Genomic DNA, 72089 nt, shown 5'->3' with positions numbered 1-72089 from the left:
ATACAGTCATTAATCTTGACACTAGTCGTCTTTGCACATGACCGCATCAATGGTTACTAGAAAGCTGGTGTAGAGCTGACTGTTCTCATTTGAACTGAATTATATGCTGTACATACTGACACTTTTATGTTTAGTAACCAGAATCAGATACAGGTAGAGATTACAAACATATCTAAATAGTTTAAACACCAGTGAGGTATCTGGATATATAATTAAATGCTGTCATATCTGTGATGCTTTATGATTATCTCAGACAGGAGGCCTTCGTTCACAGTTCTTTTATTCACCACCTTACTGGCCATGATATATGGACATTCAGACTCTATAGCACCTAAAAAATGGCAGCTGACTCTCTCTCTCTCCCAGTAAAAGCCTTTTTAAGGCTCCTCTGAGATGAATAACCATGTTAGCCTAATGAGTATTTGGGGTTCAGACTGAAGCACATCCAATGACATCAGCTCTGTACACAAAGAACTTTTCGCAGCTGTTCTGGTGGGCTTGGGGTTGCTGAAATAGGTTTGGTTAGGAGGACTCCGGGAAAGGTAATGGGTGGTGAGGTAATTTCAACAGACGCAGGCACTAGACTGGTGCCATTATCTACGTGGAAGAGTCAGGGAGGTAGAGAAAGAGAGAGGGAGAGGGACATCCAGAGACAGACAGTCAGAGACAGAGGGTGATTAGGGTTAGACATGGTGCCACAGCTAGGCTGGATCTATAGAAATAGCCTCTTAACATGATGTATGAGGTACACACAAACAAACACACTCACAGAGCTGGTGATGGTAGCATTGTGCTGCCAGTAAGGCTGGAAAAAAATAACCAGGTAAGTAGTATAAGTAGTGCTATATATCTTGTGCCACTGATATCAGGAAACAATGATAATATATAGAGTTGCAGGCCCCCTGCATGCATTCATTCTGAATTAGGAATGCTGCTTTGTGTGTACAATTTTGTATTGCCTTCAGCAGTTTCAGCTCTTTTTTACAACTGTAATACCCAGATTTTATTTCTTGGAACACAACTTCTCGCTACTGCTGGTAGGTTATTGCTTTTAGAGGATCAATTCTTTACTAAAAAGTATATGAACTAAGTTCTTGTTTTCTTCTAAATAACGGCCTCTAACTAAACTATAGACTCATCATCCTCTCTGGATTAAAGTAGTTTTTGGCCTCTGATTTCCTGAAAACTCAGTATATTGTTGGTAATAGGAATATAGCAGCTCAAGCATCTCAATCAATGGCCAATCGAATGAGCCGCTTTAACCTCTTTTGCATGCACTGTGGTACAAAGCATTGCAACCGTTGAAGACTTAAAGTGAATAGCTCCATCATAGAAAATTCACTGCTTTTAGTTTTGTTTGTAGTTATGGATTTTACTATGGTGCTAAATCTGTCTGAGAGAGTGAGGATGCGCCCTTTACATGCTGCAGGGTAGACTGGCTGACAAAAAATACCAGTAGACAAAACTGCCAGTCCACCTGTCTGTTGTTGTGCTGGAGGACGAAGAGCCCTACATTTCTGCCATCATAGTTCATGTGTAAGGATTGCGTGTGTCTTATAAGGAGGAGAGCGCTTACATAAAACACATTGCCAAATGGCATCAGCTCTTTAGTCATTTAGTCAATTTTGTGCTTAAAGGCAGCAGCAGTGACGACCTTAAGATGACAGGAAGGAGCTTGGAATTGACAGGCTGTCAGTGTGAAAACTTCCACTGATAAGGAAGAGAAATTATTCACAATTAATGGAAAATTGTCCTTCATTGATGAACCTGAATTTCTTCTGCAACATGGAGCCACAGAGAAACAAGGCACAGTGCAGCTCTTTGGGCTTATACCACGCTCACGATCGGACAGACCATTAATATTAGCAGACGAGTGACAAAAAACACGAAACTACAAGTTGGAGATAACAGCAAATCTCCCATTTGGCAAAAATAACTTCAGTATTGTCACAAAAACTGTTGCCAAAATGGCTACAAAGCTTTTCAAAAAGGAACTAAAAAAAGCACATTTTGGCTACATTTGCTTTTACCTATGGCTACGTGCTAGCAATGTGGGTAACCATCTTGGGATAATGCATGAATGCTACCAAGTCGTAACAATATTTTTGCTTTGGGCCCAGTTTTCACACTCTACTGACATTAATGCAACATTAATGTCTAAAGCAATGACTGAAAAACAACAAGAGGACTGGTTTTATATCCTATGTTCCTTCATAATGCATCACACACGTGCTGTAGATGTCCCTTTTGTATTAATACAGTCTCGTCCTGTGTTACCACGATGATTTGGTCATTTTGAACAGCAGTGTTGCCACTCTGGTGCATTTTCTCCCTCCCTCTCTGAGAGAAAATATGGTTGAGCATGGAGAAAATTACATAAAAGCAGTGGCTCTGTATCTTTATGAAAATGGTTCCATTATGTTCGTGGTTTTGCAATTCCAGTTTTAAAAAAAAGTCATAGGATTACTGTTCGAGAGTAGCTTTTTTCCCCCTCCCTGCCTTTATGTGTCCATCCTTAACATGTTAGTACATTTTGTGACAACTCTAGCTTTCACTTCCTGACAGCAAAACGTATCTCAGCATAGTTTTTTTTTCTGTTCACACGGCTTTAGACGCTGCACCTTTGTCTTGTAATGGCAGGAAAAACCCTGCAGTTTATTCTGGCATCATGTTGGCTAAAATGTTAGTGATATTATTATACAAACAAACACGCATGTAAACACAATGGGCAATATCGAGGTCAGCAAAAATGATTGAGGTCATGTCCATATATCGTAGGATGAGACGATAACGTAATTATTATGACTGCTGTGTCTCCCATCATCACTGGAGACATGAACACTGTTAGCATTCTCCAGCCATTATAGCATTACATTCACATTTCCCGTGTTCCTTAATTGTGAAGAGAGAGAGAGCTGCCAAAACACCAATGGTGTCCTGCACTCAAGTGCTGACTGACAGATTACTTCTCAGCAAGTGACGGTTACAGAATGGCTAACTGAGTGTTGAGGTTTGTCCCTCGCTGCCTCCAGTTCATCTTGCTACTGTAAGTGAGCGCTCACATGGCGGTGGTTATCAACTCTGTAAGTCAACCCAGGTTTTCCCAATCTAGCCACGAGTGCATTCACATAAAAGAGGCGGTGTGTGCAGCATCTGACCAATCACAAACATGGACAAGTCAACTGGCAGCAGAGCGGCATATTATATATCTGTAATATTAGACAAATATGAAGAAGTTAAAGACATCATCCAGGCTAAAAGCTGACAAATGCAGGAAGGACAGCTGGCATGAGTAGATCTGACTGTAATTACACTTGTGTATTCCATTAAATGAATGTGTTACTTAGATGTATTCTTTTAGTTGCAACCCCGGTGGTGTCAAATGGACACAAGTACAACAGGAACTTTAGTGGCTTTGGTGCTTCAATAAATCTCTGTTGTAGGATGATGTCAGTATACAAAAGCACAATGAAATGGCTTTGACATACGGCTCAAGAAGCTGACACTGATAGGTCATTCCCTCTGACCAGAATTTATATCTCTCTTATGAAAACCATCAGGGAAAGCCAAAGGGCTTTGCCGGTCTCTGAACACTCTGCCCTCCACCCCCCGAGCTCCACGGGATCTTCTATGATTGGTGATTCCGTCTTCCAAGATAATTGATTGGTCAGTAGGCGGCCCTTTTATACGAGCTGATCTGATATCTTGAACGTAACCTGCTGCGGAGCAGGTTAGCATGTGCGGCATCAGTTACCATGTTGATTGCAGAAATGACTTTGACAGAGAGAGAGAAAACAGAAAGTGTGACTGAGAAAGAGGTAGAACAAGAAAAAGGAAGAAAGAAAGGGAAGGATAGAGAGGCCAAAACAAACAGTGAGAAATAACAGAGAGTCAATAACTAAAGTAAGAGCAAGAGGTGAACTAAGGTTTTCAAGCCTCTCAAGGTTTGATGAAGAATTCCTTTTGCCTCAGATGGGATCCAGAGTTTGTTTATTTTTTCTGAAGCAGTTTCTGGCTTTCAACAAACCGCCGACCATCCTGCCTATTGTGGAGTGGAGTGGATTGAAATGACCTTTCTATCCAAGAGTAGCAGAGTGTGTAATGTTGTGGAGACCGCGTGATAACTTTACCCTCCTGAATTTGCCATTAAGGACAGGTTCTTTTAAGGGTGCCAGGTAAGATAAGGTAATTGCCTGGTCTAAAACCTGTTAAGGCCAAAGGGTGAAAAGCATGATTGCATGCAGTTTAATGTAATATATTGAACACATTAAGACAGTTAATGGTCGTCACCGAAGGTCCAAAAAGGCTGTTTTCTCTGATATTTATTTTAACACAATACTTTGTACATGTTTACTTACATATTGGTGTGATGTCTGCGCAATACATACTTACTAAAGAGTCTGTAACTGGTCAGAAAATATATAAAAAAGACTGCAGAAGAGATAATATCTGGGTTTCAAAGTATTTTTGTATGCATTATGATGTACTAATTTAGAGTTTGAATAGAAATATGTTTCAAATAATTTCAGTGAATTTTACCGATATATATAACACTGATGTAACAATTTTTAAATTGAAGCCAGAAGCTCTCCAAGATGTTTGACCTGCTGCACTCTGCACAACAGCACAACAATATGAGTACAATGTGGGGTTTGTGAAATTAATAATGAAATAGCTAATCAGATTATGTATTCATGTTTGCTGTAATCTTTTAATCCCTAATCCAGATAAAAGACAGTAAACTATGATAAATCTGATACCAAATCCCCCCATGTTGTTGTGTTATCATCAGATAAAAGTGAACAATGAACAAAAAAAAAAAACAGACCTGCGTGTGTGTGTGTGTGTGTGTGTGTGTGTGTGTGTGTGTGTGTGTGTGTGTGTGTGTGTGTGTGTGCGTGTGCTAGAAGAGGCTAAAAGTGATTTCTTTTGAACACAGGCGACAAAAGGGCTTGACTAATATTCTTTCGAAAAACACTTCAACTGTTTAAACCATGAAAAGAAAACAAAGAAAGACAAAAAAGCTTGTGAACAGTAGTGTATCTGCATGTAACAATAAAACACTTCAAAACAAAACATCATGTTCCACCTATTCTCCACTGTACATGACTAATGGGACTGTGAATGTGCAGAATCAGAAATATTACGCGAAGACATATTAAGGAGACAATGGTTTGCATGTTGTTCTGCCAAATCTTTTTTTAATTTACAAATGACACATGTGGCTTTAAGAAGCCCGTCGAAGCATGTTGAAAACTAAGCCTGCTAGTTTAACTAATGGATTTAAGGAAGAGATAGTCCCCGAGAGAAGCTTATCTCTGCGGAGTGTTTTGTTATTCATAACCTCACAGGTCAGAGTGGATCATCTCGCTTACAGAGCCACCTGCCATGTTTTTTTTTTATGTTGCTCTTTAAATAGAAGCTTCTTTGTCAACACATTTTGACTCAGCCCTGCAAGGCCACAGTCTAGCGTAATGCTTTCTTTCTGGCCAGTCAGAGTCGTGTATTCTCTGTGCTGTTTTATTATTTCAAGGACTTCAATTCAAATAATACATTTTGTCTGAATGATTAGCAGTGCTGCATGGTGGAACGCATCCTCAACCAAATATAGGAGGAAGCATGTGCTCTTTGATTTGTAAGGACTGATTCAAATCCTGTGTACTGACAGCTGAACACATGCTTATTTTCGTCTGCTTCTTCAATTACCTGAAGACAATACAAATACCAAATGGGTTCAGAAAACGTCAAAACATCCCCAGAAGTTTTGAACAGTATTTTAGGGTAGATATTAATTACAAGTGTAAAGGAGGTGTTGTGATTTAGCCACCTTCCTTTGTCTTATTTAACATTTTTTCTTAACATTATACTTCACAGAAGTGTCTCTTAAACTATAACTCCGAAGCCGAAGGTAGAAGTGTTTTGCAGCACGTCAAGAGCACCACAGTGCTCAAGTCAGGGTCCCAAAATGATCCACAGCAATTACTCAGTTGGGATCCTCACATAATAAGAGCGCTAATATGAAATATAATATCTGGCAGTAATTGGATGGTGCTCTTTGGTAATGGTTTTATTGTGAGAGCCATTAAAGTGCACAAAAACTCTTCAGTTTTAAATCAAATGGCTTCATTAATGTGGCATTGTTCTGCTTGTTCTGATCTGAGTCCCAAAGTAAGAAACTCAATTTACCCAGTTTGGGTCCCGGCCTGAAATGTTAAAGCCAGTGGTATAAAATGGGAGAGGACTGAACAATTTTAAAACAATGACACCTGTCAGGCAGAAAAATATAAAACCTCCTTTACAAAATGAGATCTGAAATCTCCACCTACTCTCATAAAAGTGCCATTAAGTGCCATTAAAATAAAAGTGAGTGTTAAGTTATTGAATGATTGAGAACTTTTGCTTGTGAAAAAGCACAACTGTAGAGGTCCCAGGTGTATTGTCCAGTACCAGTAATAAACAAGTTATGTCTTGAAATATGAATATTCTTTGTATGGGATTATATTTGTTTCGCTAATACTGAGCACTCTTTCTCAAAGTGTCAAACAAATCCTATTAAATTGAGTTTATATCAATTTTGTAGTTACACTTAACAATAGTTTGAAACCAAAAAAATGACCCCAGAAGCAAAGCCTGCAATTTAATTATAAAACAGCGACCCATTTGATTAAAGTACTCTCCACTTACATTTGACTGATCAGGATTTTTCCTTTTCTGTCATCTTTTCTTTTACTTTTCATTTGTGCAGCTACATTTTTCAGTTACAGTCCTGACACAAAGCTATTGATTGACCATCCACATAGGCCAGATGTTTTTGGTGCGACAGATCCGTGGCCGGGGATTCCAACAGGACTCGTCCCCCTCCATCTATATTATTTAGCACAAATGCTATAAGTGGCCACACCAACAGCCCCCTTTCCTTATAATACAACAATTATATTTAACTATGTATAAATGGTTGCTGGAGAGGCTTCACAGCAGCTGCCATTGCTGTTGAGCTGCGTCACGTTCTTGGTGAGGTGGCATCTTGCGTACAGTACAAAGACGGAACAGCTGTCGATGATTTAAATCTCAGATTGCCTTAAATGAGTCCCAGTGTGCCTTTGAGCAAGGCGCTTTCCTCTCTCATTGCTCCAAAATATGTACACTGTATAAAGCAGATATGTGTTAGCATAAAGCTTAAATGTAATCATTATTATTACATGTATTATGTAAATAAGTGTTATATTAATACGTTGTCTGTTATATTGATAAGCAGCCTTTTTTTAAACCAGAGGTGTCTTTTCACTCACATTGTAAAGTGCAAGCCATTTGCTAATGGAAGCATATTCTCACTTAATTCTTACTACATTAAGTGTGACTTGTCATAGCAAAAGCGGGAAAAAAACAAAACATTTTTACGTTTAAATTAACAGAGAATCTCTCCTCCTGCTGCCTCTGTACCGCACGTTGTTTGAATGAGGTGGGAAGAATGAGCCGTGTTGCCCTTGAGCTTCTCAAATGAATCTGCTCACTTAAATACTGTGACAGGATGATATTCAAGGCTGCAGCTCTCAGAGTCATCTGTGCTAATGTACTCACCAACACGTGTGCTTTGTTCCCTCGACTTTTCACGCGATGTGAGTCACTAATGCATCTTTCTCAGACGGCAGTCGGTTTGTCAGGGAGGAAGAATTAAAGGAGTAATTGCCCTTTCCTTCTCCCTTCCGCTACTCGCCTTTTTGTCTTCCTTCTCCTCCCTTTCCCTGCCCTCTTCTGTGTTCCCCTTTAAACCGTTTACCAGTCGTTTTAATTCCTCCTCTCCTCCTAACCTACCCACCATCTCTCCTCTGCCATTACTTTCAACTTTTTTATTGACTCATAAAACCAAAGGGTGGCTAGTTTAAAACCCCTGCTATGGGCTGGTGTACGCCACTATGAGCTATGACACCAGCTATGATTTTTATTTTCATTTTTCAGCTTACATCACTTGATTAATTAACCAGCAGGAGAAGCCTTTGGTCAGCATGGCTATAATACTGCCAGGGAGTAATACTGGAAAGTGGGCCAGGCATGTTTAAGATTTATGGACTTGTGGTACTTAATTATTCAACAGAAAATGTCGTGCTAAATGTCATGTAACAATATTTAATGCACGTATAACATTTGCAATAGAAAGGTGGAAAAGATGTAAGAGAGGCCATTCGAACATGGAAAGGTCCGAGATTCGATCCCCATGATATGATGTCGTCTTCCCAAATATTGTCACTATAACTCTCCGTTAAGGTCGTAGCAAGATTGTGGTAAATATTGGAAGAGTCGACACTTCCTGCTTCAAGTCGGCAATTACTTTTTTAATATTTAACCAAGACCAAACAGGTCCTCCAAATTAAACTACAAAATATGTGGCTGTAACTGCCTGCCAGACTGACACACACACGCAAGCTTTTCTGATCTGGCGCCCCATCGGCAGGATGATACCATTTCAGTCTCTTCTAAAACTGCTGAAAATCACAGTTAAATCAAACTGTTTTCTGATCTGATAACGCACTGTGAAAAAACATCAGTAGGAAACAGGAAGCACACAGTGGTCTGTTAACGTGTTAGTCAGACATTTTGTTGACCCACCCAACCACCCCGACCTCCTCCCTCTCTCTCCCATCTTGTCCTTGGAGTTGTCTAAACATAAACATAAAGAACACTGTTCATACATAGTTGTGAGGAGTGAATATTGTATAGAAAACTGAATATGTTGACGGTGAATGTTGTGTAGATATGTTCTGTGAACAGTTCTCAAATACATATAAACATTTGCTTAAATAAAAACCAGCCGGCATTACCTTTCCTACAAGCATATTTTATATGGCAAAGTAATTGTATATGTATGTATATTTTCTTGTCTCTCATTCTTTCCTCCAGGGATCAAATATAAGTCTTCACTGTTACGTCCTCCCCTTCATCCTTGGTTTTAGCATAACCAATATATTTATCATAAAGTCCAAACACAAAAGCTCTTTTGTCTTAAAACACCCACCCTTGTCTGATTTCTCCATCCTCTCAGCACTCGGGGGACAGTTTGACCACACAACGTGAAAAAACTCCTCTTTCTCTCTCTCTCTCTCTCGCTGTGAGCAAGAGGTCTTCTGTCTAATGAGCTTTACTCGTACAATGTAGCTCGACTCTACACATGACTTCACACAGAGTCCTCCACATTCACAGGCATTTACCCAGAATAGCTAGAAAGACAGAAAGAAAAAGAAAAAAGAAACAGAGAAAGTCTGAGATGACTCTCCTGGTTAATTGTCCATTGCCCTGGGACTCAGGCTCAACCCACGGCTCATTAGCTGAGAGTTTCGACCTCCAGTGACACACATAGAGATGATTGCTGCGTTTTATCCCCTATCTGCAGCTTTTTACAAAGTCATTTGTGTAATTAAATATTACCAGTTGTTGTTTTATCACCCAATGATTAAACCTGTCGGCTGAAATACTAAACCCAGTGAAGAAAAAAATCACTGATGCCAGCGAGGAAATGAACTGGCATGTCTCAGAGAAATGAAAATGACTTTGTGTGAAGTTTCAATGGGTCATTAAAGACTGAATGAGTGATGGGTTTCCCTTGGTGACGATTTTAGATTTTACTTCAATAGCTCTATAACAACGTATGAGAGAGCATAGTCGAAATGCGCAATGGATGATATCTTCCTTCTTTTGACTTACCTAATTCTGACAGACGTGTAAATTGTATGAACATCAGCACTGCAGCATGTGTTCAAACACTTTGCTGTAGCTGTGCTTTTGCTGTCTACCTGTATTTCAGCTTGCCTTGAAATTTGTCGGTTACTACTTCAAAAAAAAAAACTTTCATTGAAGTTGTGGATCTCTGTAAATGTTTCAAAATGAAACAAAGCCCAGTGTACATGTAGCAGCCACTGCTATTGGTAGATAGGGTTGAATATGTTGGCATCCATTCAGATCTAATAATCGTATAACATTTAATATAATGAAAAGATCTGATCAAGGTTGGGCTGGTGCTAACATCTAGTGTGAATGTTTTCAAATCAGTCTCTGCTCTCAACCTCATTTCAGTTAGAGCCATAATGTACCCAAAGTTTGACAAAGACAAACGAAGACACGCTGTGATCTCAGATCTCAAGACAGTTTGCAGTCGTATTGTGCTGAAATGATCGGATGTAGTAGCTGCCAGAAAGGTAGGAAACACACATTCATCAAACTGAGAATTGAATTGCATTCATAATTTAGACTATTTTACACAAGACTGGACTTTGTGTAAAACTTTGTGGAGTAAAGCCCACAATATAAAATGATTGGTAGCGTGCCACTTGGTTGGGCGGTGACTCCAGAGGAACACGATAGCTCAGCCAGCACAGAGCACAGTGTCTGCTCATCATGTCTAATCAGCGAAAGCTTTTACTGCATGTCTTGTGGACAATGATGCATTTGATGATTCCACTTGGGGCGCTCAGATGATTTTAATTATCTAGTTCTCCTTTGTGTGGTGTATCTATTTATTTATTGTTACTTTGGTCAATAATCACATCATATCAGTTACAGAAACTGCAGAAACACATTCATTTGCAGTGAAATCAGTAGAAATGAACATGCAGCGTTTGAAAAGCACACTACTGCAGATCTACTGAGAGGGCAGAAGGAAACATAAAATGCTCTTTCATATCTCTCCAGCTTTTATTACGCAGTGCAAGATATCTGGCCGGTTGGAATGAAAAGGTGATTTTGAGCATTTGCTGAAGGAAATCCACAAATCCTTTTGTAAGTGGCAGTTTTATCAATAGAACACCTTGGAAGGCCAAATTATTGAAAGTACAAGGTCAAAAATCTTTGTATGTCAATGAGGAGTATCAGAGGAGAAGTCAGTGCTCGGCTCCTTTCATTGGTCATGTAAAAGGTCAATTGCCCTTTGACATTTAGCAAAAAAGCAAGTGCTAACCATCACATTTCCTGCGTGTACCCTCATAGAGGACCAGACCAAGCCTTTGGTGAGACTTTGTGTGTATTCTAAAAGCCTTTTTGAATAGTGAATGCTTGCGGCTGGAGAACATTTTTTTCCCAATCCCATTCATGCAGGGTCAACATTTTTTTTGACCCATCTGCCATGCTACCTCTTCTCTATTTTGCCATCTTTTTCATCTTTTCCCACAACGTAAAACATTTTATTGTGTATGTATACCGCAGTGTATTGGAGTAAAGACAAAAAGCAGGAAAGGAAAGAAGAATACTCATTGTCTTTGCCAGAGGAAAGCTGTTTAAGGTCTCATAGGTTCAAAAGAAGCTCAGGCTGAAAACTACAGAAGAAATACTCATAAAAAATACTAGAAACAAACAGTAGGAGCATGGGTGGTCTCTCATTGTGAATGGTATAATCTATATATCTGAATATACTAGCCAAATTCATCTACCTTTAATGTTGCCATTTCTTTTATTTATCTTGACATTACACACTGTGTACAAGTAAAGACCAGAAACCTTAAAAATCAATGAATGATTAGTAGTAACTATCCAAATGAAGTCTGCTTTATGTCTCATTGGTTCTGAAGTTGCGTTTTTGGACTTATTAAGAATTAAAAGCAGCCTAAAGGAGAGAGAAGAGAGGGAGGGAGGGAGTGAAGAAGGGAGCTGAGAGTCTGCTTGTACTAAGTCTGCTTGTATTTGTACAGATTTTGCCACTTGTGTCGTTGGCAGGTTAATATTTGTGTAACAAATTAAAAGAACTGTTGCATCAGTTGCATACACAGAACAAGATATGCAATAGATAAAAAAACATGAACCTGCATTATTGTAACTAAGAGAAGGAGTCAAAACCCTCACTGACAAACAGTTTATGGATTGTCCGGACATGATTTAATCAGCGGGGGAACCATCAGAGAGGGTCCAGGGCCTTCAGTGGTCTTAATGCAGAACCAATTTTAGGTATAATTTAAATTTTGAGTATTTTCCTAATTATATTCCAAAGGTAAATCTACTTCTTACTTCACTTCATTTATCCAAAGACGGTAACTTTTCTTTGCTGCAAATGATCAAATACATATGACAAGTAATTATTCACTACATCAAATTTCAGTTCTTCTTTTATGTTTTATTATAGAAGTTACCATTGTTTTCACTGTAAACCATTGAATTAGTTAAACTATAGTTATATGTGTATATAGTTACTGTATATATATATTTTAACTGAAATTCCATTATACCTCTTTGTTATTTCAGTATTTAATTTACTTTTTTCATCTTACCATTCGAGTACGGCCCGATTATTCCAAGAAGGGAAGTTAAAAAGACATTTTCACTTTGGGTGAAATTATCTTCCATAGCAGCAGAAGAGGAAAGAGAGAAGCAATAAAAGCGAGAAGAACTCTGTCTTCCGATGCCTTTCTTATAACCAGTGCTGGACTTGGCAGCCTAATATTCAAGTTAAATACGGTCTTGTAGGTCTTGTATAATGGAGCGTGACTCTGAATGGAGACAGACGACAGATAATGAATGTGGGTGAGAGAGAGAGAAGACGAAGATGGAAATGCTGCAACACTTCAGGAGTGAAAGAGGAAGTCGATCCTTGAGCTGCCTGCCTGCATTCAGACACAACCACTTACGGACTTGTCAGGCTAATACTCGTGTTAAATACACCCAGTGAGAGAGGGATGGGAGGGAACTAGGGTGAGAAAGAGACACAAAATAGGGGAAAGAAAAACATATCAAAGAATGTATGAATGGCAAAAACTAAGATAGGAACATAGGAACAAGATTGTGTGAAGATGCCTCTTCAGTCAACCACTTGTGGACTTGTCTGACTAATAGTCATGTTAAAAAAAGCCTCACAGACAGTGCATTGTGAAGATTGACTGCCATATCTAGGCCATCATAAAGAACCATTAAGACTGGCTAATAAAGGAACTTGCCTCAGCCCAGAAAATGAAGTCATCATAGCAGTAAGAGGATGGCCCGAGGCGGGGATGAGAAACAGAAGATGGAAAAGATGGGGGGGGGGTTAAAATGAAGGAGGGAAATCAGAGGAGATGAAGAATCGAAGACAATGACCGCGAGAGATAGAGAGAGAATAGAGGTGGACGACAGAGAAAGTGTGTGTGTGAGAGCAGAAAAGAAAGAGAGTGAAAGAACGAGAACAAACTGTCCCAAAGGGCCACTCATCCAGGATCTAATATAGTCGTATTCCCTCTGTATGTCTGTTAATTACTTCCTCTGTAACCATAACGGTGAAAAGCCCGCGCTGGTAGGAATACCTGGAAAATGAACTGCTAGCAGAACGACCTGCATCTGGGTAATTACTTTATCTGCTGTTGAGACGACAAAGAGCTCCGCTTGCTGACTGTCTCAAGACTCAGCATGGTGCCACAGAACTCACCAAGCATCTTAAACTGTGTGAAGATAATATTCCTCCACAATGAAAATGATAATAAAGCTGGCAAATCATTTTCACTTGTAGCCAAGATTTAATGCTTTTCACACTTGAAGTTGAAGAGGGTTACAGCTGAAGGCAGATACATTATTTTCTGTATTATTACAGCATATTTAATTGCCCTGCCTTTTTGTAATCATGTCTGCTTTGCATGGTCCTGTCAGGGCATGAAAACTGTGACCGTTACATGTAGAGTTTTAGTTTCTTTTTTTAGAAACAGCCGTTTAATTTTGAGTTACTTGAACTTATGTTAGGCCACTAAAAGGATAGTCAACGCTGATTAGAAGCATGACACAGGACATGTTTACTTTTTCAACATCTAACCAAACCGTGATCGCACCCCAACCTTAACCAAAGTGTTTTTGTTACCTGTAGTGAACCAGAAGCAGGATGCAAACCGTGGCTTTCATCAACATGACGTTTCAACCAATCTAAATGTTGTAGAAATCGTACTTTTATACTTAAATCAGCCAATCCAGATCATTTCACACGTTTTCATGACAGCAGGTTGGTTGATTTTGGCCGACCTCACTCTCCACTTTAGTTTTGTATCACCAGTCCACACCCTCACTTGCTCTCTTCCGTCACATATAATTTGCTTTCATTCATTCCTCCCTCTCTCTGCATCTAACTCACTACAAAGTGTCTACGTGCGTGCCTCCATACGACTTTCCTCCCTCTTCTTCTCCCTGTCACTGAGAACTGATCTTATATACAACAATATGCTGACAACAATCTCTGCAGATCACGACATAAAAGAGAGCGCGAGCATGAAAGAGTCAGGAGAGACGGAGGGAGAGTGGGAGTGTGCTCTAACAATACAGCGCTTTATTAAAATGTCAAACACAAAGGACTACAGAAAAAGGGATATTACTAGTACCAAAAGCACATTAGGCAGAAGTAGATTTCTTGGAGTGGGATGAAAATGTCAGTGGAGCTTAATTTATTCTAACCTCAAACATCTAAGCTGACTGATGTGCGGAGCTGCCGTGCCTAAAACAAAGATTATAAAAGAAATAAATAAATAAAAACACACAGAGCAAGAAACTGTATTTTTGGATCAACTTGATGTGAGATTATACACAAATCATATATTAACATACATTCAACGGAAACCGAGCCACGTTCTCACTATGTCCTGCACGAGATATTTACTCACAGTTTCACATGTTATAAGCACTTCATCGGGGGCTCTTCAGTGTGCTGATCACCCTGATTTACTGTGGATCTTCATCATTTCCCTCAGATGGCATACAGATTCCTCTTATGGTCAAAATACGCTACTTTTTTTCTCCTACTGTATGTCTTGTTATAGCTAAAGGTTCTACATTTAATTAAGGAGATATTAAGACACAGATACAGTTTTACTTGACTGACGGGTGTCTTGGCTTTATAACACTAAATCACAAAGGATAACACTATCCAAAATACTGATTTTATCTTTACTTTTGAATTTTTTTACCCTCAAATCTAAAATATCAGAAAAAAATGGAAAAACAGTGGATTATTATGGGTTAACCACCTAAAATGTACCCAGTTTCAGACTATTAACCTTAACAATGTTTTATTCATAACAATAGCTGACTACTAATTGCACAAATTCATACCATTTCTCCGGACTGATTGTGAGTGTTTCCATCTGGATGCTGATTTACGGAGGTCTCTGAAAACCACTTCACTTCTGCTTGTCTGAGCATCCACTGAAGCAAAAATATGAAATACAACTCCTGTGAATAAAGTGAGGAGCATATTCCAAACAAACCCCCAACTAATTAAACAACAGGACTTTCAGAACTATTTACTGACAGAAGGTGTTCTGTAACAGTATGCTGTAAAAACACTTACGACTTCAGTTTTCACGTAAAGTGAAAGTGTGAGAAACGGAGACTTCATGTCAGACTGAATCAATTAATCAATGGAGTGAAAACATTGTGAGAATTTGGGATTTTCTGGGTTTCTGGGAACTTTTCTCCCCCCCGATTTCCCTGCCAGCAGAAAACACATCAACCACCACCATCACAGAGATAATAACTACAACAGGAATAATATTGATGGAACTGGTCATATTCTGATGGTTTGCTGGCAATGTCATTGGAAAGTATTTATTGAATCAGATAAAAGTGTGAAAGAAGGTGCAACAGAAGTCCACATGACGTCTTTGTTTCTTTACCTGGCTCTTCCCCCTCTCTCTGTCTTCACTTTGTTGGAGGAGAAAAGGGATCAGGAGACCGGGAGCTGTCTACAACCTTTATAACACAAAGTAAACCAGAATCAACAAATGCACCCGCACAAGCTTTTGAAACACACACACACACACACACACACACACACACACACACACACACATATACAACCTTAATATGTCTCAGTGTTCAGGCAGAAAAACAAAAGGCTTCTATCTCTTTACCTTAAAAGCACACATTCTACCATTCTTCGTTTCTCTATCAAAATACAGTGCATCTTTGTTATGGAAGGTGTTATAAAGTACAATGCTGCCCGGAAGAAAACACCAACGCCCTCTATATGCCGTCTTAATTGTTTGTTGACTATAGTGCAGTGAGGAAGTAGCCTTATATCATACAGGGGGAAAAAACATTAATAAAGAAACACTCTATAGGGACCCAGTGTAGGTCACAACAATATCCTTAAGGAAAATACAATTCACTAGTTATTCCACAGGAGAAAAAAATATTGATTTCCAAAATGAAAAGGTTCTTCATGCAGCACAACAAGTATGAGTCTCAACAAATGTAATAAACAATTCTCTCTTTCAAAAGTGAGCCTGTGACCTGAAGGTCGCCCGTTCAGACCTCAGATTGTCAAGACAGGGAAAACAACAAAGACATAATCATCTCCGTGGAGGTCCCTGCATACTAAACATGCCTCCTCCGGGTCATCATAGGTTAATGGAACACACTATCTGTGAAAAATGGCCCATTTGTCAACATACTCATTAAGCAATGAGAACATTCTGTAGACACCGTCGTGTCCCAAAGTTATACCTCCAGTATGCATTGAGTAACTGCATACAATTCAAATGATGTGTTAGTAATAAAATGTTGGCAGTCTTTATTACCAAGCAGGCCAGGTTTTATGTTTGTTAGCAGCAAGTCTTGTTAGTTTCTTGGACAAGTGATTAGATGTGAAAATGAATGGTGTCTAGTTATGAGTATGGACTCACAAATGGGGTTTACATTATTGAAATGAATGCAACTTTATTGATGTATAAAGTCCACCTATTGACTGCACTCGTGGTTTAGTGTGTCAAACAGTCACAGCATTCTTGGTTGGAGTCCAGCTTGGAATGATTGTTCCATGTTTCTTTTTGCATTCTCCCAAAACTGTGTTCACACGAAACACTGAGAAAATGTTGTGGTTTAACAGGGTTAGACTGAACATAAGTGAATTACTGATCAGACATTTTGTTTGATTTATCACTAAGCATCCTCATCATATGCAGATGGCCAGAGAATAAACCTAGTCCATACTCAGCTTATTTTTTCTTCCACTGTGTGCAGTATTATCCTTATTCAGTGCTCTTGGGGCTCTGCTCTGGCCAAACAGGACATGCCATAATTCTCCTAAGCACTATGCATGACAAACAGTCTGGCACACAATCGAATGCCTGAGTGAACATGAGACCTAATCTTGCATAGCCAGATGTCTGTCTCATCAAGTTCGGTGAGTCTGGAGAAATTTAAGCACAAAAGTTGGTTAAAAAAAGAGCAGAGACATCGCGAGTTATCTTTGTAACATAAAGCAATAAAATAATACTACAGAGAACTTGTTTGTCCCCAACCAAAGACCAATCAGAAGGTTAAATTTCAACACAAAATTGCTACAGGCATCAGCTATCCATTTATTTATGGTGCTTTATTTAACAACCATAGAGATCATTGTTGAACATCCCATAACAGGCTTTTTTTTTGATTATGAAACCTGGTGTCATTGTGATGTTGCAATGCTGTTGCATTAGGATAATAAAAAGTACATGTCTTTGTGGATGAGAGCATGAAACATGATCAACATTAGCTGGCACTTGGGAATAACTGCAGCTTTCCCCATAACAATCAGTTGCAGAAAGATTCTTAGTCTTTCTCACATTTATTTTGTTGACAATCAGGAGGCTTTTTTATTCATTTAAAATTAGATAATAGAGACACACAGTTACATTTATTTTTTATAAATATTGCATTGAATTCATTCCCAAGTCGGATGGAAACATAGCTAAAGAGATAAAATATCCATGCTTCAACCTGCGTTTCTTTTTATTTCTGCTGAAGATCTAAACTCTCTGTCATTGTTGTGACATGAGGACTTTTTTAGAACAGTGACACAGTGAGAGGGAGACGGCATGCAAAAGAGAGGGGTACGAAGAGACAGAGTGAGCAGTAGAGAAGAAGAAAGATAAGAGTATTTAGCCCATTATTTCCACAGGCTAGGTCAAAATGAATAAGAGTCAGTGAGAGAATGAAAAGTCGTCTTCAAAGACCGGAGAAGACTCGGCTATTATTCTCTGTCTGAAAAGTGACACTCCACTCTAAGTGTTCCGCTTTAGGATGGCCTTGGGAGGTTAGAACCATGAATGTCAAAGTTGATTTCACACTCTGTAACTCTCTGGACTGCGTGATAGATGTGGCCACTGTGCGCGCATGTACACACACCGACACACACCAACACACACAAATGTCTGTGAACACATACTGTACGCATGCAAACACATGAACGTGCATGGAAACGTCTGTATGGACACACACAGAGGTGCTTATATGCACACATAAACAGGCATGGTAACACATGCACATGTTCATACACACACACACACACACGCATCAAGCAGAAGATTAACCAGTATTACAACTGAGGTCAAGCATTTTTATATAGCTTGCCAGGAAGTGCTTTACACCGACACAGCTTGAACTCCAATTAAAAAGTGAGTGAATCTAATTGGGATTTTTTAAATAATGTCACATGGCTGATGTCTCATACCAAAACTAGAACTTAAAATATAGGATCTTGAAGAAAAAGTCCTGGGAAATATGCTTTTTTACTTTCTTCTGAAAAGAAGGCAAATGTGTACAGATTAGACAGATAACTTGTAAATGAGTGCACTTCAGAGGTTCCCACAGGGAGACTTTGTTACCTTGGTACAGAGCCAGGCTTCCCCGTTTCCAGTATTTATGCTAAGCTAAGCTAAGTGGCTGGTGGCAGTAGCCTCGTATTGAATGGACTGGAGTGGTATCAATCTTCTCATCTAACTCTCCACTAGCGTATACCAAGCATATCTCCCAGCTACTCCTTTAAAGAATCGTTGAACCAGTTGCACCCTGTTGTTTGAACTAATAATGCAGATTTCTTGTCCATTTTCTGGTCGTGGTTAAACACAGACCATTTCTCTAGGAAAGGCAAAGTCCTACATTTGTTTTTTGGCAGGTCCCAAAGTTTATCTTTTAGTGAAGAGCATATGATGTGAGAACTTTTGATAAACTACCTACTCACAAGAAGGAAGAGATATTATTGTTTCAGGGGATGGGAAACTCAATCTCATCAGTTCAAAATAGGAAAATGTGAATGTGATCAACACACCTTTGGCCGAGTATCACCAGCTGCCAACAATGAACTGTTGTATGTATGACAGACTGTACGAATAAGGGCAACAAAAAACAGCTTCTGTACTGAATTCTGTTCAGAAAATGACATTTTTAATGACATGAAATGCACAGCTGTTACTGTCAGCTCCCTGCTGTGGACTGCATGCAGTGTTTTACAGTTGAGAGTGTATGGGACTGCTGTAGATGTATGTATGTATACATGTACACATTGTGTTGAATGGCATAACGTGACTGTTACATGAGGCAGAAAAAGTCACAATTTACAAGAGGTTAAGAATAAAGGATTTAAAATAAATTGGTAAAGACTGCATAATGTTTATCAGACATTTTGGAAATAGTCAACTTTTATTCCGAGAGATGGGACACTTGTTAGAGGGAACACCCTTTTGCCCAGGGGTGATTGGATGGTAAATTGATGTTTCTCCAAGATGAGATAAAGAAAATAAAATAAAAAAAAAATGTTAGTTTTCCTTACTCTTATCATGAACAGTCAGTGATGCACATTGGCTCTGTAGTGGGAGGGTTGTAAGTGCTTGGCAATTAGACATAAGTGCTGTTTGCTGATAGAAGCAGATTACTGCTGCTGGAACCAAAGTGCTGTCTGTCAAATTATCAGCAGAAAATGGGGCTGAGGCAGCAATTCCCCTCAAAACGCAGAATGGCTTGAGCTTTATTTGCCATCTATTCGTGTAAATAAAGCTTGCAATAGAGCATGACGCGGTGGTAAACCTCCATATAACCTGTGTACGATACCTTGAAGGCTAATTGACAAAGGACTTGCAGAGCTCAATGCTATCCCTGAAGGTTTGATACAAAACTATTCTGCTTTTGAAAGCTGAGAGAAAAAAACATTCCTGGACCCAAAACTTTTTACTTTACTTGTCCTTGCGACAATGAAAGCCTCCATTCAGCCTCCACTTTAAAAAGAGTTTGTTGAGCTTGACAGTTCATTCTTGGACAACCTCCACTTACTCTGGAGCTTTCGGCTATATCGCTTTGTCCTCATCAGTTGTCACAGAACCTTCCATTATAAGAGCTTTAAGGGCTTCCTCTCTGTGTTGGCTTTAAAGGTGAGCTTGGTAGCTTTTTCTAGACTTACAAACAGGAAAACGTAGTTCCACGAGGAAAGCAGAGACATTCTTTTCTTGCTAATGAATTACACGGGCATCAATTAGGAAACACGTCATCACAAGATGTTTTTCATTCATAAATCTGTGTTTGTGAGATTATTCTTCTTAAGTTATTGTGACTGTGCGGCTTTGGGTGGTAAAAAATATTTTGGCACTCAATTAAACTCCATAGACTGTAATAAAAGTGCCAGACAAGAGAACAGTATCAAAGTCACACAACATAACAAAGCACATATTCTACACATCAAGCTAAACACCTTTTAGTATCTAGGGGGGCTTCTTTTACATGCTGATTCCCGAGAAGGTCACGACTGAGCAGTGTGAGTTAACAGAAAGACAGACGGGTGACTCAGCCTGACATGGCGAGCCACTTTCTGCTGACACAGAAAACATAGTCACACTTGACATTTTCCATGTGAGATAATTTATAAGCCCTCGCAGTGCAGATAGTATCTCAGGAATATGTCACGTAGCAGAGAATAGCACCACTCAGTTGCTGACTAAGGCCTGCGACTGTGAGGAGCATAAGCTGTTTTTGAAGATACATTAATTCTAATTCCTTCAGGAAACACCGGCATGTTTATATGCACGCAGCATTTTAAACACCAACTCACATTCTGCTTAAGGCCATATCTGGATATTTCAGGATACAGGCTAAACCTAAAATTACACTTTTTACCGTGAGAAGAAAAAAGGCATGAAGCAGAAAAGCAAAGAAAAGGAAAAATTAGGAGTTAGGAATATCAGCAAATGCAGGTTCCTCAGTTGTTAAAAATATTATTGCAAAAGTGTTCCTGGAATAAAAGTAATAAATGTGTTATGTTCTTCTATGAAATGTAATGAAATCTTTCCCTGATAGCTAATTACCCTTTCTTTCTCTTCACTATAAACACATTTCCTTTTGATAGCAAGATTGCAGTCTTCGTTAAATTTGTATGTGTTGTCATAATGTGTTTGTTCACTTTCGTATCTCTAGGGTTTTGTTTGAATCATTTGTCAGTTTCATAATTCATGTTGTTTTGTACCTGAGGAAACTGCATAATCACATGGAGATCTTTAATATAACAAACAAGAATAGCATGATGCATGTAAGAGAAACTAAAAGTCCAGAAATAGGTTTCACACGTCTGGGTGAAGACCGCTATTACCTCACCTGGTCTCTGTCACACACACACACGCACACACATGCACACACACACACACACACACACACACACACACACACACACACACACACACACACACACACACTCAGGCTCATGTGATGGAGGTCATCTTTAGTGTGTACTCTATTATCCATCTCTCTATGTGATTCTCTCCCTTTCTCCCTTCCACGGCTATTTTCTACCTCATTCATGTTGATTTCCTCCCCCCTCTCTCACTGCCTTTGTCTCCTTTCTCTGCGTCTCACCTCCTCTCTTTCAATCCCTTTATAGTACCTCCCTCCCTCACCGTTTCCCTCCCACTCTCCTCACCTCCCACTCTCCGCTCCCTTCGGTCTAGCCGTCACCCCTGTCATTCAGACGTACAATGCCGCTGCTTGTTTCAGAAATAGGATAGTCCATTATCTGACTCTGGCTGTTAGACAAGGTGCTCCTGTTGTACATTTTCCTTTCCTCGCCTTCACCCCACACAGGAGGAAGGAGGGAAGATTAGAAGGAGGAGAGAAGACTTGAACAAGGCAAGCTGGAGGTAGAGAGAAAGGGGTAAAGATAGGGTGGATGTGTGAAAATCACAGAGCGACAGTGAGAGCTCTTCCATCTCTCCAGCTTTCAGTCTGTTTCATCAGTTGATTGCCCCTATCAGACAGATTGAAGGAGGCTCCATCTCTCTGTCTGACCGTCTCAATAATGCTGCTGCAACTTGATTAGCTTTTCATCACCAACCATCGCTTCCCACTCACATTTTTTTTTTCAGTTGTAGCTCTTATTTAACCAGACAAGATGCCTGAGATAATATTCAGATTTAAAGCATCAGCGTGGGGAACGTTAGTTAGTTGTGGGAGAGAGGAGGGCTACACCAAAACACTCAAACAGGTACACACCTGAGGACGGAGTTAAAGTCTCACTGCAGTCAACTAGAATTCATTTTCACTGCTTTGATATCTATTAGGTATTTTGGTTTTCAGTGTGCTCCACTCACAGTCTGTGGACAAAAATATATCTGGCTGCTGAAGTATAATTCACATTTTATGATTTTTGTTATCTGTTAATTATTTTAAGAAAACAGCTCCATAATAATCAAATAGATATACTTGACTAAACTTGATTTTTGTTAATTTCACCTCATTTGTTCTCAACCTACAGTGTACTACAGAGCAGGACCTGAGAACATAATAAATATAAAACAACAACAATGTTTTGCTCTAGACCAACTTAATGAAAAATGTATTTATGGGAATCTAGAAGAAGGCATATTTTTCAGGCAGCCAAGTCTTTTCTTTATATCTGTGGAAATGTTGATTTACTTTATTCCAGCCTGAGTGAAGTGCCAACAAACTAGCAGGTAGCCAATTAGGCAGTCACCTGTGCAGGAAGTGTGTCAGCTAAGTAGGTAGAAATTTGGACGGTCATCCACTCAGATGACCTTTAGTTGATTTCAAAACTCCACGACCCAGCCAGCCGGTCAGCTAGCCACATAAATATTTGGCCCAGCCAGTGCCTTAACTATGAATTTTACGGTGGACGTCCTCAACTAGGTCTTTTAGTCTCCTACACAGCCAGCCATTAAGCCTTCCAAACGGCTAGTCAGCCTTAGCTAAGGGAAGCTTATATGTGTCTATTGGATGTTTCTTCTCATTCATAATCAGATGTTTAGCTCCCATTTATATCTGCTGGCCAATTAGGAAAACAAGTCAGCACACCAGCCTGCCAGAAATCATAAAATACATCTCTTCCTAGACTTAAAAGTGTCTTTTTTCCACACTAACGCGTTCTTAATTTCAGCCAGTCAGTGACTCATCCTGTCAGCCAATCAGCCAGCCAGTCACTATGTGCAGCCAGCAATACTGAGCGATGAAATATTCCTGGCTTTACATGTTAAAACTTTATTTCCAGTCTAATATATTAGGAATTCAACCGCTGGATAAATCAGTGCCACTGAATTACGTATTACTAATAATCACATCACCCAGAGAGCTCAGAGTGACTTATGATTTTATAGATGGATTATGCTGCAGTTCATTGCTGTAAGTGAGCTGTGTGTGTGTTTGTGTGTGTCAGAGAGAGAGAGAGATTTCAGTACACAAACAAAAATTACACAAACAAAATTATCATTATTGTGTTGCACCCTTTAAGGGCGAAACATGACATGAACAAGAACACAAGTAGTCCGTTTTATCTGTTGTTCTGACAAAGACTTTCATCATGTTTCCACATGACACTAATGAAACAAGTAACCTTTCTCGATCTAACTGGCAGGTGCATGTTACCTCGGTCGAAGTATTGATGGTATTTCCAATGAATGTTGCAATCAGTGTCCGACATGTCTGAAGGCCAATAGGTCACGCAGATGAATGGATTGATATTAGTGCTGTGCAGACGTATTACGCACAAAATAGAGGACGAGTGTTGTAAGTACCTCATCACTCCACATTTGTTTGCTTTCTCTGAGCTTAAAGAAGTATATTTCTTTATTTAGCCTTTGACTCCTCTCACCATCTGCGGTTGCCAGACACTAACAAACGTTGGCCAAATCTGGTGATAAACAATGTAAAAGACACTGAAGAGACAAGTCGTAGCTGCCAACTGTTAACAGTACTTAAAGAAAGTGGTGCAACATTTCACACGCTGATTGAAACAGCTGCTTTGTCCAAACTGTGTTAGTACAACATCTCATGCACACACCTTTTGAAGCAGTAATGGAATATCTTGTCACTAATCAGAAGGATTAGGGTGGATAATTTTCCACAACAGATTATTGAATGTGGTTCAAAATTGTCTGATATTTCATGCAGTGTTCCTTTAAGCACTTAACAGAAAAAAAGGGAGACTGAACACGATTCATGTTGCTCGTGCTGCCAGCTTTCTCTGCCAGCCAGCTCCTCCAATACAAGTTGAGTCTCCTTACACTGCTGGTGTGGAGTTGACACTTGATATGTTTGTGTGTGTGTAGTTTATGAATCGCAGGGTTCTGTGTAGGGATGACAGTTTGGGAGCTTAGCAAGAGGAGGAGGAGACGAAAGAACAGGGGAGAAGAGGGGGAAGGAAGAGAGAGGAGAAAACTGGAGAGGGGAGGAGAAGCCTCACGACACACGAGGAGCATTTTATTTCCTTCCTTTTATTCCTTCGTTTCTGTCCTCAGTCTCACACACACTCAGACGCACAGTCCCAACAGACACTCTCCAGAGGAGATAAGGCTGAAAGACAGACAGGGGTCACACTGTATTAGCTAGCCACAGGGAAGGGTGTGTGTGTGTGTGTGTGTGTGTGTGTGTGTGTGTGTGTGTGTGTGTGTGTGTGAAGACTAGAATACAATAGAGCAACCACAGCACAACATAGTAATAAGTAGAACATTAGGTGAAAACAAGTTCTCATAACACTAAAATGTTAGTAGGCTGCAAAATGGACTCTTCCCTCTATAGTCAAGGTTTGGTTGAGTCCAGTCCTGTTTTCAGCATGTTGGATGTACTACAGCCACCTCCACCTTTAGGCCTTACAACATACAACACACACTACTAACCACACTGGCACTGAACATTTCCTCTGGGTGTAAATCATATGCTGTAAAATCATCTTAATATGTACGGGATCCCCGCAGTCATCACACGACCACAGTCTCTGCCTCGAACAGTATTCGTACAAACATTCGTCGTTTTCCAGGACAGCGAAACCATTTTAAATGCGTCCAAATGACCAATGTTGTTTTCGGATGTCCCAATCATGTGTTTTGCCCCTGGTGCTATAATTCATATTAATTTACAACATGCTTAAATTGCTATTGTAATCAGATGATGAAGTATCAGCATCTTTACAGTCACATCACTTCTTCGTTTAGTGCCCAGATGTTGAAGGTCACACTAACGTAACAGTAGACTATATTGACGTTGGATTGGAGAGAAAATAATATCTCTGATGGTTTACGTTTGTTCGACTTTCAAAATCTAAGTCATAATGCAGTGAAGACGAGTGGGGACATTGGAGTGAAAGTGGTCACTTTTTCGCTCACGTTATCCTGGTTAGTGAGGCTCCATTATTTCCCAGGAGGCCTCTGTGCTTTTGAGTTCAATTTTAACAGGATTTTGAGTCGTTTCAGCAGGTTTACAGGGTCAGTGGGGCAGTATGACACTGCAAATTCAGATTATAGGAAGAGAGAAAGAAGGAAGCAAAGAAAATATGAGTCAGTCTTGCAACCAGTGGGGTTTTAAAGGACAATAACATTCAAAGTCACTCAGACTTTTGATACGTTTTGTCAGTAATCACCATCTTTAAATCTGAGGTATTCTTTATTTCCTTCCTAATTAAATGAAGCGTCTGAAACAGCATTTAGAAAATCAAAGGAAAACACAATTGAACAAATAGAAGGGTGAAAAACATTGTTCTGAACGTTGTCATTGGATATAAATGGTAGGTGACAGAATATCTGAGTACATTTAAACACAGTTCCTCTGGATATTTTAAGCCTGTAAAGCTGAAAAACAGAGAAACGGCATCTTGTGATGTGCTCCATGTCATTAACCGAGTGTGCCCACTGCCCTGACGTTAAGGCAACAATCACAGTCGGGGAATGGGAGATATCTTCCAATTAAACTTATTCTAGTGGACCTTTGGCTTCAGTCACTTCACCTCTCATCCATGATGCTTCTTCAGATCTCCTGACTGGCATTTTAATCTCTTCTGGTTGTTGACATGAGTAGCGTAACGTCTTCAAGAACATAACACCAAAATCCAGTCGACTAATTACTGCTAGATATCCCCCTGACTTGTCAGCCAATTAACTCTGGGCATGATGCCAGTGTCCACTAACCCCACTCTGGGTCACACAAAATTGGTAAATGGACAGCATTTATATAGCGCTTTTATCCCGAAGCGCTTTACAATGTGCCTCTCGTTCAACCATCGTACACCCACTCGCACAACGACAAGCTACCATGCAAGGTGCTGGTCTGAGCGTTAGGAGCAATTCGGGGTTCAGTGTCTTGCTCAAGGACTCCTCGACATGTGGCAGGAGGACGGGAAAGCTTTGGCACTCATGTCACTTCCACCACTCCCGGTGTGTATTAAGTGATAGTGTGTGTCCATCAAGGCTGCTTGATAGCTTGAGCTATGATACGGTCAGTAATGTGTGTGTGTGTGTGTGTCTGGTGATACCATCAGCTCTCTTGCCTGTCAAAATCATGGTAGGCTTGTTTTTCTCTTTCACACACACTCACACACTTAGGGTCTTTTGTACAAGGACAAAGGCCTCTATATACATGTGCACGGACAAGTGCTACGTATCTGACACACACACATACACACACACACACACATATACAGGTCAATTTAAGGAGCCATTATTCATTTGTGTGTGTGTGTGTGTGTGTGTGTGTGTGTAATAGCCATGCTATTACAGGACTCAGTAGTGGACAGATGAGTTGGACGTGTGATTGATGTGTCTTTAATGACACACATGAGATCTCAAGGTTAAATTGTTTTTCAGTTTCTGATGTAAACAAGAAAATTGCATCCATTACTGGCAGGGAAGGAGCGAGTGCCGAGGTCCAGTGGTGATTCAATGTCAATACGCAGACACTGTGTATGTATTTACCAAAAGCCAGCATTTTTCTTTTTACCCATGACCATATCTCAGATAACTCAGAGTTATCTCTGAGACAACGGTTCATCCTTTGCCTTCACCAGCTTGAGGTACACAGAATAATTTCCCCATTCACATTACCCTGCAGGAATGCATGCATTTGATTGGCCAGTGCAGTGCCGGATGCTGGATGACGTCACACTGTGTTGGGACAAACGGTGAGCCAGGTTCAACTGTTTTGCCGGACGATCGCACATTTTCTCTGCGTCGGCACCACTGCCTCGTTGAAATCAGTGAGTACTAATGTTGGTGTAATCAGGGCCTTGACTGTAAGCTGCCGAGTCACCAATCAGCAGCTGATTGTGTGGTTAGACTTTTCGTATGCTTTAAGTTTGGCTTTCTGTGTCGGTTTGCTTTAAAGTCCAGTTTTCTTCAATCTGTATCTTATTTTTGTGTTTTTGGCGGGACACAGTTTTAGAAAAACTGCAGTCAAACAACAAAGTACGATCTAATGTGCATTTACAACCAACAGATTGGATTAAGAACATTAACACTCACCTTAACATCCAAATGAGTTGTTTTGATAATATGGCAGAACTAGGACATTCCTGGCCTGCTGTGCTGTTCGGCCGTGATGGAGTCAGTTTTAAATCTGTGTCAGGCAGAGTCGCTGGATCCCTATCTGTACAATTAACCTGACAAGATTAATTGGAGTTATAACCAGTAAAAATGTAGCCGAAACCGAGATTGTAAAGAGCTGTAAAGTGTACTTTAACAGCCTGCCTTATCGATGCAACAATACGCCATTCAACTGCAGCTGTGGCCATGTTTGCTTCTAAAGGTCTGAGAGAAACAGAAACATGCACTGTACCTGTGAACTGTGATAACAAGCCATTTGTTCTGTAAACTGTAAGATGGCTGTTTGTCTGCTGTCCAAAAAGCAACAAACACACATCACAATGTTTGTACAGTGACTTAGTAAATAGATGCATTGTGGTTTGTAAAGAATTATATTATGGGCTGACAATAAATCCCTGTAAACCATAATTATCCCACTGGTTTATCTGTAATTTCACTCAGGAGCTCAACATGTATAATTTAAGCAACAAAGATAAGAATTTGACATCATTGTGATGGTTGTTGATTGTGCTGTTGAGCTGAACGCTGATGAAAGTTAATCACTGTTGTTGAGATATGACACAGTTTCCTTGACAGTGTTTTTATTCTTTTTCACTCGTGTGTTTGCCTGTGGTGAAGACGTCGGCTGCATCCGATATGTTTGTAAGACAAGATGGGTGGTAAGCTTGTAAGCTTGTAGTTCGCACATGTGTTGGCAGTGATTCACTTGGAGCCTTCACCTGTTTGAGCCCAGGGGTCCATGATGACAGCAGACGACACTTGTTTAACCCTCCCACTGCAGGACGACCTGTTTTAATCGAATTGACTGTATTTTACAAAGCTTTTTGTCCTGTTTTGAAAAGGATTTGTAGATAATTGTTTACTAGGCAGCTCCCAGGCTTTAAAGATGTGAATAGAGAGCTGAAGCAAAAACTCTCTAAAGGCTGTGTGTGTGTATGACAGACCAGGTGAGTGCAATGAAATGCAATATTGCTCCACAGGCAAGAGCTACAGTATGTTCACGCTCCACTCCGCTGCACTCCACCTCTTCTTTCTACAGTGTTCCTGTTAGAGGGAAATGTTCAGTGGCTGCTCACTGCCGATCAGTGGTTGCTGTATAATTGTAATAAGGCCTGTAAACATTTAAGCATGACTGCAAATTCAGGTTAATTGTATGAGTTACCAGCAAGCTGAACACTTTAGCTACTCTACAAGAGAAAAGAGTAAGTCTTTGACCAATGACTGCATTTACAGTCCGTTAAGGACACTTACATCGATCAAACTAAGCTGGCATGAAGTCACTTCACGTCACTATGTACAGGGCTCTGGTGGATTACATCCAGTGGATGCAGACACCGATAGTTGCATCAGAAGTTTTGAGCAGCGCTGTGACTCTCAACATTAAATTAGTGTAGCTTCACTTCACACTCTGATCCTCTCGCTGGTGCAGCGTAATTAGGACGTAATATAGCTGCAGCTGTTTAAATGTGTAACTTCAAAGACACAATATTGATGTAATTGCACCGATCTGTGTATTATAGGCAAATACCGCAAAACAAATTGATGAATTCCTGCGAGTATATTATGTTCTTCTATGTGAACAAGATGTCAATTTAACTTTCGCTTAATCAGTTAGGTTTGAATTTGTGTCGGCACTGCCATTTTAAAGCTCACGTCAATAGTTATACATTTTATATGGCGCTTGAGATAAATGTCCAATTTTAAGTCTGAGTGCTGGAACAACAAGCTGAAGTGAATCTTTTATAAAACCTCGACTACAGACAAAGAACTTCTGTTTGTCTTTTTAAAGTATAATTCTTCTGACAAAGAGCCTAAGTTGGTCCTGTTAATGTGTAAGTATTGCGACACTGAGCTGATGTTTGTGACGGTGAACAAATGAAGGTTTAATGACACTGAGCACAAGTTGGTCCTTTTTAAGTGCAGCTACTGCAACAGTGACCTTATGATATTCTTTTAGAAAACACAGTTATTCCGACAGTGTGCTTACGTCTGTCCTTATAAAGTGGATATGTTGGGAAAGTGAGCAGAGGTTTTTAATGCATGCGTGTTGTTTATGCAGAGATGTTGTGAATGTGGCAAAACAAGCGAGGTAAAGGTTAGGGATTTCTGCTCAGACAATTAGACAGCATTATTTATCTTTCTAAAACTGAAATAGAAACCTGACATTTTGTCCTACAGCGTGTCTTTTTGTCTGGGACTAAAGCCAGATGGGACAATTTTACAGGCGGTTGCTGGAGTAACATAATCATTATCAAACATTTTTGATATTTAGTTCCGTCCAAATCTTCCACATCAGCCATCTTTACATTTTATGCCGTCCTTAAATTGAATCCCATCCAAACAGGGCTCAAGGTAAGTCACGGCAAACTAACTGAAGAAAATCAAAAATGATTTAGATTTTCTTTTCAACATACTTCAGGGACGATGGTAATTATCACTTTGAATTACAAAAATGCAGCAAAAAAAATATGGTTCCTAGGAAACAGTATATCTTGTTCATGCTGAATAGAGCACATCACAAAGGAAGCTTTTCAATAGCAACAAATGAACCTTCATTTTGGATTTGTTTATATTCCACAGGGCCTGAAACTTGCTCAGCACATGAAAGACCAATGAAAGCTCATGGAGGAAACTGGGGATTAGAAGGTTTTCATGGGAACGCTGTGGCATGGATCTGATACCCCTCGCTGAATCTCCTCTCTTACTCTGTCCTCCCAAGAGAGAACACCTGACCAGGTTTGTGTTTTAGCAGGCAGGACTGCTGCTCTCTTGGGATTGGGCTCAATTTGTAAATGCCAGCGGCGGCACCAACAACAACCGGGGGATAGGTGGGACTTCCAGCATAATTAAAGTGTGATTGGCTGCTGACAGGCAGATTTTAAACTGTTCACGTGTAGCTATGTCTTTCACTCTCTGATGTAAATAAATACATGCTAAACAAGACAGGGGATCGGTGTACCATATCATCATACTGAACATGGTATGCTGTATATGTGTTGTACAGTAATGTGTGTGAAAAAACACAGATGAGGCATTTCTGTATGAATACAACGATACTGATAGCATCGCCATGGGAATGCTTGCTTTAATGATTTATTATTATGACTTATTACTTTATTTACTCCTATGTCCTGAGGTGCTCACCGTATGAGAGGTGGGGTTCTTGTTTTCTCTTTGTATGAGCTCAACTTATTGAATCTTGAATCTAAATCTGAATCTTTCTACCTGACAACATTCATACTGTTACTATGTTCATCCTTCTTCCTGTTAGCAGGCGGTGTGTTGTGCTGTAGATTGCGTCATCACTTCTTTTCATAGATGTGTCTGATTTTTCAAAGCGACTCTCAGGTCTTGTGGGAATTGGAATTACCATTTTCCAGAGTTCAACTCATCAAAAATTGATTTTTCTTGTAAAGGAATGAAGGAGTTTTTTTTTTTTTTCTGATGCAACATCAATTCAAACAATACATACTGGGTGTGGCGTGACACAAATTAAATGTTAACTGTGTGAGTGGTCTTTCTTTAAACGCTGTTACACATATCCTGTGTAAGTGGTAGAATAACTGGTGGAAGCCTAATTTGCTCTACAACTTCCCATAAAGGTTTCATTTTGTTTAGATCTTGTGGTTGTGGAGGTAATGGAAAGCGCTTGACGTCATCCTGGTGTCCATAAAACCGCTCTAGATTTGTTTCTTTTTTTCAGCAGGATGTAGTGGAGCATCTTGAAATATGCAGACATCATGGCGCGCAGCAATCATCAGCTCTATCCACCATCATTGGCAACAGACACTGTGGGTTGAAGGAAGTAGTTTCCAAGTATCATGATATCTTTTGTCAGGAGCATCATTTTTTTTTGTTTTACTTGTTTGACCTCTTCCACTCTACACATGAGGTTTGTGACTGTGATCCTTCTTACATAACAGATTTTGCGATGCCTCTCCAAGTCCAGATATCTCAATGGTTGTTTTGTTTGCATTAAACAACCATACCTCCCATGAGGTTTTGACAGTGTGTATAAGCATCAGAGTTGGAAAAAAATATCCCTCAACTGATCATGATAATCTGAGACAGGTGGAGTTAAAAGTGTCCCCTCTCTCCTGAGCTGTGGCCTGGTGGTGCTGTCGTGGCTGTAATTACCGTGTTCTTAGTCATAATGATTCAGAAATACATTTTAGTGACTCGGGGACACAACAATGACTGACTTCTCCAGGGCAAATCACTGCTGTTTGGATATTTATCACTGAAATATCTCCGCATCCAAAATGTCAGTTTATGACCTTTTTGAGACCCACACTGTGACCCCGTCTCCGAGAAGATAAAAGTATGTGTACGACTTATTTGCGTTGCCAATTACATTTTGATTGGAAACGTAATTGCTGTTTGGATTATGTTCACTGGCAGCATCTTTTTCCAGCGAAGGAGGCGTTAAGCGTACTGCGCGCATTCATAGGCAGGTGGTCGGAAGGCAGTGGGCGTACTAAGCACAGCACTTTGGCACTGGAGAATGGGATCCTACATTTGGTTTATACAACAAAAACACTTTGGAAAAAGAGAAAAAAAAGGAATCAGAATCATCTTTTACCCATTAAGCTGATGGCTTGTCCGCCGTCTCTTTGACCCTCTTAACACGTTAACCTTTTCACAAACTGTATATGCATGGTCTGTCATGTGATTACAACCTGTAACATCGTCACACACCCGTTACAATCCCTCTGTTTCATATGTGCCTGCTCTCAGCGCCTCTTTGTCAGACAGTACGATGAAATCATCATATACGTTTTCCAGCATCAGCAAGTTGATGAGAGGAATCAACAGGAATAAAAGCCTGTAAACAGGATAAAATAATGGTTAGGTGTTAACCGTTCATTCATTTTGTGTTGTACATCAACATTAGCGTATTTGTTTGTGTGTTTGTTTCTGTGTGTGTGTGTGTGTGTGTGTGTATTGTTTGCATGTGTGTGTGAGGCATCATCAGAGACGTGTGAATTAGAGGCATGGTGTTAATTACTAGTCCGTCTCACTAATAGACTCCGAGCATTAATGCAATCAGCCTCAAAACCAATTAATTCAACATCTGCTCTGATCAAATTTGCCTCTGCCGTGTTTTGATGATGTATCCACACACAATTATTCCCTTAATCTGATGAGAACAATTAGTCTTCTTGCCATGGTGATGCCGTCTAATTATCAAATATCACTGATCCGCATCACACAAGTCCAAATCATTTTTTTTTTCTGCTGTCTTTCAGTATCTTTTTCAACATGTCAGTCTGTTTTCATGATAATGAGGCTTGTTTTATTGGAAACGTAGTGTTTTTTTATAGTTTACATATGTTCAAAGTTTCTTTAACCCGTCCTTCCTTCTTCCTCACCTTCTCTGTTTACTTTCTTCATCCTTTCTCTTCTCTCTTTCTTCCTCCCCCCTCCTTTCTACTCCCTCAGTCCTTTCTTCCTTTATTTCCACCTAAATTCTGTCTTTTCTTTCATCCTCCACCCCCCCCCCCCCTTTCTTTCATCTTCTCTGTTTTCTTTCTTCCTCTGTTTTCTCTTATTCAATCTCCCTGTCTTGTACTTTTCTATCTTTGACCCTTTTCTTCTTTGATCCCTTTTTCTCATTCTTCCTTCCTTCCTTGATTTTTTCCTCCTCCCCTCCTCTTTCCTCTCTTTTTCATTTCCTTCCTGTCTGACTTTTTCTTTTCAATATAACCCAAACACCGTCCTACTGACTGTATGTACAGTATGGCTCTATATGTAAATGTGTCCACCCATAAATTAAAGCGTACACTGTAGAGTTGACCTTGTCTCATCTGTGTGTATGGACAGGGCACCTCCATCTACGCCATAAATCACCATTATTCACCAGGTTAGACACTTCAAGCCACAAATGCACACTGAGTGAAACACACACATACCTATCATAGTGGTACTATGATAGGTATGTGTGGTGCCTGTATGTCACCTATAGTGCCATAAGTCAGTGTATGTGGTAGCACAGGTTGATTTAAAGAGCTAGTTTAAATGCTAAGTCCCGACACTCACTCACCAGCAGTGACAGCTGCTGCATGGGCACCACGGAGAAACTCGCATTAATCAGAGGCCAATCAAAAGTAATCTAAGTGTACAAACACCAGGAACTGTACAAGTGTCAGCGGATTGAAGCATTACTAGAATACAGGCTGTCCCTTGGTTCCTTGTTCTTTTCTTTGCATTGTTTACCTGTTGTTGTTTTCATTTCAAATTTCATCCTACAACTTTTGGGAAAGGATGCATCTCGCTGCTGCAAAATTGGCTCTACAACAATAGGTCAAACCAGGATGACATACACAGAGTGTGGAAAATAACAGGATTACCTGACAGTATAATGCAAACTCCTATAACAGCTCATCAATGAATGCTGCATTTTCCTTCCGAGCCAATCCAGCTACTGTTTACACAGTATAACAACATCTAAGTCAACAAACTTCACTCTATATAATCTCATATTTCGCGTTTTCTTACTGTAAGACTGTTGTGTTGTGTTGTCTGTGTATGTTTGTCCACCTGCTGTACATGCAGCCGGTGATCAGAATCAGAATCAGAATCAGAATCAGAAACTGTTTATTGCCAAGTAACATACATTACAAGGAATTTGCTGTGGTCTGAAGGTGCTATTGATTCGATAACAAATAAGTAGAATATAAAAAGTAAAATAGAATAAAAATAAAAAATAAAAACAAGATAAATAACAAACAGTGCAGATAACAAACAGTGCAATTTTGACCAGAATAAAGTAAAGTGGGGTGGGTGCGTTAATGTAACGCAGGGGGGACAGGGGTGATGTACGTTAATATAACGTATAGCTTGTGTTTGTGTTCTGGGGGGGGGGGGGGGTCAGTGACAGTTTGTCAGGTTGACTGCAGAGGGGAAGAAACTGTTTTTGTGGCGGGAGGTTTTGGTCCTGATGGGCCGCAGCCTCCTGCCAGAGGGGAGGGGGTCGAACAGATGGTGTCCGGGGTGGGAGGGGTCAGCAGCGATCTTCCTGGCTCTCCTCAGGGTCCTGGAGGAGTACAGGTCCTGAAGAGATGGGAGGTTGCAGCCGATCACCCTCTCTGCAGAGCGGATGATACGCTGCAGTCTGCGTCTGTCCTTGGTGGAGGCAGCAGCGTACCAGACGGTGATGGAGGAGGTGAGGATGGACTCTATGATGGCAGTGTAGAAGTGAACCAGCATTTTTTGTGGCAGGTTAAACTTCCTCAGCTGCCTCAGGAAGTACATCCTCTGATCACAATAACTGTTGACCCAGTTTCACAAAAATTGAACATGAAAATCTTTTTTTATTGCAGGGCTAGAGTGTGAATCACGTTCTACTGTCAGGTGTTGCTGTTATTTTGTCCACCCCCTGTGTTTGCTACCCATCAGCCCAGAAGGCCACTGCACCACCCATGGGGAGATGGCATGTTTACTCCAGCCTTGTTTCAAATACTGTAGCTCAGGTAAACACACGCGGTCACACACACAGAGTTTTAAACGGGTGTTGTTTGATGTTTGTTTGATGAGTCGTCCTCAGGTCTGCACTGTAACAAGACTCATGTTTGGTGAGAGAGGAAGCATGGAAGATAAATATGTGTGTGTGTGTGTGTGTGTGTGTGTGTGTGTGGGGGGGGTAGTCAGAGATTGGATTTTGGTTTGAGAGAAACCAATTTGAGCAATGTCAACCATTTCATCTGCAGTTAACGTGAACCAGCTAATTATAGATTTGCATTTCCATCTAAACAGATTGATTGCAGCAACAGATGAGAGACAGCGAAGAGATGAAGCGGGGGGGGGGGGGGGGGGGGGCTGCAGATGAGAGTGAAAGAGAGAGACGAATGAAAATACAGGCGGAAAGCAGATTGAGAATCTGAGAGAAAGACGGGAGGGGTGGTTACAGTTGTCTGTGCCATGATGTGAATGATAATGAGGCAGGGACAGTCATTGTCGAACAACTGCTACGCCGGGTTTATTTGAAGCTTTTACAACATGGTAGTGTACTGGCTCTCTGGGGATCCTGAATCCAAAAATTCAGTTAGAGAATGTTTACTGAGTTGCTACCAATTGTATGAAGGAATTTAAGGAATGGAGGAAAGATGTTACCCTTTGGTCTAAAACATAATACAGTTATTAAGAGTCATATTTGTTGTGTTTGCAACTTCAAACATGTGATTTAAGTTTGTAAATGAGTCACATTTTCATAGTTTCCTTTTTTTATATTATGGTTAAATTGCCCACAGAGCTTGTCAACAAAATACACACCGAACTTGTTTGTTGAACATAATTTGGGTAAAGGCAGGAACACAATACAAGATTTCAAGCTTGAATATACTTGGCCAAGACAACTGATTTTCATATTTGGGGAGAGTTTGCACTGTTCTGGCAAAATAAGTCGTGTCATCATGGACATTGTCTTGTAGTGTACAAGCTTTTAGATTTCAGATCGACTCCCAGTTGAGCCTCAGACGGTCAGAGCTGTTTAACGATGCCCTCCAGCCACAGTAGCTGCACTCAAAACCTGATCTTAGTACAGTCGCCTTCGCAGTTGTTGTGGATGACATTGTTAATTCGCTTGATAAGAAGCAACAATGTGTTGCAGTCTCTTTGAACTTGTTTAAGGCTTATCCATACATACACTGCCTTAAATAGTTACATAGGTTGGCTCATATATTTCTAGTAGAACAAGTGCATTGGTTATTGTTTGAAATCAATCCTACAAAATGTTGATAAAGGTTTCCCACAAGGCCCCCTGCTATGTATATATGTGAATGTGAATAACATTTCTTTCCCAACTTGGCATTTAGAAATGTAAAACATTTTCTAAACTACATTTTTCAAAAGCTCAAACAATTAAGAGGTTGTTCCACAAAACTCAAGTTGAATACCTTGCAAGGACACGTGAATAAAGGATGTATCCAGATTGCTTGTGGTTGGTTTTCTGTTTGCACCTGTTTCCAAGAATAACAAACTGCTGATGCAAACATCTGTCTTCTTATGGAGTTCCCATAATACCTTGCAACTTGGGGTCATTTGTTGTAGTTACACTTACAGCTTCCACAGCTGTTTGCCTGTAAGATGGCCGAGGCATTTGTAATTCCCTGAGATCATACAGCATTGTTTTTACTGGAAATATATATATATACATTCGAATAAAGCTCAAATAAACTACTTCAAACAAGCACAACAACTGAATGGATTCTGCTTTCTATGTACTTGCCAACTCTACATGAACAATTAACTTAAAGCATGACATAAAACGTTTAGATCTGGAGCACACGGTTATACACTGAGCTTTTAATAAAGTGCAGTAACTAACGTTGGGACTTACAGCATGTGTTCAGATGAAGACATCTTTCCTGGTCCTGCCCCTGTCGTCCTGTCTGCTGAGGCACTGGTTTGAGCTTAAAGTTGGCCGATGTGCCGATGGTCCTTCAACTTAAAGCCAAAAGCTTCTTAGACAACCCATTCATTCTGATACTGCATGTTTATTCAATTATAATACAATTTGTCAATCGAAAATCTTGATCAGAAATTGGAAAAACAAAAATATCTCCATGGGAAATACTTCCATGGCAAATTTCTTGTGCCACTTTCTCCACAACTTTTCGCAGGCTTGTTTTCATCTGTCAGTGACTCTTGTTTGCATCCTGAACTGTGAGTTTTAAAAAAAGAGCCCTTGTAAAATTTAGCTTAAGAGTATTCAGAACCACACACACACACACACACACACACACACACACACACACACACACACACAGACACACACACACACACACACACACACACACACACACACTCACTCACAAACATTTTACCCACTCACTTGACACTCAACATGCACACAGAGACAAACAGAGACAAGTCAGGATCTCTGATGACACAAGAGTCAAACTCACTGTTGCACACACAAACTTTGAAAGCCATCTGCGTGCACACACACACACACACACACACACACACACACACACACACACACACACACACACACCAGCGAGCAACAGAGAAGCGTCAAGTGGAAATCTTTGCCATGGGCAACAAAAAATAAGAAACTGATTAACATTCAGCACCCTGAACACAACCCAGCTCTCGTTCTGCCTCTGTCTCTGCTTGACTCCCTTTCTCTTTGATTCTCTCTCTCTCTCTCTCTCTCTCTCTCTCTCTCCTCTCGTATTTGTTTTTCTTCCCCCCATCTCTCTTTCTCTTCCTTCTGTTGATGTGATGCTTTCACATGAGAGCAGCAATAGGATGGGAGAGCAGTTTGTGTGTGTGTGTTTGAGTGCATTGACGCTGATGACTAGAATAGAACATAATGAGGTACAGTTACTACATTGCTGAGATGACAGCATGCAGCAGGCAACATCTCTCCCTCCATCTTTCCCTCCATCTCTCCCTCCATCTCTCCCTCCATCTCTCCCTCTGCCTCTCCCGCCTCATCTGTATGTCTTCCTCTCTGCTGTAAACAGATGTAGAGTACAACATTGTAACCACAATCCCCGTGGGCACTTTGGGAGCCTCTCACTCATGAAATCTATCTTTTTCCCCTCACTCTCCTCCCTTCACCCCCCCCCCCCCCCCCCCCCCCCCCCCCCTCTGTTAGGCCACAGCGGACCAGTTGTTGCTCAGTTGTAATTATGGAGCTGACTGATTTGGCTTGTCGTTTCATTGATGGGTTTGTTGCCGCTCTTGTTTTTTGTCCAATCTGGGGGAATTTACTGGAGTACAGCACGCTGCTTTCGTGGCCCGCTCTGTGGCGTTCAATCCAAATATGAATCGATAACTTGTTTGGGCCAAATTATAAAACGACACCAAACACAAAACTGGGGAATGCTGTTGTACACCTTACTGCATGAATGAGTTCTTATTAAGGATGCGGTAAGTGATTAAAGGCCCCTGCGTGCGAACACACACTAGTATCCACACTCAGTTTCAGCCTGCTGCAGAAAGTCTGAAAGGTAACCACAGGACAGGTTTACATTTTATGTTTTTTAGATTTAGCCATTTAAGATGACAGCTAAGCCAGGGAAAGAGTAGAGGATTATCATCAGGCTGATTTGCACCAGATTTCTTATTCCTGACTTTAAGGCTGTTTTCACAGGGGGTTGGAGGAAAGAGGGGCAATCAGAAAATCCTCTATGCATGGTAGGCTACGTCTGAGTCGTGTATTCCTCATCACAGAGCAGGCACTGTTGCATTGGTACCCGTTTTAATATTTTAAAGCAAAGCTTTGGGATGACGACTGACACAGACTATATATAGACGAAGCCTTAAATTTGGCTTGAATGTTATTTTCCACTCCATCTGTAAGCCATCTATCCCTCCTGCGTTCTTGCTAACAATGCAAGAAGGATACTAATCATTTAATAGTTTTCCACCTAAGAGTTAGTCTGGGGCACCAAAACACCCATAACCAGGAGCATAACCTCTCTTATGGACTCAAGTACAGTCTCTATGTCTAAGATTTTGAAAAAGTGCTCATGTTACCACACTGTTAGTGGCCCTGCTGCCAGATTCAGACCAAACAGCTAGTGTGTGAATGCCTTTTGAGTATCCTTAGAGCCGGTCCACACAAACAAAAGTAGCTCAGGAGAAACCAAAAGAAAAAAAGAGTTTAACCCTCTAACTGGTTTTCCGGTGGGACAGGGCACTGCTGCAATGCGGCCATGGAAATAGCTGAAAATCTTTCACCTTCTGAGGAGACGCACTGAGGATCACCTGTCAAACAAGCAACCAATGAGTGGCAAGGGATTAAATAAAGGGTATATTCCCACACTTTGTCTCTGCAGTGTGTCACATCTCCTTTCTCTCTCTCTCTCTCCCTCTTGTGACACCTACATAGTTTTCATTGTGCCTCTCTGGTTTACTCTCTGAGGCCCCGTTCTGACAGAGAAACGCAGAAACAGTTGGTTTTGAATTGTTATCTTGTTGAATGTTAACCAGAGTTTTATGTATTATAAATATTAAACAAACAAAACACAGATTGAGTTCACCTGCCACAGTAACACTGTCAAAGATGGACCATCTATCCATATACCTGACTAAATCTAATCTGCCTGTTGGTCTGTCTGGCCATGTAAACCGATGTCTTGGCTGCCCCTGCTTGTCATCTCAAAGGGAAGACATCATGTTGCACTGTGTCCACAGCTGTGTGTATGTGTGTGTTTCTGTTTGCCTTTAACAAGCTCAGAGAGGTTGATGTACGACCGGCCAGCTCCCATTCGCTCCCTGCTTGATCATGTTGATGGATTGTTGGTCCAAGTGTATGTGTGTCTGCATGTGTGTGTGTAGCGTTGTATAGATTGAGGGATATAAGGTGAGTTTTGTGGTGAATTCCCTGTGGCCAAAACTTAAACAGCATTTGAAAAAGCAATGACTGCTTACATATGTGTGTGTGTGTGTGTGTGTGTGTGTGTGTGTGTGTGAAGCTACTGGCATTGGTGCACAAGCAACAGCCAAATTAGACTGGTGGGTGTCAGTGAGACCTCATCTACTCTTGGTATTAAAATGCAGTCTACATCTGCATATGCTGTATGTGTAATGACCAGTCCCACCATGTCCTTGCATATTCTGGTATTATAGTGTTCTTGTTGTCAGCATTCTGTCCACATCATGATTGAATCTCGTTTGTCGCCTGCACTTTATGCAAAGCAGGGGACTGAGTTGTGAGGTGGCGTGTATAGTCAACAAAAATGAGAGTTGTCACCGTACAGCCTTTTGTTTTCCTGTTGCTGCAGTGGGGTTTTCTTTGGTTGGGGTTTTCACTGGTTTTTGGCCTGTCACCATGTCCCAAAAGTATCATGACCCCAACTATAACAGAGCTGTCAAGCTGTCATGTGAATTTGAGTATGGCATATTTTATTATTTCTTTTTTTTTTTTAAATGGAAGGAGTTGAATAAATATTTTTTTTACTTTATATATCCTTCTTAAAATCTACCATGAATCCATCTGCATATCAAATGACAACCTGGGATGCAGTTATTTATATATCACCTGTATCCTAAGAACAGTGCAGGCGTTATGAAAGGGGTTCCAAACCAAAGGCGAACCAGTCTACAACCTGAGGTAGAGTTACTTTGTTGTCTTGTAGACAATGAAAACAACTACAGCGAGCACATTCAGGGGTGATGAGGCTGTATGTGACCAGATTTCTACCCTCAGTGATCATCTTTCTGTTTGTGGTGATGAAGTTTCTTCCTACGTGATGAGATTTCTGCCCACATTTGAACTAACGGTAATGAGTTTTATACTTGCAGGGATGAGGTTTTCAGGTGATAATGAGGTCTCTACCTGCAGTTGGGAGGCTTCTGCACACAGTTTGCATTTACACATGTAAGATAATATCAAAGATTTGATCACATCCAAACACGAAACAGTCGACATGGTGTAATTCTGAACACAGTCGAGTGTGTTTGAATGCCCAGAGGTTTGTGAAGAGTTGCTGGTTTCAGTTCCTGTCATTAGTGGGCATACTGGGGTTGGTATTCCATGTACATCTCTACTAAGCACCCATAAGCAAGGCAACGAACACCACTGTAGAATAGTAATAACGTGAACTCATCAGTACAGTGTTGCTTTACAAAATAAAAATACACATAAACTAACTTAACAAAACAAAGTCACATCATGCTTCATTTTAACACCAAGTTCACATGAGGTCTGAGTGACGTTCAATAGTCTTATCTGGCCAATCAGAGTCACAGTCAGTAGGTCCACTCATGTAAACACACTTTTCAAGCAGTACTTGAACAGGATGCTGACACAAAAACTCATAATATCAGGAAAAGACATATTGTCCATTAGCATATTCAGATGTCTCACAGCTTGTCTTTACTTGCAACCCCCCTTTGTGATTTATATGACTTAAATAAGGAATTTCACAAATAGCTTCACCTCATTAGTGTAATTCATGAAACGAGTCAGAGTCAAGTCTTCAGTGTAGATATCCAGAAATGTGGACATAGTGTCTAGCGTAGACAGGCGTACGAATAGAGAGAGAGACAGCTTGTGACTAAGCCAAGACACCTTTAAATAAGCAGTAGCCTATTAATCTGTCTCCTTATTATGAGCAATACATTATGGATACTGCCAGAAATGACAAGAGCATATACTTGTCCCACACAAGTAAAGGTAAAATATCACTTTGGTCAATTTTGCAGTTTGAATCTGCATGGTGAACTTTCAGTTGTCATGGTGATGGTGATGAAAAGTAATTTCCAGCCCAAAATCCAACGTGAACGGCTGTGAACTGAAGCCCCCGGGGATTGTGTTTGACAGTTTAAAACAATTTTGTTTCTCCTATTCACACCATAAACAGGTGGATTTCATACGTCTCGTCAATAATGTATGTAAGCTGCATCACAAAGTGACTCAAATGGGAGTTGTAAAAGAAGATAAATAGTTGATCATTGATGGAAATGACAGATCCTTTATAGTTCCACCATTCTCTTCCAGCCTCTAATAAGTCCCACTTCCACATTCTTCGGGTAGTGAAAGCTGTGTTTATTTCTCTTCCATCTTCTCCGTTGCTCCCTGCCAGAATTTGTTGCATACCTCTATACACAAATCACAGTATTTGTTTGAGAGCTTAAAATCCTTGTGCTGAACCTGATGAAGTCAGGCTCAAAATTGATTGTTCGCTCCATGTGGGCATTAGTTTGGTTCATTACTTCACTGGATTTGTTGGAGTCAGGCTCTGCTGTTTTGCCAATTAAGCCAATAACACTGTTCTTAGCAACAATGCATTTTACCACATATTTTTCACAAATCGATCACAAGGCAGCGTTATGGCCTCTACTTTCATGGCATAAGACTATATTTTGTGCATGTGTGATTTGGATGAATTTATTATTCGCGAAGGAATGTTGACGTCCACTTTGAAACAGATAATTGCACCAGTATGTAGCAAGACACCGATGAGGAGGTGGTCCTCATCCTTGATGCCCATTCTGTCATGAAAGTGAAACACGAAATAGGCCAACTTCCATTAAAGCAGAACGCACAGTTAATCCCACATTTGTGTTGCATTTGTGTGGCTTGTCAGACTCTTGGAAGCGATCGGATTCATTTTCTCTGGCAGTTTGCATTTATCAGGTATTCTGTCTTTTTGAGCTCCTCATCATGACATTGTGTGACGCCGGTACACGCAGTTCTTAGCAAGACTTGTTTTCACTCGTCAGGAATTTATTTCCTCCGCAACACATTACACGAGCCAACAGAAAACTCTCGCAGGTTACATAACACTTTTAGGGATTTTTAACTCTAAAAGACATACTATAAATATACTTTTTAAAGCTTGTAAGCCTGTAACATTATGACTTTGTTTTAAACAACCCATAATGCAACACCAGAACTCTCTCCATTCAAAAAGAATATCAGTGGCAAAGAAGAGGTAAAAATGTATTCAAGACAATACGGTAATCCATGCGTTGTTAAGGCATGCATTATCTGACTCGCTGTGGCAAGCTGTGGACATGTTTGTGTCATTAAAATATAACTTTATTTCATTAAATGTTTTCCCCATTTAATTTAATTCATGTTAAATATGCTATTTTTATTTATTTACTTTTGGGACATTTAGATTCAGAGCAGGCCGGAGTTGCTATCCGTGTCAGTCACAGAGAAGAGGTTGAGGTTTATTAAACTGTAATGCATTGATCTGGATGAATGAAAATCTTCACAGACTATGCATTTGTATAATTATGAATTAGCCTTTAATGAACACTGACCGTTCAGCGGCACTTGGTAAAATCTGGGTCATACAAGAATCTTTGTCCAGGATCAGCTCTGGAAATGCAGCCAAGCACTCCAGTCCAGGTGGACCTGTGTGGGCTCTGATCGGTCCAAGCCTTCATTTCTGTGACCGATGTAATCTCTACTTCCTGCAGATCCCTCTCATTCTCTCACTCTCCCCCCGTCATTAAAGCTCTCAGGAGACACCCAGGTTTCTCTCTCTCCTCCTTTCCTTCCGTCTGAGTCCGTCTTTTTTCCTCTCCTCTCCTCATCTAATCCGCGATTCAAATTACCTGAACGCCTAATGCTTCCATTTAGCGATGCATGAGTGGGATCAACTGAAGGGAGTCAAGCACTGGATTAATTCACACATACACCCACCCACTCACACACACACACACACTCACACTCACACACACACGCACACACACACACACACACACACACACACACACAGGGTATTAATAAACAGCGCAGGAAGAGGATGCAATAAATTCCGACCGCACTCTCCCCAGAATGATTCCCATAACCTGTGTGTGTGTGTGTGTGTGTGTGTGTGTGTGTGTGTGTGTGTGTGTGTGTGTGTGTGTGTGTGTGCGTGTGTTTGCGTGTGTGTGTTTATTGAAAAAACCTGGCAGGTGCTGGTTTGAATCAGCCACATCTGGAAGTCTGAAGTGTGGAGAATCAATGTCAGGCTTCAGAATGTCTCTCACACACACATAAACACACACTCAGTCATGTTGTTATTATGAATCGTGCCCGGCCTGTTTTCTGCTTGTAAAGGTACAATAATTAGGGGCAACTAGGTAAAAACGAGATTGTGCCATTTCTGTACACAGTTCAAGGATGTAAATGTGTTTTAGGCTTCAGGCAACAATTTATAGACACTCAAAGTTTGAAAGAGTAAAATGTTCATCAAATATCTTAAAAAAAGATAGATGCCCATTCTATTTGTGTGTTGGTGTGCATTTCATAGGTTGGCTTCAAAACAGCAACACTGTAAAATGTGTTGTTACATGTTTATTATTCAAATTTAAAATGAAAACTATTATGATACTTTTCAGATGACAGCAGCAGCTAAAAAAAAAAGTTCACCTTCAATTTTTCTGTTTCACCTTTTTCCCTCTCATTCGTCTCAAAGCTTAAAAACAGAATTGTCCCTATTTCAACATGCATCTCATATTTTACTGTGATATATTCAATAAAGGAAATCAATAAAAGGCAAATTGCTTTTACAGAGAACCCCCGTCTCTGCACTTAATGTGCTAATGCCCAGAATACCTTTTCATTTTACATTCATACATACAAGATTGAGTGATGAACTTCAAATCCTTGTTTTACCCTTTTCATGAAATCAAAACTGATAATTCCTCCAATGAAAATCTCATACTTCCCAGTGGTTGTTGGGTTTCAGTCCATTCTTCCAGAGAAAGCTACACAAGTGAACCACAAGGCATAATTACACTTTTCAAAAATAAAGTGATTCAATCACAACTAATCTCATGTCCTTGATACTGGCTCTGAGTGTGGCTTCTCTGCTGCTGTGGTGCAATCAGTGGTGTAGTGCAGATTATATGCATGTATGCACAATAAAGCTACATCTTATTCAACGGGCTTTGAGCATTAAGTGCCACTTAATATCGATATCCGCTCACCCACCCTACATCATCAACATCAACCCAACATGTGCACAAAGTAGGCGTGCCCTCAGCCTTTCATCACCTTTTTTCTTTTGAATTGGGTGAAAACGCTGGTTGATTGAAAACAACAGCAAGAACAAATCAATCAAGTCTTTTGTTAGCTGTCTGTGTACATTATCAGATGTACTGTGTGTGAGTAATCTGCTTGACACTTTTACATACAATTTCAAATTATTGTCACTAAAAAGGGAGATTGATTATGAAAAGTTAAAACCATGACAACATTTCACACCCACTTCTTCAGTTATTACACCACAGAGGAAAATACTCTCACTGGGACCAAAAAAGGGAGTTAATAGGTTCAAGCCAGCTGATGTGATATATATATGAGAATGTGCAAAGTTGTGAGACACTGAAGTTAAACATGTTTGAACCTGAAAAAAACAGCTGGAGTCTCTGAGCTGCCGTTTTAAAGTTGTTTCAAGTTGGAGAAACACTGGTTCATATTTAAAGTTGTTTGAAATTGGATAAGTCCAGCTCAGCTTCTCCCCGAAATCCCAAAATGGAGAGAAATCCATTTCCACAGATGTTTATTCCCATTCCAACTGTAACCATGAAAGAGAGAGAAGAAGAGGGGGAGGAGGAGAGACGAAGGCAGCGAGTAGCGGAGAAAAAAAAAAAGTTTTTGCAACTCTGCACTCTGTGTAGCCGTGCGGTCGCTTTGTAGCTGTAATGAAACAGCAGGCTGTGGAACTCAACTTCTGGAAGTAATCTTGGGCCTAGCCTCAGACACACACACAGTTGCATAAAGTCGCAGAGGCCCACAAAGACACCCTCGTGCTCACACACATACACGCAGCTGGCCATGCAACAGTCTCTGCCCTGCATAACCGCTAGCTGCTTTAATGAAAGCCTGTAAATCTATTTGTGGAGCTGAAGCTACCAAGAGGCAGGGCAGGGTCACTTTACAGACCTTCTCTCATAGGCTTAAACTCTAAAATATATAGTTATGTTTTATAGCTTAAACTCCTAAAACTGTGTGTCATTGCTAGCCAAGTGTCGCCGACTGCCAAAAGTGGTTTTTTTTTGTGTGTGACTGTAAAAAATCCATGATATCACGTCTCTCCACGTCTCTGAACTAGCTGTAACTCACAGGAAACTAAACATGAGGTTAACTAAGTCTGAAGATGAGTATAGTGCATCAATATGGTCGCCTGGTAAAAAGTCGGTAAAGGCTCGGCTACATTTCAAAACAGCACATACAGACGAAGCTAAAGGGGATCTTTTCCTGCATGCTTGGTGAACTAATAGAGAACTGTTGCTGTATGGTACAAAATTACGTTTGGAAACTTGGCAGTAAGACATAAGTGAATGCACTATATTAAGTTCAATAGCCATAAATCACGTATTGTATCATCAGTAACTTGCAACATGTTCATGGTTAGGGTTGCTTTGTAACGGAGGTTAAAGATACCAAAGTGATTGTATAGAATGGGTGTATTTTCACATAAAAAGCATGTTATTGCCTGTTGTGTCATTCAGTCAACTCAAACTTAGCAGAATATTTACATAAATCTAACATCTAGCAGTTTAGTACACGTCTGTAAAGAGTCTTATTCCAAGCAGATGATCCTGCTCATCATTTTTTTCATACAACAGGAAGATTGTATTGGAATAATAGGAGATTAAACGGTTCTGGTGCGACTTTTCAAATGTGCACATGTAGCACAAAGCCCACACTAAATCTTTGCATCACCACATGAGTACATTCCTCAGCGTCATGAATGAGACAAATGATCGTTCCGAATACTTCCTGCAGCAGCAGTTCACTGCATCCATGCAGCAAAAAGGAGGGTTTGTGTCATGTCTACATCTGTACTCCGCATGCCTGCCCAGAACCTCAGTGAGCCCACAGTGTTCCAGCTTTAAGGCCTCTGTTTCCACTTTGATGGGAACTTAATTGTTCTGGCTGGAAGCAGTTGGGTGCAACTACTAAAGAGAGAGAGAGAGAGAGAGAGAGAGAGAGAGAGAGAGAGAGGCTTAGCCTGGATCTTGGTGTGTGTGTGTGTGCATGTATGTGTGTGTTAGTGCATGTGTGTGTGAGGCTGAAAGACACCAGGCCTGACCAGTGTCAGCATGTGGAATTAATTAGACTGGTAATAACTGCCTGGTAGAGGGACACAGAGGGGGGGGGGGCACCAAAATCAGACAGAGAAAACAAGTTGAAGAGGATGAAAGACGAGAAAAGAGGGACAGAAAATATAGACAAAGAGAGTCTGACCAAGGGCAGCTGTGACAGAGAGGGTTTTAATGATGAGGGGAGAGTTGTTTCAAGTTATTTGTAAAAGAGATGAAGAAGTGAGGAGTGTTTCTGCCTCTCTGTTATTATGAGGCCTTTCCACATCTTTAATACATAACTAACTTTCACCTTTTCCCCTCACGCTAACCTCCACCTCATTTTAAGAAAAAGTCCAAACCCATACTAACACCTGAAGGCATGCACACCCAATTTAATACCCTCACACGTACACCAAGCCAATGTTGTTTGTCACCCTTTCTTTAAAAAAGAAGTGGATGCTCTGATTGTGACCCATCCTCCAGCTGCTGACTACATTACAGCATCTTTCCTCACACAGTAATTATACTCACACTTTTCAGTCTCCACCCACTACACTATTCTTACTCACTTGCTTCTTACCACAGCTATGCAGGCGACCCTGTGAGGTTATAATGATAATTACTACAGTGCCAGGAAACCGAATAGTTGGATGGTTAAAAAATGGGCGAGACATCTATTCTAAAATATTTGAAAAAAATAAGGTTTAGCCAGAGCTAAGGCCATGTTGTTACCTAAATAACAACTGTTTGTTGTCTGTATGGTGGACATTAGGACATTTCTGTTTTTTAGCTGGATGCTAACACAAACTTAATGCTAACTTTAGCACAGTAACATCAACAACATGAAAATCTACAAACAAGGAACTGAAACAATGTTGTTTTCATGTGTACCTAAATTCTGCACTAGGGATGAGTAAGATTAATGGATTCATCTCGACGTAATCGAACATGTACCAGATATTCTTCCTGAGTGGAAAGAGTGCCTGTATTCAAAACTGCCTACTATACTAGCAGTACGTATTTGGCCAAAATGTAGCAGTACGCACATCTGGAAACCGACAGGTTTGACCGAGCATGCTGCAAAATAAATCAATTTGACAGTTTTATACTGGATTCTACTATGAAATGCAGTATGCATACTGTATTTGTCGGTAGTATGTAGTAGGCGGTTCCGAATACAGACAGTGTCTCCAACAGTGTTGCATTGTGGGTTATTTGTAGCTTTAATGTTGCTAGGCTAGCACGTGTCTTCGAGTCCATTTATGGTGTGACTTTTAGAGTTAGTCATCCCTTAAAGTGTTTAGTTAGCCGGAGTACAACGGCAGATTTTGGTCATTTTGTATCATGTAACAATAAAAATGGAAATTTCAACCTTTTGAGGTATTTAATACGGATGATTTCTTGTGAAGATCTTGTAGCTATTCACCTACAATGTAGTCTCAGTCTACAACACACTGTGAATTAAAGCTCTCCTTGTTTTAAATCATTTAGGTAATAAACCTTGTTGCCGTTTTGTTAGTGAAAAGCTGCTGAGCGAGGGCTTTTCATCACTCAGGATTGGGATTTACAATTAGAAATTATAATCTCTATCAATTTCACTCACACACATGCACACGTTTACATACAGATTCTCAGTCAAACATACAAATAGATAATTTAACACTTTACACACTTTGCTGTTACCTATCTGTATCTTTTCCCCTTGAAAGATGTCTGTGTAAAACAGTAAACATGTTTCGCATCGTTAGTTGTGATTTTATCAGTGTGTTATTATATAAACTTTTCGAACAGAGTGCAGTTATCTTTTTGGTGAAGTTTACAGCACTCTCACTGTATGAAATCCTCAATCGGAGCGAACAAACTGACAAGAGTTTGACAAGAGAAGACTGTTACTTGAAGGATGGCACCCCTAAACTCACCATTTCTGTGGAGATGATGCTAACGGCTATTGGTTCAAACACACACACACACACACACACTCAAAAGGGATCACACAAAGATATTGACCCACACACACACACTCAGAGACCCTAGAGCATTTCCTCATGCTGCTCAAGAGGGAAGGGGAGAAAAAGCAATGAATAAATGACAAGAGGCAAAAAAGAGTCTTTAATTCAGTTTAATTCTAGGCTACTCCCCTCATGTCCGCCTGAGTTTCTACCATAAAAAAATCCACTGAGATTGAAGTGTGTGTGTGTGTGTGTGTGTGTGTGTGTGTGTGTGTGTGTGTGTGCTGTGGTGTAGCATGTCATAGCCATGGTATGTGAGCAGCAGTGCTCTGAGGTAGCTGGAAGGAAACCAAAACCAGCTCATAACACACACAGTAAAAAGCACACATGCTATATACACACAGACACACACACACACACTGACACATGCTCAGACTCACACAGGCAGTAGGAGGGTGGGCTTCAGTATGAATGACATGGCCTAGATTTGAGGGTGAGTCATTTCCGCTCAGTGATAGAAAAGTGAGGGAATGTCCCTTTATGGAAAAAAAGAAGCCGACAACAGTCGACATTTCTTTCCTGTACATTTTGAGTGGCCACACTGAGTGAGATGTGACTCTTTGTTGTTTTAATCCAGGATGTTATGCTTACTGTCACCAACATGTTGTCATTATGTAGAACCGAAGCAGCTGGAGGGAGGTAAGGTGAGGTAATGGTGGCGCTGACAGTCCCTGGAGGCTGCTATGTTCATTGCACCCTTCAATTCATTGGGCAATACACACAACATGTTGTCAATTTAGCTACTGGTTCAGCATTAACAGTGTGGAGTGTAACGTTTGTCCAGATGGTGGCGATAGAGGAAAGGTCAAGGGTCATTTAGTTCACAAGAGAACCCAGAACTGAGCCGAACAATTTTCACCGAAATATCCAGCAGATTAGCTTTTAACATGAACTCAGATGACCGATGTTGCCACCTTTAGGCTTTCCCAATGTTGGAGCAAAGGTCTCCGTGGGTGGATACATTAGCAGAAGTAAGAATACCACATGTGATGTTTCTTTGTTTCACTTCTGCATGTCACCATTGTGCAGCACATGTGTTGTTCTATAATTGATTGCTGGTGTGTTTTAGAAGGAGGTGGAAGTGATTGGGTGGAGTGGCGGGTCTGTGCACCAGCTGTGGAAGTTTTTCATGTTTGCGGGCGTGAGAACCGCGCAGAAGACCTTAGCCTACCTTGAATACATGCAGAACTACCAAAGATTGTTTTATTCTTTGGTGTAAATAATATTCACATTTTTCATATGTTGTTAATTTGTGTCCACATGTCAACATGTCCACATTGCTCAGTTTTAAGCAATCCACATCAGGCAAACAAAGTCACATGGACTAGCATATTAATCTGGAAAACCTGTCATCATGGTGGGGGCGGGGGTGCAGTAAAAACAGGTTTGACTCTAGTTACTGCAACTTAAGATAAGTACAATAGATAACTTACCCTCCGTGGTGTTCACAGGTCATTTTTAATTAAACAGATTCTTGTCTTGGACGAGGAGAGACCTGCTTTTTCAGGTGATGCTGAGCAGCCGAGATTAACTAAAGGAGTAACCCCTCCAGACTGCAAAGAACCACCCTGAAGGGCCTTTGTAAACAGGCCCTGGGGCCCAAGTTACATCAAGAGACCATTCTCGAAGGAGACTCTCTCAATCACTCTCACTGTGCCAGTCCCACACTGCTGTCTCTGACTCTCTGTGTGAATCTCTGGAACATGTCTGAAGTCACAAACAATATATCAGGGGACTTTCATACTGAGAAAACTCTAATCAACATTTGATTAAAAAAACAGCAGAAATCCATAGATTGCTCAGACTTGCTGATCTATTGCAATGCTGATATTTGTCTTTATTACATATTTTTATATTGTTATTATTATTATTATTATTATTATTATTATTAGATTCACGTAACTGTAATTCTGACTGTGAACTGCTCAATCCCTTATTGTTTTGGTGAGTAGATGATTACACTGCTGGGTTTCTGTTTGCTTGCTGAGCCAGTGTGTAACAGTGTGTAATTATTGAGTCATTGCTCAATTAGTTAATATTGAGTCATATTCTACAAATGTACACTTTAGGGATTTTATTCCAAAATGAGAGATTCACCATTTGAAAATGATTACTGGCACAAGAGAAAAGAAAAAAAAAATTGTTTTCCAAAATTGCTTTTCAGCATTTTCTGATAATGCCATCCAGCTGGTATTCCAGGATATTAGGAAACTTATTTTCTCCTGTTTTGAAGACACAGAGTTAAGCAGCACAATCTCCTTCAGACTGTTCATTAAGAAGGTAAAATTGGTCACAGGCGAGCTATTGGTACTATGTTTTAATCATCCTGGGTCTCTGGCTGACGTATGACATTTACTTAGGTTAAACTCCCTCATGGCACGACTAGTGGTATATTTAATGGAGCCACGGTCCCAGGGTGAGAGAATACCCTTACCTTGGTAGGGCCCCCACATGATATAAGTATGTCTTAATAAGCCTTACTCCTGGTGTAGAAGACTACATCATTAAACCAAGTTGGAGCCTGAACTGATGAACCCTGAGAATCCACATGCATGTGACAGAGCATGTTTGATCTCTGCCAGAGTATCTAAATTATTTTTATGATTTCTTTTTTTTTTCTAACCGGTGGCGAAAAGCAGAAAATCACATTAAGAACCAAAGTTCTTCATATCTTGGAGGTATTGACTCAAATATAATGAGGAACAACAGACCACATTCCTGGTACAACCTCTCTGTACACTTATTCTACTTCACAAAGTTAAAAACAATATCACATTCCCCTGACGCACAAAATGTAACGCACACAGCTTTTGACGAAGAAGCTGCAGTATATTTTACGCTTTGGAAACACCTGTTATTTTAGAGTGGGGAGCTAAAAATAGTTCACATCCCAAATCACAATGTGTTATTTCACAAAATGTGATGTACAAAATATTGTCTGTTATGTTGCAGTACATTGAAATATAATGTAATTCTCAACGTACCTAATCATATGATGAGGGGGAAAAATGGATGTTTGGTAATATATAATATGTTATGGACAAGGTGATAAAAGGACAATAGTGGTGCATAAAATGCTCATGAGGTTTGAATAAGGTATCTGCTCTTGCTTGCCAAATAAATAGTTTTGTTGATTGGAGATACAGCAGCCAGTGTGAGGTTAGTCCTGCCCCACAGCACATTTTAATATGTGTGTTTATGTGTATCTTCTGTCAGAAACAAACAAGCTTTCTGAAAGTTACAACCAATGTTTTGTATTAATGTCAGACCTCAGGTTGGCCAAAGGAGCGTCTTTCGCAAAATATTGTGAGTTTATTTTTGGCTTCTTCTTCTTTGGAGTCTTTGGAATAACACAACGTCAATTTATTCGAATGGCAACATATAAAATAAATAGTTCACTCAAATAAAACTATTTGATTATTTGTGGCTGGTATCTTATTGTAGATAAGAAAGAAGTCAGTTTTGCACACTGTTTCTTCACATGTAACTTGTCCATTCATCTGACAAAGTTTGGTGAACCTGCATTGTTTCCTTCCCAAATCATATTAGAGCTATTTGTCTCACTACAGCCGCTTTCCAAAATACACATTTCCAAGACAGTACAAGACACAATCATTTTTATCTCAGCTCATTCACCCACTCGTCACAAAACCATATTATCTATCATATTGCATTCATCCTGCCTCCATTCCCCTAGAGCTACTCTGTTCTGTTTCGTTTTGACCCCTTCTGTGTTCAGACAAGCCGCTACACGCTTTAATTTAATCAAGCAGAAGCCCAGAGTCTGGAGAAAATAATAAAACCTAATCACTTTACTCCGCTCCTCGCTTCATCTCCATCACTGGAGGAGGAAGATGAGGAGTGGAGAAATCTTAGTTGTCTTATCTCCAAAGTCTATTTATTACCAGCTTCATGTAACTCCATACACACTTCAAAACTCCGGCTCTGGGCAAAAATAACTGTAAGACAGAGTGTATTTATTACCAGCCTTGTGTAACACCATACACACATTACAGGCCTCGTTTGTTCCACTGCAGATATACAGCGCAGAAGCTACAGCACAATGTGAGCCACAGGGAGTGGACAAAATAACAGAAACAGCTCATAATATAAGACAGTATCCCGAGCGACTCCTTGGTGTCTCTCGCATCTATTCCTGGAACCTTAAGGAAGACATGAGGAATGGATGCAAGTGTAAAAGTCAATTAGCAGAATGTGCCAGCTTTATTGGGTGTTGATGGTCTAAGATTTGATCAGGAAGTGAGTGTGAGAAGTGATAGTCACAGTATGGCTTTCTGTTGCTACAGTTACAAATGTGAGAAGGGAACAAGCCTCAAAAGTCATTACAACACACTTCAAAGACTGGAAACTGCGTTAGAGCAAAGAAAAACACTGGTCATTCACCACTGAATAAACCAAATTCACATTGATGGCACTGTAGGGTTACTGCATTGTATTGTTCCACGCTTCTGTTATTTTGTCCTTAGCATAAATACTTAAGTTAGTGTCCAGTGATGAAGGCTGACTATTAAAATGATGCAGCATTTGAACATTTTACCCTAAAAGCTGTCTATATATATGTATATGTATATATATAGTGAAATAACAGCAGCAGTCTGCGGGGGTTTGGCGCATTCTGACGCTGACTGCCAGCTCCAGTTCCCTTTGATGGCTTTCTAATCTGAACCTAAACAATACATAGTTCAAATCAATCACACTATTGATCCCTCTATTGACTGACATAATGAATGCTGGCTGCCTCAATTACACTTAATTGCTGTATTTCAACGAGGTTGCTAAGGTCAGTGCTTCAAATGCCCTTTGACTCCTGTCTCCTGGAGCCTAGTTATCATGGCTGTCGTGGTGACAAGGGACAAATGAAGGGCTCTAATCTGGCATTTTCAGCGGCAGAGATTGGAGAGTCAGCAATAGTAACGGGTGTAAAAATCCAGCTATAGATAGAAGATACAGATACATTGTGTTTGGGATCAGTAAAATGAATCATAAAAAACTACAGTTTGTTCCAGTCATTTTTTATGACCACACTGCAGGTGCACCTAGTTTTGAGTGTGAACATGCCTTTTTATAATCCGTGAGGAGCAATTTACAGTTAACTTGGCAGTGAAATTTCAAATGTAGATAAAAGGTCCATCAAGATGTGTCTAGATAATAAAGTCATTTATGATCACATTTACACCTGGCTTTAAAAGCTCCCATGTAGCTAAAGGATGTACGAGTGGTTTCACATTATAAGCCTTTTATAAGCCCTGAAGAAGAATTTTCACTCTCTGCGTCCCGTCAGAATTCAGGAATGTTCTCTAAGTTATGGATGTTTGCAGCGTAATAAACAAAGCTACGTTATCCCACATATCTAACAATATAAGTCACCGGAGACTTTGTTTACAACAGGGTTGTAAACACCGAACACAAATCAAAGCTGTAGTATCTGGATTGTGTCTAGATAAGGATGTAAAGCACATTTAAACACGGGAGGACATTTGTGAAGGATGGAGCATTGATCAAAAAGCCCTTCAGAAAACATATATTCAAGGGTGTATTCACATTGGGGCATGTGTATGTATAGTCTTTAGAAATGGAAAGAAAGGCACATACACACAACATTTTAAATTGCATATCTTCCTGGTTGAGTCTGGTATGTGACATCATTTTCCCCTTATTAACATGATAGCAACAGATGTGCCCTTTTGTTTACACTTTTTTCTACTTTGTTTGAGATAACCATGAAGAACGTCAAGAGGCCAGATGAGCTGTAGTGTTACATCTGAACGTGTCTGCAGCTAAAGGACTACAGACAGGCAGACAGATACACATGCTAAAGAGGCAGACTTCTGTTCATGTGATAATTGGAGCCACATCTGGCATGAATCCCGCAGTGTGAAAGGAACCTCAGTAGAAACCATTATGTGTCTCTCGGCTTCCGGCCAGCACAGGTGTCACTACCTCTGGTGCTGTTTAAATAAAAATAACCTCTGCCATGTGTGTATGCCACACACCTCCATACATAGACACACCAACATGCACAGCACATGACTGCAGGCTCACAACTCCTTTTGCAGCCACTCACACATTTCACAGTTACCCACACACGCACGCTGCCCAACAAAAAACAATAAACTAAGCAGTGGTAAGACCCCCTGATTAAGATAAGGAAAGGAGACACTGGCCTAAGAATAATAAAAAAAAGAAAAGCCGCAGCTGCTGCTACACTCGACTCAGATTCCCACAAACACTGTGACCTTTCTGCAAACGTGGAGAAACCCATAGCCAAAACAATTATCCACCAGGATATGATAAAGTAGGTAATTTCATGCCCTGCTGCTTAAGTTGTGGCATTTCTGTCAGCTTGCTGTGAAAATCACTGTCATACATCTCTATTATTTATTCCAAAGCCTCAGAATTGTGATAAACAGCAGGAAAAATACAGTAACTATGTAAAGAAGTTAATATAGTGCCATGTTTCCACTGTAGGTCCAGCCAACACCAAACAAGGACACAATTGATTATATTTTGTCACTAAAATATGGTTAAATCTGATCTTATATGTTCTTTCAAAGAGGTTTGTTCAAGAAAATAAGATTTTTCTTTGGTTAATCCCATGTTAATATAACAGTATAAATGTTGATTTAATCCTGACCCTGGTAAACCCGGATTGGCACAGATGTGGAAAAGCTGTTCTTGTGTTTTGAGGGGCAAGTCTGCATAAAACATGGAGCCATACCACAGCTAATGCAATGCTAGAATATACAACAGACGACTTAGCCAACTGAGCAAAGACAGATAATAAACTTAAGAACTTAAGAAAATAATAGGATCAAGTATAACTGAATTTGCAGCTCGCTTCATGCTGCTCCTGACTGTAATCTAGGATATTTAGCTTGTAGGGAATGAATATGGCACCACGCTGAACACAAATGCATGAATTTACATCTCAGTTTATCATCTGCTCACTAAGATCACAGCAACTCTTGACTTTTGTTTTTACATGAGGGATTCTTTGAAAATAAAACCATTTGCACTTACAGCAAATTTCAACATGCTGGCATCACAGACGACATCAAGTCTGCAGCAAAACCAAACAATGTGTCACAGCCCCATCCAGATGGCAAGACCACCTCACAGGCAGTGTGCCAAATTCAGATCTAGACTAAGTAAACACTAATGAGAAGAGGAAATAATACAGACATCAGCCTGACAGCATACAACATATTATCCATTATCAGTCAGACAACATGATGATCCATTTCTGTGGATGCACAACAATGTAAGGTGAAGCTGAAAAGGGCAAAGAGTTAACGGCGGCTAAATTATGCATACGGTATAATCCATTTTACTGATGGAGATTAATGGAAAAGCACTGTCTGTACGTGGTCAATACTACTGTGTTAACAGGAAGCACAATTGTTCTCCTTATTATTTGATTCTCTTTAATACACATTGTGTATAATGGGACATTTAATTGTGTAAAAAAGTTACCTATTATGATGATTTGGATGTACTGTAAATCCCCATCATCTATTTTTATAATGTGGTTTGTGAGTGGTTAATATTGCCCCCCCCCCCCCCCCACCCCCCGTTGGCAGTGTGCCAATATCAAATAAAGCTTCAAGACACAACCAAAAACTGTTTCATTTCCCACCTGTAACACGATGAAATGAATCGTCCAAACAGGAGCAACTGAGTCACCCACAGTGGCTCCTGTGGACTTCATTCCTGCATTCGTTTTTGATAAATAGAGGAGAAAATGGGTGAATCTAAAGACATTTGTTTTCGTCGTCATCACAATTACAAAGACAGTTTTGCCCTGAGCCCTTTCAATACACTACAGGCACCAGGTGTTTTCAGTGGCATGCGCCTGTAGCCCTTTTATTTCACTTTTTCTTCTTCCCCTCGACTGTATATTTTTCATGCCAGTGAGATTAGCTGGTGGTTGTGTTGCAGTTGATAAAGGTTTCCCCACAGGTACCAATATCTTTTGTTTTTACACAAAACAACTGTGAAAAGGCTAATTTAACCAAAAGTATGTTTCAACTCTTAATAAATAACATATCTGACAGAAAATGCAAATTACATGCTTATATTTGCTTTATGTACCATCTAAAAATAAGTGGCTTGTATGGGAACTTAAGGATGGGTCTGTTTTCTCCAACAGCTTGTTTTTTCCTGCCAATCTTCACCTCTCATTTTAAGTTAAAAGATTTCTATGTCTTGAGTTTACATCTTCAAATTGAGATAATCTGTGATTTAAAAAAAGGAATATATATATATATATATATATATATATATAATATAAAAATATAGGAATGTGAAGAAAACCACATAATGACTTGATAAAGGGAGAAAAAACTGCCACACACAGTCAGGAATACACACACACACACACACACACACAATGCTAATGTCTCGAGTTTTGTTTGTTGATTATAGACGGACACTTAGATTGTTTTTCCCTTGCTCCTAACTCGCTCTGACAAATGACTGCTGTCTGATCGCTTCGTGATGGAGAGAGAAACAGGTACGAGACGGAAAACTCTCAAAGACAAAACAGGCAGAAAGTGGAAGAGAGAGAGAGAGAGAGAGAGAGAGAGAAAAGAATGGCGACAGGATACTTTGTTGAAGATAGAGAGAGTAAAAGAGCGAGATAAAAGGGAAAACGTATCTGGTTGTTGAGATTGTAAAAGTGCTATTACTGTTTAACTGAAGGTGAGCTTGGATGCAACACAGCTTGTCTGATAGTTTGAAGAAGGACCGCTCATGCTTTACTAATATTTAGAAAGACATGAGAAAAATATAATGATTTCTGAGTTCTTTGGCTTTCTGTCCGTACACTACTTAATGGATGCAATGTGATGCTAATCCTTTGGACATTACAACATATTCTACTTCCACACTCACCTTCCGCCTCTCTCTACTCCACCGCTCCGTCAATTTTAGCTATTTTCAGTCACCGAAAACCTACCTGAGGCTACGTAACGACCATACAGTTAGCCAAAGCAAGTTCACAGCAAATGTTGAGGACAATTTCTTAAATACGTGATGATAAGATGCCCTGATGTCCCGCTACATATTATCATTATAACATGGAAACACACCGAAGAAGGAGAGGAGATGCTTGTTTTCATTGAGTCAAGACAAATCATTTTATGGATACAGCTAACAGGGTAAAGCTGTCTGGCTAAAGTTTTCTACCCATCTTTATTGGTTTGTTTCACAAGAAACAGGTGGTTTGTGACAGGAACATGCTTGTAACTGTAGCTAACATGCTGGCTAACTGGACTATCAAGTAAATAGTAAAAGCCATTGTTGCCATGCTGTCTTCATTAGCCTGGAAAAGATTGAGATTATGAAAATACTGGGTTTTTCTGTTGTATGTGTCCAGAGGGTTGAATATCTTTATCCTCAACATTATCTAATGTTCTCCAAACCTGTGGCAATTCCTCACTGGCAGCACGAAACCCTTTTGTTGAGTTAAATAAGTGTAACTGTTCACCAAATTCAATGGCAAAATAAAGTCAAATCTGAACTTTGGCAGCACAATCTGTGTGAACACACTGTCTGCCAACAGGATCTGTATTTCTGATGGTGAGAGCTCCTTAGATTTTTTTATGTGTCTGCACGTGTGTACATCTTTTGTTTAAGTAAAAACTGTTATCCTCCTACTTCTTGTAAAAACCATAGGTGGTAAATTTACTTGACATTTTCAATGGCACCCCAGCTGCATGCTGATGTGTGTGTGTGTGTGTGTGTGCAGTTACTGCAGATTTCTCTGCTGCAGTACTTCAACATCGTCCCTCCATCTCTCACTCCTCCACCCTGCAATACACCTGGCTGCTGGTTCTATATCACACACACACACATGCATGCATGGACACACACATCCCAGTGAAAATGTCCTTTAACGCATCAGGGGTCTCCTCCTGTATGCTTGACTGCTGCTTGCTGCTTGCTGAGGCTGACTGATTGAAAATAACATTTATTTTACCTTTCTCTGCCTGGTGTGCACACACACACACACACACACACACACACACACACACACACACACACTCTGTCTGTCCCTTTTGAAATTGTCTTGTAAACTGTGCCGGAACAATTGAGCCTTTCCAGGTGAGGATTTAAAAATGCTGCTCACCTGTGACAGTCTCATTTACACATACCACTGCTATTGTGTTGTTAGGACCCAAAGACAGTCCTCGTTTCTAGAGACTCACTCACGCTATCATTCGGTTGAATCACGCTGGTATCTACGATGTATTTTATGTATTTTATCTTTTTCCGTGCTTGCAAGGCAAAAGCTCCTGGACAAGCCGATTGTTCTGTGTGTTTGGTTCGTCTTACTGACAGATCATGCCAAAATGTAGTTATTATACACTGAGAAAAGAGTTTCTTGGAAAAAATAGAAAACCTGAAATATTTCCATGTTTCTCCAACACACCCAAAGACAAAATAAACCAATGTAGAGCAAGGTCAGGGAAAGGGAGTGGGATGAGTAGCAGCATCCTGTTTTGGCAACAGAAAGCAACAAGATTTATGGGAAATCACTACCATAAGATAGAGCCTACCAGTTGTCATGCGCCTGATCTCATTTGTTTACAGTAAAAACACCACAAATTTGACATACTTAAGTTTAAAAATGCTCCACATAGTAGCTTTAAAATGAAAGAATTTAGCATGTTACTCTGATTCTGATTCAGAATAAGAATATTAGTTGGTGTTCTTGTCATGTAGAAACCCACTAGAAAAACAAGGGTCAAAATCTATAGGGTAAGTAACCAAGATCCAAAGTGTAAACAGTCTGCGCTCACAATCAATAGCTCAAAAGGTGACTTATTGGAGAGACTTCTTTTTTTCCCCCTTTTCTCCCAGACAGGATTTCTCCTCTCCCTTGTTCACTTTTACCAGTCTCACCAGCCATCTCTCCATCCCTTAAGGGCTGACTTCTGCTCAATTTGCCCTGACCTTTCCGCCTGCAAACAGCCAGACGGCAAGGTGACTGCCTGGCTGTCCGACTGATTCTAAATGGAACGGAATGACACTGAGAGGGAGGAAGGGAGACCCACAGGGAATGATCAGAGGAAGGGAAGGACGACGACTACACAGGGACACACAAACAAGAGAAGGGGGGAAAAAAGTCAGCATTGCATTGAGTTAGTGAGAAATCTGTGGGAAATCACAGCAGGAAACAGAGTAAGCAGAGCTGTAACTGAATCTCACTGACGCAGCACACAGAAAGTACATTTAAATTGTGTGTTTAAAGAAAGAGGGGGAGCTGGAGAGCGAAATACACACAGGTTCTCATGTTATTAGTCATTCTACATCACAATGGAAAAAGGCATGGGGAGGGATTGTGGTTGAAGTGGACCACGAGGACAGCAGTACTGTATTGTGAGTTTATTGTTCACACATTGGTCAGGGAAAATATTAGTTTCTTTATTACAATACCAATTGATCCTAGTCCCTGGCAATAGTTTTTCCAGAGAAAATCCAGTACTTAAGTCCTGTAGACTCCCCCAAATCAGTAAAAAAGTCTATGATGTTCCCTGGAGCCTCAACTACAAGACAATGTCACACTTCACCACTCTATTTTTATATTTTACTTTGTGTAACCTATATAAGATCTGCAAATAGAGGGAGGTGAAGTTACCTCTTTACATACCCACGTCAGGAATGCAGGTTCCATGCTGAGTCGTTTTTAACTAAATGTTTAACAGTCCTCAAACTCTTGTTCCAATATAGTTGTAATGACTCATTAAAGACAGGCCCAAAGCACGTCTCGAGAGACCAAGCAGATAAAGACAACAAAAAGGGTGGAAGCGGTGCGCCCACCCTCCCTCACCACCTGGGCTCTGCCCATCAGGAAGAACTGTAAACAGGTGAGCAGGTGGGTGGGGCGCTCAGGTGATGGGTAATAGAGGGAACAGGGGTCCAGGAGAGTTAGTATTGCAGGGAAACGAGCAGTGAAAATAATGACATGAATCAAGCTGGTGCTGGGACATTAGTGTCTTTCAGTCCAAGTCAATTTGTCCCATAATGCCAACCTCTATCTCTGGTGAAGGTACTTTTGTTTGCTGAAAACTTTAACGTTTTTTCATAGACCCATAAAGAATGTGTGATTCATGTCTCTTTGATAATCAGCCTGTGGATGTTTGTTTTGGACTCAAAACCTCAGCTTTTGATGGTCTGCTGAAGACATTTTTCACAGTCAGACAGACCGTGCTGTGGAAGATTGGATGGTGCATTTACAGAGACAGTTTACCGTGTCTGTTGAGAGCGGTGAAATACAAAAGTTGATATGAATTATGAAGACAGGTATGGTGAGAAAGAAACACAGAATTGGATACAACTAGCCCAACATTGGTGGGGGGTCTCTGAAGAACCTTTCAGAATTTTGTCACGCTCAAACTGGTCTGCAGCATCCATCAATGTCTACACCTGTTCAGGCTTTACAGGTTCACAATGTGGCAAGTAAAGTAAATCCCAGCATGCACCGGCCAAAAGGCAGGGGAACTTCTCCAGACAGTTAACCCCTCTGCACCACAGACAAATGCATTCACAGCTTTGGGCAATTTAGGGAGAACATAGAAACTCCACACGGGAAGGACCAGGACTGGGCCATGAACACAGGACCTCACTGATGTGAGGTGACAGTGTGAACCACCAAGCCACCCTGTCACCCGAGCTCAAATTTGGGCCACGTGAAAAAATTTTTTTTTAAAGAAGCATACTTTTTAAAAAAACACTTGTAAACTTCCTTTTTTAGGAAATAAAAATAAAAATATACATATATATTTATTTCATGATTTTTTAAAATATAAACAAATACTGTACACAGATCTATTGGTGATGGAAATTAAGACTGAACATGTCAATCCAATGTCATTCTTTTTTATGCTTTTTCATGATTTACTTGAGTATTTCCCAACACCTCCAAGGGATCACAAGATAAACCTGAGGAGTCTCGATGATTTACAGGAGAGGAAAGACGATCCACAGAATAATGTTTATTTTATGTTTTTTCCTAATCACTGCTTATTTTTGTGAAAAACTGGATGGTTTCTTTGTCTTTAGGCCTCTAAAACAATCTGGAAGGAAAAATCCCTGTTCAGTGGAAATATTCACTATTCACAACTCATGAGGTTAAAATAATTTTACATTTTAAACAAACCCTGAAACTGTTTTGTAACATTAGAATATTTTAATGGAATTGTGCTTTTTCTATGATTTATTTTTCTACATCCATAGGACAGTGATAGAGAGACAGATGTGAGTGGGAGGGGGGGGGGGGGGGGGTGCATTAATTCACTTGTTCATGCTAGATTAGATGCCAGATTTCCATACAGAGAGAAGAGAAGGATAAATAGGAAGACAGATGAGAAGCACTGAGACTGGTTCTGCTAAATTAAATGCTGGATTTCTGGACGTAGAAGAAGAAAAGACTCGCTGTCTGACTTTCATCTGTGACATCATCTCTGAGCTCACATCCGCAGTACATGAAGTACATGTTCATGTACAGTCTTCTATAGCATCCAGGAAGTATTCTATGCCTGTATATATGCAGATATACAGAATGTACTTCAGAACTGTGGATGGACTCAGTGTTACACAGACATACACAGGAAATACAGGAAAAAAATCAACATCAAACATCAAGTGTCTCACACACACACAATAATAAAAAAAGCACATACACACAGTGTCATAGCACGTACACACTGTAACAGCTTCACACACGTGGGTACACATGCACACAGACGCACAACCACTACACACCTGCCACACAACATTAATAAGGGAATTTCTCGCTTACACACACATAGAAACACATGTATGAACTCACAGCGGCACGAAAGCTCACAGTAAATTCAACAGCAACATGTGCAGACACACAAAAACACACTCATTAAACTCACACAAACACGCAAAACCAGTGCACTTAGACACATTGTAAATGTAGAAGTGGCCCACACACACCCCATTAACATCTACACACACACGCACACACACACACACACAGCACTTTAACACACTATAAATGTAGGTCTCTCACACACGCATGCACATACACACACACAGAGGAAGGATGTGGTGTCCACGTGGCTGTGTGGTTTCAGGCTCAGCTGGATCGGCCTGAGGTGAAGGAAATGGGAGACTTTCTTTCTTGTGACTCTTTCTCTCCCTTTGTTTTTCTTCTCTTTCGCCATCTTTCACCTTCTTTTAACCTTTTTTTCCCTCATTCTCTTCCCCCTCCATCCTTTCTCCACTTATCCTTCTTTCCATTTCTTTCAGTTTAATGGCCCTTTATGGATATGGAATACTTAAAAATAACATGAAAATACATCGATTGCAATCATAAATGGGTCGATCATTTTAAAGTAATTCATCTCTAGTTTAAGTTAAACAAAGGACAAAGAGTATGATCCCCCCCCCACATCCTTACAATGCTGTCAGTCCCTTTTTTGCTCACAACCACTTATTTTACTTTCCCCACGTTCCCCTTGTACACCCCCTCCACTCCCGCCTCCTCTGGACATTTTAAGCCATTATAAAGCCTGGTTTGGCAGCCTGGTGTGTGTCCATGTGGTGCCGCTCTGTAAAAGACCAAGATTGAAGCTTTGTGGAAAATCCTCGGCTTCCTTCTTAAATACACCCAGCATCACTGTCCAAGGTCTCAGGGGGGAAGGAGGGGGAAAGACAGGGGAGAAAAATAGAGGGAGAAGAAGGAGGTGGGGAGGAAAGGAGTTAAGGAAAGATTGAAGTTGTGAGGGAAAAGCCCTCTAAAAGCAGGTGGAGGAGGGTCTTAGAAAAGGGAGGAGGACGATTGTGGCTTGAAGAAAATAACTCGGTCTCTGAAATTATACTTACTGTAGGTCTGAGGAGGAGGAGGAGCAACAGAAGGAGAAATGGGAAAAAAAGAGAAGTATGGAGAGGAAAAGAGAAAAACAGGACAAATGATAGGAGAGGGAAGTCGAAATGATTCCCCTAAAATAAACCTAGCGTCTTTATCTGAAGAGGTGGAGGGAAATGTATAAAAGGAAAAAGCATCATCAAATTACAAATGTTCTGGCCAAATCAAACCTCCACGGCCCTAAGGGAAGAAAAAAAACAGAGCAATAACGTCCTCAAGGCACAGAAAGGTGATTTAGCCCTTGACTCTCCAGATAAACTCTTGACTTTTGTCTTTTGAAACAAGCTAATTATTACCAAAGGTTTTGGAAGTGGTCTCAGCCGGCAGTCGTAACGTAATCCTTGAGGGCGACTGTGCCAGAAAAGAACGTCCACTAAAAGTGTTCGTTCTTGCCAGTGTCTGACAGCATTATGCTAGACCAAAGGGAGACCTTTTTGTTGAAGAGTAAGAAGAACTACAACAACTCACCTCTCGCAAGATTTCAGAGCGAGACTTTTGTTTCTGGCTAAACAAAAAGGGTTTTACTCTATTAGTCATTTAGACTAGATTTAGATTTAGGTCGATATTTGTAAAAATAAGGCCCAGACTTGTCTTTGTCTTGATAAAAGGTTGTCTGATATTTCGGTTTTGAGACTTTGACTTGTGCTTTTATTTTCCCGCTTTGGCAATATAGTACAATCTGATGCCATTCATCCAGGGAAGCTTGACACTCTGGCCTCACATCACAATCACCCCAATTATCACAAAGTGAAGTGAACTGACAAAGAGACAGAGACAGATAGGCTGACACTGGACACTGAGCTGGAGAAAGAAACTCAGCAAGAGAGGTAATGGGCTCCATATGTGTCTGAGTGCCACATTTAAACCCCCATATCTGTCCTTTCCACCTCTTCCTGTGACTTCTCAACAGCATTCCACGGAGGACACACACATGCACATGCACGCAGACACACAGATGCATTAAAAGCTGTGTGGGATTGACAAACCGTGGAATGCTTGTGCCCTCAAGAACAAACACAAAGCACTGCCGCTGCTCCACACATCGGCTACTATAACCTAATCTCTGTCTTTCTGTTCTTGCGTGGATATTCAGGCCTGCTATTATGTTTGGGAAGACATGAACCCCTGAAACAACAGCAATCTTTGCCAAGAATCTGTTTGTGTGAAATCCAAGTGCTTCATTAATTTAAAATGCAGCTTTTTTTTCTAAATGAAACCACCTTAACTTAGTCCATCAATGATCATTTTGTCTTGGTGGTAAATATTTGAAGCAAGGATGTTGTTAAATGTTAAAGAGAGAACAAGGCACTTAAAAATCCACAGTGGAAAAAGTGCTGAATTGAATATTCAGTTCAGTGTTTTTAAGTAGTAACTACAGTATAGCACATGGGATAAGTGAGGACCCCAATCTACTTCTTCCATATGTGCTTTTATGAATGTATTGATGTTTTCTTTAACTCTTGGCCTTAAGAATTTCCCCTTGGGGACAATGAAGCGGAATTGAAATGAATTGATTTCTACCCTGCGCTCACTGTGGTGTGCCGACTGACTCGTATGGAAAACTTTAGTTTGCCTTCAGACTGCTAACCCAGGGGTCTTGCAACATAGCATAGCCAATGAGTTTTGACATCAATTTCTAGAGAGTAATTTGAAGGCCAGTTTTAATCTTCCCATGACCTACTTTTGGTCTCAAACCAGACTTTGACAAAGCACTGCAACTGCATTTTCGAAGGTTCAAGACCTAAAATAAGATGTCTGTTTCTGTTGGGTCACAACCTGGCCAGGGAATGTTTTCTTTAGACTGGCTCCCAGAGTGGGAGAGTATTTTTAAAGCTTTGCATACACGCCCTGCATGTTGGCATTTCTGAAACTATGGATCAGGACCCTGAAATGGGTCAGGGACCTTTCATGGGTCAATCAAACTGGGTCCCTTTGGTGAGAGGCTAATTGTACTTTGTTTGCTTCATGGCTGAAAAAGTTAAAGAACCACTGGAGTAGAGAAACTCACCCCGTGACATTACTAGTTAGTATGACATTTGCCTGTCCTTGGGGAGGCATGAAAACAGAAACCGACAGAGGGAGGGAAAGCCTTGGAGAAGGAGTGCAGACAGATTATGTGCTTCTATCATTATATGTAAGGCAAATTAGTCCCCGAGGAATATCAAACATGTCAAAAACACTAACTCAGGTCCCACACAGTCCCCAGTTACTCTACAAAGCATCAACACATTTTCCTGGTACCTGAACCTCCACAAATCCCACAACGTTCACCCTTTCACTCGTGAGAAAGTATCACCGAACATCAATCAATGCAGAACCAATCAACTCGTAACAACTTGTGAGTGAACATATGTTTGTGTTAATAAACATTTCTGAATCCGGGCAAAAGGTATTCTGTTCAGACATTTCACATATATTGCATTAAACAGCCACAAGCTACAAACATGAAACATGTATGTGTACATAAAACCAGTAGCCTTGATACAACAATCTAACATACTTGATTAATAAAACACACGCAAGGACAGTGTCAAGTGTAGTAAAGTAGTTCAGGGGAAGATTAGCATTGTACTAATGTAGTAAAGCCATCCCCACCATCTGTCAGCAAGAGGCTCACTAGTTAGTTGAAGTTAGATGAAGATAGAGAGTACAGAGGCTGTATCTATAGTACACATTTAATCTGACCCAACCCACAACCTTGCCGCCTGATGCCATAAAATGATTTATGATTTGAGTAGTCATTCCCTTCTTTTAAATCAAAGAAGGAGAAACAACTGATTCCTGCCAACCTAGACAGGCATAGCACTATATCCACGCTCTGATTCCCCCTGTTGCACACCTCAGCCTCCTTTAGGCAGGGGTTAAGACTTGTGTGGAAGGGCCATACATCATTTTTGTCCCCAATAGAGTGAATTCTGGTAGGAGGACCATGATTTTCAGCTGTGGTATTCAGCTATTTAGATGAAACATCGAGGGGTGTTGCATGTTGAGATAGTGGGGCCAATTTAGATGTTACAATTAAAGGTCAAAGACTGAGATTCAAAAATCAATGTAACTGGGCCAGTATGCTCCATCAGAAGTGCTTGTTGGACAGTTGATTAGCGTTGGAAACCCCCTTGCCCCCACACCTATCTGACATCAGATTAGGGGTACCGTGTCCAAACATTTTTGTTCTGTTTCTGACATAAAGTTTTACTCCCCTTTCTTATGGTTTTTGTACCAGGAGTTGTCTGCAGTCATTTGAAAGGCATTCCAGTTTTTCTAGTTCAATGACAAATTTGTTTCTGCTGTGTCGACATCAACAAAGCTTTGAATTGTGTTTAGCTGAATAGACACAGACAGTAAATGTGTAAAAGGACTTTTTTTTTTTTTTTTTTGCAGGAGTCAAGCAATAGGGACAAAAGAACCAAAAAGGCTCAGTGTGTTTGTGTTTGGTCTGGCTGACAGAGCTGCAGCCGTTGAGTCTTTGGGTGAACTTGTACAAGACTCCTGAAGAGTGGGAACACTCAGAAATCATTATATTGTCACTTCACATTAACTCTAGGCGGAAAGAACGCGAGAGGTTGTATTTGTGTGTGAGGGGAAACTTGTTTGATTTCCTGCTCTTCCTCTCTCTTCCTCCCCCTTCTTTCTCATTTCTTTGATGATGTCACTGCTTATCTCAGGAGCAAAAACCAGGTTTGAAGGAAACACAGAGAGGTTTCATGCTACTGCAAGGCAGCAAGTCAGAAATATATCGTATCTCTCTTGAAATTTAGCTCTAACCCCGAAGAGCCTCTTTGCATGAAAGAGACGCAGGAGAGAACATTGACAAAGTGTTCGCCATGAAACACAAAGCAATGTTATTTGTATTTGAGGCTTGATGAGTGCAAGCTGTGTGACATTGAAAGCCAAATACTAAAAGAAATATTTCTTTTTGTTTTTGAGTGCAGCCCATTGAGCTTTATCATGAGTGCAACAGTCCTCTAACGGCTTAGCAGTTGGCCATCACAACATGAAAGCTATGCAGCAAAAGATAGCCTGTGTTTGTTGAGGGCTGGAATGGCAATTACAGAAACAAAGCCAAATTATAAAAGAGAGGCTTTTCTGTTCAGACCGGGTGGTTTGGTGTACAAATGTAAACAATTTTAGCATGAAAACCAGATATCAAAGAAAGAAGCCTGTTTAAAGAGCAGTTAGCACTTCCAGAGCAAAAAGCAACACCGTCCGCAAACTTTCCACTCTAGAGAAGGTCGAGCCATGCGGCGTACGGCCGCAAGAAAGTGCTTTCCCACTGTACACACAGCAAGGTAAAGTTGTGTACCTCCATGATGTGTTGTACTGTTCTTCCCTGTGATATGTCAAGCGTATCTACTGACCAAACAGTACAGACTATTTCCATATGTGATTGATTAGACCTGTTTTTATTGAATTATAACATCGCTAATGAAGCTCCGCTAACTTGGTGACAAACACATTGCATTTTCTAAAACATCTACACAATAAAAGCATCCCATTATTTTCCAGTGAAAAACTTCTAATATGAAGCAGCCACAGCAGGAAAGGTTCAGCAGTAACTTAACACAGCTCCAAAACAGCTGAAAGTGACCAGCAAATAGTAAAATAAGGCTGATATCTGAAGTAGAAACGGGAATACAGAAGTGAAACTAAACTCCAAACCACAGAGACTCTAATTTCATGTTTGTGGGGTAACTGCCTTACACCTTGTCCATTTAAAGCTCAATGCTGCAAAGCAAAAGAGAAAATGGACAGTTAGTAGAAACCCCTACGTCATTGATAGTACAAGTCTTTTAAGCATGAAAGCATAATGGCATATTAACTAGCTGGCGTTGCATGTATGCCAGATACTACAGAGAGAAAAGGCAGTGCAGGCCTAATCAGATTTAGGGATTTTTCATCAACTTGGCTATCTGAGGTAGTGTGAGCACTTTAAGCATGAAAGCCTAACAACCAAAGAGAATATGTTGTAGGGGGAGGTTTCAGTCAAAAGGATTAATTAACACTAAATGGCTGTTTTAAGATAAGAGGACTCTTTCTTACCGAGGCCAAATGAGTCTGTTTGATCCAACATCTCACCCTCTCTCACTCTTTTTATGTGTGAGATGGTGTGTGTTTGTGCATGTGTGCAAGAAAGAGAGCACACAAATGAGTGGATGTGTTAGAAGAGCTCTGCAAATATATATAAGATAAAAGAAAAAGAGCTGCCTTCTCATTGCTGTCCAAAAAGGCAACATTTTCAATAAGTCATTCAGCGTGTGCCAACCCTCCAAGCCACAATCGACACCCCAGAGGAAGCTGTGACTGCTGTCTCTCCAACACTGCGCTCAGGAATGGCAACACTCACAGTTTTCAAGTAAGAGAGAGAGATATCCAAGAGGGGGTCACTGGAAAGCCAGAGAACTGGCAGGGAGAGAAATGTGGAGACAGAGGGTCGTACTGCAGATTTTAGAGCTCATATGAATGAAACTGTTGGTACTCCTGCTGCTAGAACACCAGTGACCAAGCTGATATACATCAATCATTCATTTATCTGCATGAGAAGCGTTGTTTGTGACCTAGGGGTACTTTCAACAGATGTCTGTGCCTAAAAAAACTGTTCAACCAGGTAGAGTCATGTAGTAGTTCAGGTGTATCTCCATCGGGATCTGCAAACAAATTCCCAGAACAATTGGAAATGTTTTTTTCAGACATATGGGATGGTTTAGATTTAGTCATTTAAGCAAACAAACATAAAACGGAACTGTCGGCACACCGTGGCTGATCAAAGTAGAGCGTTTTTACATTCCACCTGCATCCTAATTCAGTGGCTTCATCGTTTGAAGTCAGCATTGTTTGACCTAATACGTTATAATAGGCTGGCAAAGCGTGTCCCATTTCAAATGCTCCTCCGAATGCGTCCAGGAACTGCTGCGGAGGACACAGCTGGTATATATTAGTATCCTATAATTGCTCCATAAGACATATTGTGTACCAACCAAATGTACAGTGGGTTTTAATTTAGGAATAATCACACCATCACATCATATTTTCCAGGTAATTCTGTTTCTGTTGCTGTGTATTTATCGTACTACTTTTAAATACTTCACTTGAACTAAACCACAGACAAAAACCCTGCAGGATGTTCATAACAGAAGCCAAGCATGAATCACTGTTGTTATTAGAGTATTTACCATTAACCTGGTGCACTCTTTACCAGGTTTACTATTTACCATCTGTCCGTCTTGTGTAGAAGCATTTCTTGATTTACGTTAATTATGCTTCAGTTTCCATCAGAGGATTTTGTAAATGGACTTAAATAAATGGACCAGCGCTTTTCAACCTTAACGGTTCCCACAGCGCTTTACAGGTTGGTCTTTCCCTATTCACACACACGTTCACACACACGTTCACACACACATGGCGACCAAGCTGCCATGCAAGGTGCTGGCCTCCGTCGGGAGCAACTTAGGGTTCAGTGACCCGCTCTGCCTCCCCTGTGACAGTGCTAACCACTGCAGCACCATGCCGCCCTGAACGAACATCACTGTGCTAATGAAAGAAGTTGCCAGTAAATGTTTTTGCATATACGTTCAGTTTGAACATTTTGCTGTTTCAATTAAGTAGAATATAAACATAATTTTTAGGGTTTTTTTCAGCATAATATCCAATGTATTGCTCACTAATAGCTGTTAATGATTTAGAAAATGTGTGTTAGCACCTTCAGACCACAGCAAATTCCTTGTAATGTATGTTACTTGGCAATAAACAGTTTCTGATTCTGATTCTGATTCTGTATCAGACAACATACTACATCCTGAGTGGCAGTACAACAGCTGCAGCAGCTGTTGGGATGTCAACTGAACCAGACCCTCTGCAGCCACTGTGAGGGAACAGACCTCGGGGTTTTAGAAAATCCCTCATGATGAAGCTGGAGTGTGTGGGAGCTGACTCAGAGAGGCATGAGTGTCGTAGAGATTAAGCTAATGTATATATGCAGGTGTGCGGAGCACAGCCACATCTTTTGAGTATTCTCAATACACCCGCTGCTGGGCCTGATTAACATTTAAAGAAGATGCAGTACACCTACCTCCCATGCTAATTACTATGCTAAAATATAGGATGAGAGGGACAGAGCATTACTTATTTAAGTGTATCCAAAAGAGGTTTGCTGAGCATGCATGTTGCTTTTAGGAACACCTTACTGCACATTCATTACGTTACACACACATGCACATTTGTGAGCTGCCCAGTACAGCCTCAGTTCTGCTGCACAGTCGAGCTGCTAGATTTAATACCACACTTAAAGTAAGTTCAGATAAGCAAGACCATTCGTTTGTGACTTTAGAGACACCAAAGTTGCTTAAAGATCAAATAATTCAGCTATTTTCTTCTTTATTCTGTGAGTTTATCACTCGATAATATACTTTATACCTCATAGCATGAAATTATGGTCTTTAAAAACAAAATAAATAACTGTCAATGAAGAATGAAGCAAACACAATCAACTGTACTACGTGTAAAGTATAGTACATTAAAATGACACTTTAAAATGCTTTAGTGCCGTCTGAGTATTCCTCAAGGTCAAAAAATAACTTTAAAGTTGACTTCTCTCTTTACGGTCTACCTGAGATGTCTAATTTGCCTTACAGCAGCAGCAGTCTGTGGCAGTGAGATATGGGGACATTTCACTGCTAATGAATTTGAAAAATGGGACACCAGTACAATTGCATGTGTTTAAGAAAGATTTAGCTGACGATCTTATTGCAACCTAAAACTGCCGTCATCCAAACATCAGCCAAGTTTTTTGGCTGCATCAGGAAACGCTGAAGAAACTCACCCTCTATTTTTATAACATGCTGAACTAGGACACAATGCAAACTTTCTAACCAGTGTTTAATATACTTGGTGACTTCTGCCATAAACAACTTATTTTATTTAGGTTTACAAAGAGTTTGCCATCATTTCTGAACCTGAGAAAAACAGCATCAAGATCCAGGAGGCTGATATATCTTGAGGCCATGAATTAAATAATTTGATTATCATCTTTTAAAATGTAAAAATAAACACACAATGAAAATAAGAGATTAAATGAATGAATAAATACTGAATTCTAATAACAACCAACCAACATCAGAGCCTGAA

This window comes from Enoplosus armatus, chromosome 12, assembly GCF_043641665.1.
Source record: "Enoplosus armatus isolate fEnoArm2 chromosome 12, fEnoArm2.hap1, whole genome shotgun sequence".
Classification (NCBI taxonomy): domain Eukaryota; kingdom Metazoa; phylum Chordata; class Actinopteri; order Centrarchiformes; family Enoplosidae; genus Enoplosus; species Enoplosus armatus.
This window is presented reverse-complemented; position numbering follows the sequence as displayed.